Here is a 71,520-nt window from a genome sequence, read left to right on the forward strand (position 1 = left end):
TCAAATTATCTAATATCTAAAGGTTTTAAATAAGGTCAAATAGATCAAACCTTATTTGTAAAAACCTTAGCAAAAGATATTTTTATAGCCCAAATTTACATAGACGATATAATTTTTGGTTCAACCAACACTAAATTTTTAAAAGAATTTACCAAATTAATAGAGAGTGAATTTGAAATGAGCTTAGTAGGAGAACTCAATTTTTTCTTAGGCTTACAAATTAAACAAACCAAAGATGAAATTTATATCTTTCAAACAAAATATGCCAAGAAATTAATTAGAAAATTTAGAATGGAAAATTCAAAAAATATAAATACTCCAATGGCTACAAATGTTAAAATTGACTCTGACTTAGAAGGAAAATTAGTTGACTTAAAATACTATCGAAGTGCGATAGTGAGTCTACTCTACCTAAATGCAAGTCGACCGGACATCCTATTTACAGTAGGTATGTGTGCAAGATACCAATCTTGTGCAAAAGAGTCACACCTAGCAAATGTTAAAAGAATACTTAGGTATATTAAGGGAATCCTAAATGTAGGACTTTGGTACTCTAGAACTTACACTTTTGACCTAATCGGCTACTCTGACTCAGACTATACCAGGTGTAAATTATATAGAAAAATCACAAGTAGTAGCTGTCAATTTCTAGGTCAGTGCCTAGTAAGTTGGTCAAGCAGAAAGCAACATTGTGTTGCTTTATCCACTACTGAAGCTGAGTACATAACACTAGGGGAATGTGCATCTCAACTATTATGGATGATGCATACCTTAAAGAACTATCAACTAGAATATAAAAACACAAAAAATTTAATTGATAATATAAGTTCAATTAACTTAACCAAGAATCCAATTCACCACTAAGGACTAAGCACATAGAAGTTAAATACCACTTTGTAAGGGATCATGTAACTAAGGGTGACATTGTGTTTAACTATGTTGAGTTCAAGTCAAACCTGACTGATATTTTCACAAAACCCTTACCTGAACTTGAGTTCAGTGCACTTAGAAGGCAAATAGAGATGTGCTTAGTAGAATAGAGGTTGCTTTCAAAAATTGATTCTTCGTTTGCAATTTCAAAATATTTTGTTTTAAAATTCTAGGAAAAATAATTTTTAAAAGTCCAATTTTATTAGTTTTTCAAAATTTTGGATTTATCCTAGGAAATTACCACCTAAAAAGCATGTACCCCTAGTTCTTAGCATCTCACAAGCACACTAGGATTACTTACTTGTGTATGAAAAACTTAGAATAATGTGAGATGCATAGGGTACTACGTGGACTTAAGAATGCTTATGTCTATGCATCGACATAAGTCTGGGTAATAAATACCAAACTCATATTAATCAAGTTAAGTTATCCATGCTTAGTCAAAACTAATTGGAATATTCACTTAACTTGACTAACCAAGTGAAAGCTACTATCTCTTGGTAAATAGCTAGTAACTAAAGGTTAGACAGTTGGTTGTTAGTAAATAATTTGGTTACTCATGCATGGATTATGGGACTTTAAATTTTTTTTTTAGCTAGCATGAATCAAGGGGGGAGTGGAAAAAGTTCTTTTAACCAAGTTGTTTCTTATTTTTAAAATAAAAAGTACTTTTGACTTGAAAATTTTTTTTTGATTTGAAAATTATTTTATTGAAAATTTATTTTTGACTTGGTTTTAAAATAAAATTATTTTATAACTTAGAAAATTAGTTTTTAATTTAAAATGATCTTTTATTTGGTTTTAAAACAAAATTATTTTATGACTTGGAAAATTATTTTAATTATTTTTACTTGTTTTTAAAACAAATTTATTTTTTTTAACTTGGATTTAATATTATTTTTTGACTCAGAAATAAAATTAATTTTAAACTTGACCTTAAAATATAAAAGATTTTAGACTTATTATCCTGGATTAAATTATTTTGAACTAAAGTTAAAACTTAGTATTTTTTTTCTTCAAAGTTTTTAATTGCATTCAAGTTTCAAATTTTTATGAAAATTAGCTTGGTTTTAATACTTTGATTAAGATTAAAACCCTATTATTTGGCTAGAAATTATTTGCTAATTTTTTTTTCAAAAATTCAAACAAGTGAATATTTCTTCAAGCTATCTTTAGGGGGAGCAGATTATTCATTTTTTCATCCCTTTCTATACTTTATATATATTTTTTATATATGATAAAGGGGGAGAGGAAAGTGAAAGTAAAAGTAAATTTTTGCGAAAAACTAGAACATTTTACTTTTTAGTGAAAAGAGAACATTTTTACATTTGTTCAATTTGCTACAAGTACTTAACATGTTATAGTTATTCTTGCGTTTATACTTATACTTTTTACTTAACTTTGAATTGTGTTGCCATAATCAAAAAGGAGGAGATTGTTGGTGCAGAAAGCATCCGACGATCGAACCTAAGTTTTGATAATGGCAAAGGGTTCAAAGTTAAGGTTATTTGTTATCTAATGTGTGTGAATGAGTTTGCAACAAAATCCTAAGTGTACTTAGGCATAAGTCCTAACTGCGGTTAGGCAGGTGAAAAATCCTAGGAGGAGGTAACCCTAGGTCCTAGGGGTGGTAACCCTTAGGCGGGAAGTCTTGGCGGGTCAAGGGCTTCGGACAAAAGTCCTAGAGTCGAGGACTTTAGGTGAAAAGTCCTGGTGTCGCGAACCAGGTGAAAGATTGGACCGATCGTGGAGCGGACGTCCAGCGAAAAGTCTTGGAGCCTCGGGCGCTGAGCAAAAGTCCAGTTGGTCTGGAGGATCAACTGGCAACAGGTAAACTCTTCTGAGTGGAGTAGGTGAGGATGCGTTCCCCGGTGAGGCTCCCTCATGGAGGGAGGTAACCCTAGGCGAGAAGTCTTGGTGGGTCGAGGGCTCGGGCAAAAGTCCTAGAGTCGAGGACTCTAGGTGAAAAGTCCTGGTGTCGCGAACCAGGTGAAAGGCTGGGCGGGTCGTGGAGCGGACGTCCAGTGGAAAGTCTTGGAGCCTCGGGCGCTGAGCAAAAGTACAGTTGGTCTGGAGGATCAACTGACAACAGATAAACTCTCCTGAGTGGAGTAGGTGAGGATGTGTTCCCCGGTGAGGGAACAGTAGGCGTCGGTTCGACCTAAAGTTTTTGGTAAGGAATTCGAAGTCGGAATCGGGCAATCGGTGACTGTTAAATAATAATATTTATTGTGTTTGATTGTTCTAACTCTGCTTTGCAGGATATGTTTTTGTATTCTGAACTAACACTCTTTTCAGGGATGAAAAAGACCCTCTCACAGCAAGGTGTGAGGGCGCCCTCATGGAGCTTGAGGGCACCCTGGATGCTGAGCAGAGGGCGCCCTCATGAAGCTTGAGGGTGCCCTGGACACTGGCGCCCCTCCAATATCCTCTACTAATGACTTCAACATATTGAGTCAACATATCGATTATTAGGTTCCCCTCTAATATCCTCATTCTCATCATCAACGACTTCAACATGTTAACGCCTCTACTAATGAATGCTTCTTCGAGCTCTCTCTCTTCATTAGATGTGGAGGTAATTGAGTAGAAGCCCTGTGCATATCACCTATTGCAGTTGTACCACCGAAAACTTCACTAAGAATGTGAAAATGATCACAACCTTCCTTTCATATTGCCTTGTACTCCCTTTTGTTTTTCTGTACCATTGATTAGGAAAGCATTTTATTATACACTAGCATACAATAAAAATATATATTTGAATGGGTAAAAATATTTACCATATAAAATTCTGCCCACACTTCCTCTAGAGCATTCACTTTATTAGTGTATGGATCCATTGTAATGGCAATATAAGCAAGCAATGCAGAAAAAAGTCGTTGCCTGACGCGTAGACGATTCCATTTACCTTTGAGCCTATTGACACCATAATTCATCTTCGTAGCTAGATATAATTCTTTGTTGATCTCCTCCCAAACAATATTACTAAAGGTAGATGTTTGTAACTTATTTTGCTTCGCTTTATCGTAAATGATTTTGACAAACATGGCAACATTAGCCTTTAACCACTCATATTTCTCCACATCGATACTGGGATTATGCCCTCCCATAATGTCTTCTTTAAAAAAAATTGCCTTCATATTTAAGGGCAAAAATAGAATGAAGAACAGTAAGAACAATAGAATTAAGGAAAAATGTAAAAGAATGTCAAATCTCTTTATCTCTTTATAAATAATGTAAAATGCAAATAATATATTCAAATTTCAATACAAGATTAACTCCGCAAGTCATGGCGATATTTTACAGAATTCCTTGCGAGCTATAAAGAATTCAACTAAGAAAGTAAAAAAATTATCATTCAACTCTGATCCACTCATCTTCATGTGGAAACTCAAAACATGATCAGTTTGTATCAGGGAAGTAATTGTTTAAGCTAAAGGAACAAGATACATGATGTTAAAAATTAATAACATACGAGATTAAGTCAAAGGTTGAAAATCTACCATAGAACAAATTGAAAATATGACTTTGATGCTTACACAATCTGGAATAAGTAGAGGTGGGTGTAGAAGAATGCCTGTGACTGGAATTTTGACGCAGCAAGATTGCGATGAAAGGGAAGAGGAAGCCCAATAGATGGAAGGGACTGCATGCCCAATTTGTGGAGGAGGCGACAGACGGAAGGGATCGCGTGCACAATTTTTCAAAGAGGCGACAAATGGAAGGGATTGCGCAAAAATATGGAGGCGAGCCCAACAAACGGGGATGCGGGACCAACAAAGGGCTGGCGGTGCGTGAGCAATAGGTGGTGAAGGAGGAGCGGTGGCGCGACGGAAGGGAAGTTAGGGCATGAGTGGCGGAAGTGGCATTTTAGGGCACGGGGAGAGGCACGGGAGTTGGGAGGAAGGGAGAGGAGGAAAAAAGAAATTGGCGCTAAGAAAACACTAATTTTTTTATCGCGTTTTCCTATTTTTCGACCGCATTTTCATATTTTTGATCGTGTTTTCATTTTTTTTTCTAAAAACGTCAATTTTTTATCGCATTTTCCTATTTTTCGACCGTATTTTCATATTTTTCGATGGCGTTTTCATTTTTTTTTCTGAAAATGACTTTTAGATATTTTCTAGTTTTCTGAAAAATGATATCTCATTTTTTGAAAAATAGAGATAAAAATTATCAACCAAACATGTTTTCTATTTTTACAGAAAATGAAAATATAAACTAAGTAAATCAAACACCCCCTTAGTCTTCTGATCTAGATCTGAAAGGGCTTTCTCTTTTATTGCTCTCTCCACTTGGAGCATGGACTCATTGCTTTGCAACTGAAGCTCTAAAGTCTGCTTGTCCATTGCTTGAGACTTCAATAATCATTGGTAGTCTTGTAAAGGCTTTTCCATAGCAGAAATAAGCTCAGCCTGCTCCCCTATTTTTTTCTATAAAAGGATCTTCTGGTTGTCGGGAATGGTGGGACTAGCTTGTAGTTCTGCCACGCGATCCATCAAAACTTTGTTGGCCCTTTCCAGATCCACAATTAATTGGCTCAAGTGTAATCCAGATGCATATAGCTAAATAGAATGATGATAGAGTTATAGTTCATAAAAATAACTTAAGAAAACTTAGTTATAAACTTACTACGTTAGCATTTTTGTTGTGTTATTTAGCATACTTGGAGATTGTAGTTCCTTATGCTTGTTTGTGTGATTGCATCCATGATTCAGCTAATGATCCTTTCAACCTGAGTACCCCATAAGGTAAGGATGAAGTGGTGTTTATTACCTGTCGAGATGATAACCCAATGGACTATTTCAAGAGACATGGAGGATTAACTGAAGACGTGTCCCCTGAGGGGAGAACGAGGGGGATCTCGGGCAGTCATGAATGAACGAGAGTTGGTTGGATAGGTAAAGATGTTAATGTTGTTCCTGTTGGACTGTTAGATTCGATAGAGGGGGGATGAATATCGATTCGAAAATATCGAGTATAAGCGCAGCGGAAAAGTAAAGTAGACACAGAGTTTTTTACTTCGTTAGGAGCCTGTGACGACTCCTACTCGAAGGCCCGTACTCCTTGAGTACTTTCGTTGGGCAATTTACTAGCAATTCGGATAATTACAATTTAAGTACAAAAAGATGCTAATGAAAAGAAAAACAAAGCTGTACCAACAGACAAGGAATTTAAAAGAGCGGGAACGTGTCGTCGGAGCTTTGTGAGCGTCGTTGGAGCGCAGAGCAGCAGAGAGAGTAATCTCAGAGTTCTCAGATGTGAAAGGTTGATTCTGAAGCTCCTGCCTGGGGCTTCTTTTATATGTTGCTCCGGGCGCTTGGATTCCTTCCGGGCGCCTGGAATGTGACGTAGCTGCTCAAACCGAGATGCTCCACGTGGTGACGACTTGGCCTGGATATAATTTGCTTTCCGGGCGCCCGGATCCCTTTCGGGCGCCCGGATCCCTTCCGGGCGCCCGGACCTCCGGGCGCTCGGATCCCCTCCGGGCGCCCGGACCACCTTGTTCCAGAAAACTTCTTTTTCCTGCAAAACAAAGTTAGTCCGAGACAATATATATCCTGCAAAATAGATTGTTAGCACATTTTATAATAATATGAATTAGCACAAATAGTATGACTTAGAGTCCGTCTTTCCGAGACCGGAATCTAGTCACGATCTCGACTTAGACATTCGAAATGGATCTAAGACGGATGACGCCTAATGTTCCCTTCCCGGGAACGCGTCCTCGCAGTCACTCCCCTCTAATGACTTACCTCACTTACCTGCCAGACGTCCTGTAACGACCACCCTTCTTACTACTACTACTCTCTAAGGATGACCGTTACTTAACTACTAACTCTACTTAACCGGTATGATTAAAAATCACATGGAAACCCTACCGAAAAATTTCGACAGAGTCTCCCCTGTACCGGTGACCAAATCAACAATACAAACAAACTATACTCAGCCACAGGCGGCTGGAACATATATTTTCACAACCAAAAGGAATAACATCACCACGCAGTTTAATGAAATCAAAGCATGCAAGTAATAAATAGCGGAAACAAAATAAAAACATACAGTTAACTAACAGCGGAAGACTAAATGACTCATCTAATACATTCTTAATAAATTCTTAAACTAAGTCCCAAGGCTTCCATAGTCCTAGCATCACACATCCCTCGAACACCTCCTTGTCGCCTTCCTTTCTATATCTTTTCCTTTCCTGTATCTGCAGTAAGAGGAAGTGTAGTCTATAAGCAAAATTTGCTTAGTAAGCGCTATCTAACTCACAAAACTCGATGTGCATGTATATAAATAAAAACATGCTAAAACTGAATGCTAACATGTAAAGCTACTCATGCTCATAAATAGCAAATAACAGTAAGCTAACTCATGCTCTTCTAATAGTAAAGAAACATACTGAAAGGCTAAACATGTAAGGCAAGTCTATACTATCATGCTTGCATAAAGAACTAAGCTTACTGAATTCTAAACACCTTCTGAATCTTATTTCACTTGTTTAAAGACTTATTCTTTAAATACTTTATACTTATGTAAAACTTGCTTTACTTGTTCAAAACTTATACTTATAATACTTCAAAATAATAATCAACTTCTTCTTGGGTCCGGCAATTGTGCTTTTACTTTTGTAACGACTCGACCCATTCGGCGGCCCATTTGGCGGCCCATTTGGCGACCCTATGGTCGTCGACCGTCGACTACTAGGTTATCTAAACCTAGGGACGACTATGGGAGCCCAACCCAAGGACAGAGAGTCCAACACAGTGCCACTGATAAAAGTAAAATACTTGCTATCTTTTAATACTTCTATATAATGCCTCGGCATTTTCTCTAGCACCTTGTGTGCCAAAATCCCTAAAGTCTTGACTTTGGGATCTACTTAAGGCCTTGGCCTTTTTCTTTCTTTTATTTATCTTTCTTATACTTTTCTTATAAAAGAATGCTTCTTACAAAACTATAATGTTTAAACAAATTCTAATACCGAAACGTTTAAACAAAAATCTGCATACAAGCTTAAACAGAAATCTGCATATTAAGCTTAACAAAAATCTGTATTATAATGCTTATCAAAATTCTGCATACTATACTACTTAAAATTCTGCATTCTATAAGCTTACAAAATCTGCACTTTAAACTTACAAAATCTGCACTATAAGCTTACAAAAATCTGCACTATATACTTATGAAATCTACACTATAAACTTACAAAAATCTGCACTATATACTTATGAAATCTGCACTATAAACTTACAAAAATCTGCACTATATACTTATTAAATCTGCATATTTAGAAGATCTAAACTTCATTAAAACTTCCAAATTGATTCAATCATCTTTAGTCTTAATACATGTTACTTTTTTCTTTACTGCTTCCACACATAGATATTCTTCCTTCTATGACATCTACTAGTCTTGCACTTTCATCTATATAATTCTCTATTAATAACTCATCTTTATAAATCTGTATTTCTTGCTCACCTCAAGATTTTATCTTACGATGTGTCATTAAAAGTGAAGATTTAACAAAACTTCTATTTATAGCTTAAATCTTTTCGTCTACTTTTATTATCTTATATATTTTTCGTACTGAATACTACTACATCAAACTACAAAGCGCATGATCTCAACTTACACATCTCTCCTTCTCAATCAATCTCATTTTGCTAACTACTACATTAGTCATTCTCTTTCTCATAATCTATATATCTTTCTTATAACTGTATTCATATCATCAACAACTTATCTATACCTCTCTACTGAAATAAATCCATCTAGTGACAACATCGAATCAACCCCCTATTACCAAGCTGAAATCTGCAGAAATCCTGAATTGCAGTGATCATCTTTAACAACTCAAGCAAGAAAATCACAACTCAACAATCAATATATATATAACCTACCAAAACTATTCAAAACTAAACCATTTACTCTTCTCCAAATCTAAATAACTAACTTTTGGTTTCATGGCAGCAAACATGAATTCCCAATCTTCGCAGAAAATTCGGAAACAAGAAGGAATACGAATCCGGAACTATCCTACTGCAGGTGAGTAGCAACTTACCTTGGGTTTCTTGGACTTACAACCGAGAAGGAGGCATCTAGGGCTTTCGGCGAGCTCGAAATCCCGACTCTTCTTCGTGCTCCCGACTCCTCCTCGTCGAGAAGAGCTTAAGGAGATGGAGAAACCCCTCGGAGAACCTTGGCCGGCCATCGGAAACGCCCTAAAGCTCGGCTGCGTTTTCGCCGGGAAGAATCGCGCCGTCGAACTCGAGAGAAGGGGAGAGAAAGGTTTCGGTCACGGGATAATTAATCCCTAACTTATCCCTCTTTTATAACCTAAAGTTTATGGCTTAAGACTATTTCGCTCCTTATCTAATCACGAAATTCTCGCGGAAGAGTTGGTTGGCTACGGTTTTGACTAAGTCAAGGGTTGCGGTTTCGAATCCTCAGCCGCGCACTTTTCGTTTCGATTTATTTTCAATGTTCCTAACTATACCTTATATAAATTTGTTCTCACATCTAATTGACAAATCGAGCATGGCACGGTTGGTCGTGCCGAGTTTTGCTTGGGCCGAGGAGCTCGGTTCGAAACCCAGCTTCTTCAACTTATTTTCCTTGCTATTATTCTCCATTACCATTTTCTACATCATATACATCTTATCTCATATATTATAAACAAAACTTGTTTAGCTCAGTTGGTTGGCTGACTTATGTTAAGACTCGGGTCAAGCCCGAGGTCTTGGGTTCAAAACCCAACTTCAACATTTTTCTTTCTTCTTCTTTTTTTTTTAAACTTCTTCCTCTTGGTAAAAATACCAAACGAACTCCAAAAATTGCATAAAAATACTCTATAAATTCCTAAAAATCTCTAGAATTTTTCTAAAACATTTCTAGATTTTAATAAGGTCTTTTAGAACTCTAAATCATGAAATTTGGGGTGTTACACGTCCGGTCAGCCCTTCGACCCGTCTGGACTTCTTGCCAGCTATCCGGTCAGCCCGTCGACCTAGCTGGACTTCTCGCCAAGCGTCCGGTCAGCCCGTCGACCCGCTTGGACTTCTTGCCAGCTATCCGGTCAGCCCGTCGACCTAGCTGGGCTTCGTGCCAGACATCCGGTCAGCCCGTCGACCTGTCTGGACTTCCCCTGCACACTCAATCAAAGTGTCAGACAACAACAAAACTAACTTAACCCATTTATCATCCATCAAAACCTAGGTTAGACCGTTAGTGCTACCCGCACCAACAGTTCCAACTGACTGGAGACCTTGATCAGATACTAATCCTTCAAACACATGGCTCGACGATTTCTTGGTAGACGAAGGTTTGAAGCAAGGAGTAGTTGAAGTAACGCTCAAAACTATTGGAGGAATTGACTGAGTAGTGACAGAAGTTGTTGTCTTGGGAGGTTGGATAACTGAGAGAATTGCATGAGACGTAGGTATGAAAAAGTCTTGCCTCATCATAGCAAGTGCAAAACGAGAACGACTATGTTTTTAAGATTCGGTTTCTTTACCTCGATCATAAGAGATCTCGGCCAAAGCAAGGAGAGACCTTTTGGGGAGGGGCTACTCGCACATATCCGGACTTGAAGCCTCTGTTTGAGGTTTTTGGCGCTTGATAACGAGAGGAGTGTCTAACTCCAAGGACTTGGAAGGAGACTTCGGAATGAGTTCAGTCGAGGGATTAGACCCTCAAAAGTAGAGGTTTGTTCGAGTTAACGCTCTTTCAATAAATCCTCCTCCATCTTGTTTAAAGCTGCTTTTGTTAGTCAGGTGTTTTTATACGAGAAAATTGGGAGAATGGTCTCAACTATAAAAGCAAGTGATAAGTAAAAGCTTATACCACAAAAGATCAATAGATAATAAATAATTAAGTGTGAAGAAGACAAAGATTTTTACTTATCGAAAGGGGCACTTAGTTCCAGATTGACTGGAGTTAGTCTAAAAATTAATAATAAAACTTTCTATGGTCAGCATCGATATATTGAATTTAGCGTCTTTCAATTTTTTAAAAGATTTCTGAAGGATAGGATCAGTGGAGACGTTACTAAGTCAGGGATAGGGGGAAGATGTGGCTGTGAGGTTGTGACAAAAGGCACAGGGGTTGGAAGATGAATAAAGAAATATTTATCCATCCATTCCTCTAAAGCAGGCACCCTATTAAATAAAATCGCTTTGAGATGATATTGAAACTTGAATAGCCCATTTGCTACTTGTCGAAGAATAAAATCGTGGTGAAATAAACACAGAGATAAAGGAATGTTTAACAAACGAAAAATGATGACAACACCACTTAAGATGTGGAAGGATTGAGAGATAAGCAGATGGAGCGGAATATCAAATATTGGTTAACATTGATAAAAAAACAGATGAAAAGGAAAACAGAGCCTGGATATAATATGTTCCTTGAAGATGGCCACACTTTCTGGTGGAGGAAGATGGGGGCAATTTTCTTCAGTGGAAATAACTATGAAGGTAGCAAGACCATAATTAATGGTAAAGTAGTATGCGTCGTCAACGATAAAACTAGAAAAACACTGTATATACCATTTGTCACTGGCATCCATTTGCGAAAGAAAATGTTATAGAAACGGACAGAGGCGAAAGAGAGGTAGCAATGAAACACAGTAAGAAATAGAGCTTTAGGATTTTATCTCTTTCTCATAAAGATTTTATAAGGGTTCCTTGGAAACGCCTCTTGACTTGAACCATTAGATTATAATGATGCAAATGTGAGCTGAGCTATGAACCGTCGGATGGTCGAAAAAAGTAAAAAATGAGTAAAAGGTTATACACTTATGATGATATATACACACGTGTCACCAATGAAAAACCAACAATGATAACTAATACGACGGGCATTTAACTGTCACAATCAATATTTTTAACAAGGAAAACACAGTTTTCGATGTAATTCCTTAAGGGGAGAGTATGACTAATCCTTACTAGTCTTAAGCTCGAATGAGTTTTCAAACCTTGTTCGGAAATACTAGGTAAACATGTTAGCTTAGATCACATTGGTTTAGGACATACTAAATGGTGTTATACCGAGCATGTCTAATTTCAATCAATCCAATATTATAGTTAGTTATTTTTTAAGACTTACGATCTAGTGGGTATGAACTTAAACGAATCCCAAGTTCGATTGGCCGTAGGGATGGACATCCTTGGCCAGATGGCTGGCGTAGGTGACAGTTCGTTTGGCCAGAGCGGGCGATCTAAAGAGGTATTGTCTTATTTGGTTCAGGTTTTTGCCTGGACGGAGCTAGATTATCGCTGCTATAGCACCCCTATATTGAAAACGGTGGTGGTAACATAGCAAATTTTGTGCAAAAAAAAAATAATGATAAAAATAAAAGCATGGTTGATAAGTCTAGCCAGAGAATTGAACATGCAAATGAAAGTTTACTAGGTATTAAGAACCAACTTGAACATACAAGAAAAAAAAGGTAAATTAAAAAAAACGAGGAAGTAAGTTGGATGAGACAGCATGTAATATCTTCTTGTAATCCAGGAAGCTAGCTGGAGGATCAGAGGTTAGATATCCTCCCTCTTTTAGCTGTGTCATCGCTCTTTTGACTCCAAGAAAAGGAATCATAGAAAGGGAATCAGTAATGGGCACATTGAACTCACGGGTGTGGAAAAGGGTGGTCTCCATCGCTTTAAAACGTTCATCCTCTTCCGCCCGATAAGTTGTCAACGTCGCTCGGGCCGTCGTTTCCATTTGAGCGGTCAGTAAATTGACGAGTAAAGAATCTTGCTCAGTCTTTTGGATCAGCAACTCAGCTTCCTTGGCAGCTAACTCGGTTGTGTGAGTAGACTTCAATTCGTGAAGTTGAGCGCATAACCGCTCATTCTCGATAATCTGCTCGCTTAGCTTCATTTTTATATCTTCTCAGAAGTTCGTTTATGATTGAGGTTAAGCCTTAAGAGTTTCTGAGGTGGCATTTCATTGCGTCGCTTTATTACGCTCAGCTTTAGATAGCTCTTGAGCTTCTTTTAGTTAAGCAAATAGTTTTTTTATTCGCTCAGAGTTTTGCGTGAAAATTACTATAGAGGTTTCCTATTTTAGCAACTCATTTCCCTTCGCCAAATCATACAACTGTTGAGCGACGCTCGATTGCCCACCGTTGGAAAATAAACACAATTGCAAGTCTCAAAAAGGAGATAAAAATGATAGACTAAGTAATGATATCTTGGTCTGCTCGTATGAAAATTCATCTGCTAGTTCTGTGGGTGTAAGTTTGCTAAAATGGTCTTTGGCCTCTGTCCAAACATCTATTAAGCAACCTCTTAATAATATCAAGAGGGTAGAAAGAAGAAGAGATGTTGGATTAAAGGAAAATTGGGCTAAGGGTAAAGAAAAAATGATTGATGATTGAGAAGGATTATCTAGAGTGCAAAGACAGTACTAGGACCAAGAGATATACAGAAGATGGGATATGGAGAATAGCCTAGTAAAGAAATGTCCTCTCGAGGTTGGTCGATAGCGGGAGTTAACAAGGTAGGATAAAGGACAGCCAAAGCCTGCTCGAGGGATTGTTCGCGTATATCTTCTTGAGCGGGAGCAGACTAAGCAGGGATGACTTGTCTCATAGGAGAAGAAGCAAGGGTTAACTTGCGCTTCTTGTGTTGTCTCATGGGAGAAGCTGCATTCTCTGGAGAAGAGCTCACGGAGGTCGAAGAAGGTTTCAAAGGTAACTCCCTAAATACCCTAGTTGTACTCATATCGACCCTGCGATCTTCAGAGGCCTCATCAGAAGGAGGGGGTACTGGTAAACCCCGCTCGACCAATAATTCTTGTTCTTTAGCGCAAAGCTCTGTCTTTTTTAGATCGATCGACTTATCAATCAAGGATAAGAGAATAAAATCCACGGTATAAAATATAAAATACCTTAGTTAGTGATAGTGTAAGCATCAAATTAATAAAACTTATCAAAGGGACAGGATAATTTCTTTAGAATGGGGCCTAAACCAAAAAGATATAAAAAACCCTCTTGTAACCATTTGTGGATTTTAAAGCGATGATGGCTCAATTTGGGGAGATAGGTAAGAGAAATAGGGTCCTGCTTCAATTTTATAAGATCAGGAAGAAAAGAAAATTGTCAAACAGTGGCTAAGTGACAAAATCAAATATTTCTATAAAGAAGAAATGAAATTTCGATCCCTTATTCAAGGACAACATGTCCTTGAAGAATACCGCTTTCGATCGAGATTGGAAGAAGAAAACCCCGAATTCTAATTTTTTAGGGTAAACGAACAAATAAAGATTACGGGAAATAGGAGAAATTCCAAATAGACAAAATAACATGAACATCCCGCACAAATAACAAAAGACATTCGAAACAAATTGTTACAAGGAAATGTGAAAATATTAACTTACTGTTGATAAGAAAGGGTAATGGGAAAACGAAGACCGGCCACTAATTGGTCAGAAAAGAAAATAATATGATTATCAAAAGAAAGGTGAGGACGATCAGTTAGAGAAGAAAGACAAATGCGGTAAATACAGGAGATTTCATATCAGCAATAGAGATAAGTTTGATTAGAGGCATCGAAGCTTGAGCAGGTAGAAGTATACCAAGGGGTGAAAGACTCCTAAGCCATGGTAGAACAAATCCTAGACAGAAAGTGAACAACTTACTGATGTGTTTGAGATTCGAACAAGAAGAAATGCAGAACAAGAAAGATCGTTGAAAAAAATAGTTGAAAGAAGGTAGGCTGTCAAATAAAACGAACTCGAAAGGAGAAAGGATGAAGGGCGAAGATCTCACAACACCTAAGGTTTTATAAAAAGGGAAGTTTAATTACCACCATTAGATTGAAAGACATGATTAACAAGGATCGTTGATTTACAAAGGGGGATGTGCTTGACATATTTTTATGTCATAAGAAGGAATGTACGTCGTAGAAAATGAGCAGTAGTATCACGTGACACTTATTTTTTAATGAACATTTATGATGGACAGGACGAGCGATGTATTTTTTGAAAATAAAATACCTTTTTATAGGTTTTTAGTACTCTCTCCTTTTTAAATGGTCAATTATCAATGAACAATTCTTGAAAAAATTACCAAGTGTTTTTAGTACGAGTGAGAGTACAAATTACCCAGTAATCTTAGTGAGAGGGCAAAACGTACAAAAATATATATATATAATTCGAGTCCAGTCAGTGGTTTACATCTTCGACTAGATTTGAAGGGGAGACTAGTGATACAAGTTATAACGAGTGGATCTCAAAGATGACGTGGTGGTCAAAGTTAAGATAAGTTAATGGTCAAAGGTAAAGTAGTGGAGCGCCTCCTAGATGACTTTGTTAGGGTCCTACCAAATGGCTACCGAGTAGGATGCTCGAATAAAGCCGATCGGATGCAAAGCCGATCAAATATAAGGACTCTAGTATTTTATTCTGAAATATAAGAAATATTGTACCTGATTAGTCGAGTAATCGACCAAGTGCAAGGGAACCTGACCAGGTAAAAATCTGACCAAGCTCTAAGCACATAGGCCTTATAAAAACTCTTATCATAAGATCGATCGGACGAAGACCGATCGAATATAAAATTATCTGTGTACGTCCAGCCAGGTAAAGATCGGACGTATGTAAAGACACTTGGCCTTATAAAAATTTTAGTATCCGATCGAACATAAAGTTGTCTATGTACACTCAGTCGAGTAAAGACTGGACGAACATAAAGACACTTGGCCTTAAAAGTCTTAGTATAAGAGTGGTTGGATGAAGGTAGATCGAATACAAAGCTGTCTGTGCACGCTCGGCCGGGTAAAGACCGAGCAAACGTAAAAACACTTGACCTTATAAAAATCTTAGTATAAGATCGATCAGATGAAGGCAGATCGAACATAAAGTTATTTGTGTATGCCCGGCCGGGTAAAAACTAGACGAACGTAAAGACACTTTGTCTTATAAAAATCTTAGTATAAGAGCCGTCGGATGAAGGCTGATCGAATATAATGCTGTCTGTGTATGGCCGACGGAAGTAAAGACACATGACCTTATAAAAGTTTTAGTATAAGATCAGTCGGATGAAAACCAATCAAATACAAGACTGTCTATATACGCCTGACCAGCAAAATACTGAGCAAACTTAAGAATACTTGGCCTTATAAAGTTTTTAGTATAAAATTGACTAGATGGAAGTCGATTGAGCTTAAGAATAAATCTGTACGCTCGACTGGACAAAGATTGGACTGATTTAAAGACACTTATCCTTAGGAAACTCTACATATTCACTTAGTCGAGCACAAGTCTACCAAGTTTAAGTTACTAATATCCCATTGTTCCTAAAATAAAACTATAATATACATAATTTATCATATGACTTCTTAAATAAAATTTTGACACACCGTGTGTACTATATTAGTTTTTGAACATATCTTTTTAGTATATAACACATGTCATAGCAAATTGATACAATAGCAAATAATACGACCGATATTATGGACCGACCAAGATACTATAACAAAATGCAATGACAATCAATACGATCAACCACGTAGACCGGATAAAATATATTCAGCAAACAAATAGCCGAAAATATTTTAATAGCCTGGCATTATTATCAAAGAATATTCCTTAAAAGTTCATTCAGAGTCTATTTGATTTCCCATTGGTAATTCATCTATAACAACATTTTCCTCCTACTTCAGAAAAGGTTTAAATTATAAATGACAAAAGAGATACAACTATAGGTAAAAAAAGATCCCTCAAAAACTTTTCGTGAAACTACCTAACAAACTCTGACACATAAAATCACCTCATGAACACGAAGATCGTGAAAGATGATATAAAAAAGTAGAATCCTCTTCGTTGACGAAGTACGCATTTTTCGCATTTGAGACCTTCATTCGTACATCCACTATTGTTCTTCTTCCTCGGCATTGACTTGAACATCAAAAAACCTTACTAAGAATTCCTTCCTTAATTTTTGGTCAATAACGCTTCATTGGATCGTCTGATTGTGCGTAGGATCATTGAGAAACTTTATCCCAAATCGAAAAATCAATTATTCGTCAACAAACCATACACCTGAGTCAGTGCGTCATCTTTTCAACTTTCGGACAGGATCACTCAACATGATATAAAATCAAGTTTGATGTGCTCATCTAATTCTCTTAATTATATTCACTCTCAAACATACACTATATTGAGAATAATGATTTTTTTAATATAAATCAAAATTTTTAATCAATTACTACAATTGTTGCTTGCCTGAAAATAGGAGGAAGAACTGCTATTGTTGCTAAGTGAAGAACCTGGAATTTCCCGGAATTCCCGGACATATGGTCTCTCGATAAAATTGATGGTTTTCACTTGCAAATCACGTTGTTAACAAGAAATTTGGGAATTCGAGTTTGGATTCGGACAAGAAAACTGTGGTCTACTTGCTATATATCTTAGCAGCCGATGCAATGCATGGTCGAATGAAACATGATCACCAGACGGGCATATAATAGAAGGAATTCTCCATCTACTAATGATCAAGGATCTTTAGCACAAATATACTCGACAGTAGACGAAACAAATATTCTTGACAAAGTGGAACAACGACAATGCTGAGTAAAAAAAAAAAGCATAGAACATAAATTATACTCAATAAAACATCATATAGAAATGTATACAGAAGCAAACAGATACAAGTATTAGCATTTAAGCTTATATGACATTTCAACATTCAGAAGAAAAAAAATGAACACAACCATCTACGTAAAACAAACCTTACTTGAACTTAAAAACATAGGATATCATGTATACACCTGCATCTTCCCTACCAATATCAAAGCATGATACCACCCAATATTGATGGAAATCTTGACAGAGTGCTAATATATGATGGAACTTAAGTTGTGATGGTGGTAATAGTCTTAGCAGTAAACGTACTAGAGCCGGTAGAAACACTAATAGTACAACAGTTCGAGGAGCAGTAGTGCTAGTAGTACTGGTAGAAGGAAAGAGTTATGATGGTGGGAGTAGTAGTAACGCTAGTATTCGTACTAGTAGTAGAAGAGTTGTGGTGGTGGTGGTAGTAATAGGAAAGAGTTACGATGGTGGTGGTGGTAGCAGTTGTAGGCCTAAATTTCTCCAAATCACATCTTCCTTTTGAAAAAATAGAGGAAGATAAGTAACCAGAGAAGTCTATGGAAGAAAACTACCTGAAAGTGAATCTTGTCAAGAGCCACCATACTACTATCTTCTCTTTTTTTCCATATAAGGGCTTATGACCTAAATCACCATCTCCACATACTTTCATCATTAAAACGGAGCCTTTCGCCACTAAGATTGCATCTTACCGACCACTGTTTGGAATCCAGGTCGATTAGTATACTCCAACGCTCTCCTTAAGGATCCTTGAAGCAAGTTCGTTGTTGACTGAGATACCATCAGCCTTTTTTAGGAAAAAAGAAGGAAAAGGGAGAGAACTAGGAGCGGGGGATGCAGTAAAGTACGCCGGCCCGGCGTACGGGGACGCCCGAGCGACGAAGGAAACCTTATTTGTTAGGAGCTTAGCTAACCGAACCGTAGAGCAAAGGGTCGAACCATCGACCCCCGGCCTCAGAGCGACGGTAGGAAACGCGCCCAGCTTCAGCTCCTCTCCTCGCTTCAAGATCCTTACTTCCTGCATCACAAGAGGCTTCCGCGGGCGCGGCGCGGCTTCTAGGCCCAGCCCATCAGTGCGCATATGCGTCGATCTTCGTGGATCGAGAGGCGCGTTCGCTGATCTACCTGATTTCGGGGCCTGAGAAGACGGAGAGCGAGCACGGGGGCCAGATCCACACCGACAAGATTTTGGAGGAAGAACTGGGTAGAAGGATGGAAGAGAGGAAGAAGGAGAAGGCCGTGGCGATTTCTTGCGGCGGTGTTTCACGGGAAGCGGAGGGGATGATTTGAAGGCATCGAGATGGTGGCGATTTCTCAGGCAATCCTGAGATCGGAGGACCGCCGTGGTCATTAGGGCACAAACTGTTTGGGAAAACTGGAAAGGAGAAGGATGTTGTCAAAAGACGAAATACCCTTGAAGCCCATCTTATAGAGGCCAACACGTCCGATATTGGAAATGTCCGCACTGTTATTTCTGTGCGTCAACCGCCTTGGCCAGATAAGGTCCCATCATGTGCGTCTATCGGCCACGAATCCACTCGATCGCTGCTCGCACGATGATAAATATGAGGACGTCTTCTTAATTAGCTACGTATACGACGCGTCGGAGCACACAACTCATTAAAGCAATCATCGAAGGGAATGCATACAATAGTCCTTAACTTTGACATATATTTACAAGAAGACCAACATCCGCTAGGTGGTCATCTGGATCAAAACTGATCGTACGTCACCAATCGAAGGGCTGGAAATGACAATGATGTTTCAGGAATAACCAGTTGGCAGATGGGCAAATATGACAAGTGGTGGTCCCAGCAGTCCCGTTTGACGTTGGGAGTGGGGATGGGACGGGTAGGAATCGGGTTCGTAGGCCACGATCTCGTCGGCTTGTAACAACAGCTGTCAAGTCGGTGGCGGACAATTACCGCCTGTGTTTTGGCATTTCTTTCTTATTGATTATCTTTCTTGTGGGCTTCAAACCTTTCTTCGGCCTTATGGGGTTTCCAGCTTAAAGGGTCCTTTACAAGCCCATCGGATCCGCCATCTGACTCTTCCCGCCAACAACCCTTACCTTCCCGCCAAAAATGCCCATTCATTGAAGATATCTAAACCTTCCCCGCAGCATCAATGCTCCCTCGTTCGGCCGTTGCTCTGCGAGAGAGAGAGAGGAGAGATGTCGGGGTGGGATGAAGGGGCGGTGTTCTACAGCGACCAGGCGCAGTTCCCTCGTGGCGGCGGAGACCCCGATCAGGGCTCCATCACACGTCACACTGCCCTCCGCAAGTTTAAGGAATTCCTCCGTGGTTTTCATGGCCAAAAAGGCGACTTCCCCTACCGGTAACCTTTAAAAAACTAATCTTTCACTCGTAATCTTCCATTCTCCTCTCTTTGAAGTCTTACTCTGCTTTGGAACTCGCAGGGAGAGCCTCGTCCACAATCCCGACCATCTTACAGTGGCTATGGAGGACCTTGACGACTTCGACACTGTTCTCTCAGACAAGATACGCAAGCTCCCTGCCGATTATCTTCCCCTGGTAAGCCATTTCTACGCTGATTGTTACTTATTTTTAATTGGTAACTTTGGGGTTCTGGATTCCCATTTCCTGATCTGCGCATGTTGAGAAAGGAACCTTTTTCTCTTTGCCTAGTTTGAAGCTGCCGCCGCCGAGGTACTTGCTAGTCTGAGATTAAAGGTCGCCACAGAGGGGGGCGAAATGGAGGAACCAGCCGTGGGAGAAGTTCAGATCTTTCTCTCTTCCAAGGAGAGTTCGACATCTATGAGATCAATTGGGGTTTGTATTTTTCCTGATATTCCTATAAGATTTTTTGTTGTTGTTCTTTTACTTAAAAATTTTCCCGTCTTGATCATTTGTTGAATGCTGGCTGCAGTCTGAGTCAATGTCAAGGCTTGTTAAGATAGCTGGGATTACGATTGCTGCTTCTAGAGTAAAAGCCAAGGCTACGTACGTGACACTGATGTGTAAGAATTGCAAAACCCTAAAGACGGTGCCTTGTCGTCCGGGGCTTGGTGGGGCGATTGTTCCCCGTTCCTGTGACCATGTACCTCAGGTAGCGAGATTGTCTTTTTCATAATAATTTATGATCCAAATAAATTGGACCTGGTTGCTTTAGGTTCTCTTTACTCTTTTACATAGGCTGGTGAAGAACCTTGTCCTTTGGACCCTTGGATAGTCGCACCAGACAAGAGCAAATATGTTGATCTCCAGACCCTTAAACTGCAGGAGAATCCCGAGGTTGGTAATTCTCTTGTTTTTTTGCGAGTTAAAACAATGTCGGATTTTTTTTAATTGGTTGGCTTTCAGGATGTCCCTACTGGAGAACTTCCAAGAAACATGCTTCTCTCGGTGGATAGGCATCATGTTCAAACTATTGCACCTGGCACAAGGTTGACGGTCATAGGCATTTATAGTGTCTTCCAATCATCTGCAGTGTAAGAGTGAAGTGAACCAATTGAAGCTTTTATCTATTTCGTTATGCTTTGATGGTTAAGTAAATTACTATTTGGCTTCTCCAGCCAGAAGGGGGGTGTTGGAGTTAAACAAGCTTATATTAGAGTGGTTGGACTGGAACAAACCAGTGGAGCAAATTCTAATGGTCCATCAAACTTCACTTTAGATGAGGCAAGAACCTTTGGTAATGTTTTTTTGAATTTACATGTGATAATTAAAAACTATATTTTCCATCGACCAGGAGCTAGAATTTAAAGAATTTGCGCAGAGGCCTGATGCATATGCCAAGTTATGTTCATTGATTGCTCCATCAATATATGGCCATGTTGATGTCAAGAAAGCTCTGGCTTGTTTGCTATTTGGGGGTTCAAGGAAGGTATGGTGATTGGTCTCAGCAGTTTGATTAAAATAATGAATGAAGATTTCCAACCATACACACATATATGCATATAAGTATGCAATATTTGTTTTTCCAAACTACAGAGGCTCCCAGACGGTGTTCGATTAAGAGGAGATGTCCATGTGCTGTTATTGGGTGATCCTTCAACTGCAAAATCACAGGTTGTGTTCTTGTTCTAGAGATTCAATCTATTCTATACTCTTTTGTTTTTTTTATAATCTGTTGATTAGTGCTAGTTCTAGAGCACATTATGCTCTAGATTTTAATAGAAGATGTTTGTAGCTTTCTTAGCCTGAGAGAAGTTGATGATTGCTTCTGGAGGTACCATGATTTAAGGTTGTGAATGTATTATATAAACATTGAGATAAATTCTGATTTAAAAAATTAGAGATAGAGCTTCGTTTGCCTTTATCAGAGAGAAGTTGTGCTTCTGCTTTTTAGAAAATGTCTTGTTATTTTTTGAATGTGCTTTTCTGCATATCTGTTTGTCTATTCCTATTCTTTTTGTTATTTTGTGCATTCTTCAACGTATCAGTTCATTCATCTTCTTTCTGTTTTTTGTTTTCACTACACAATCTCATCAATCTATCATATTCTGTTTTGTGAACCTTATTTGTTATTGCTGGTTCTAATATAGTAGTATACTAAGGGTAAAGAGACTGTTGTTCTTACTAGTCAAATAAGGAAATTGACAATGTTTCTGTTTCTGTTTTGTTGAATTACTATTTATTAGCCCACCAATTGTTAACTAGGGTTGTTTTTTTCTTCCAAGTCTTTGATTCACTTCATATCTTTCTTATTTGATGATTTTGCTCATTTTCCAGTTTCTAAAATTTGTGGAGAAAACTGCTCCAGTAGCTGTTTATACTTCAGGAAAAGGTTCATCTGCTGCTGGTCTAACCGCATCAGTGATTCGTGATAGTAGCTCTGTAAGTTCTGGTCTCTCTAAACTTTGTTCTATTTTCTGTTCTGTGCCCTTTCCTTTTTTCTTGTTCTGTTCTCCACTTAACCATATGTATTGAAGTGAATTTGAGTATTATTAACAAAAAAAAATTATACCATTACAATTTTAGATCAGGATCAGGCTTTACATATCAACAATTATGTGGGATAAAAACATGCTAGTAAAATCTTCTCTACTAACTACAACTTGAAATTCTGTTCTCAGCGTGAATTTTATTTGGAAGGTGGTGCCATGGTTTTAGCAGATGGCGGTGTAGTCTGTATTGATGAATTTGACAAAATGAGGCCTGAAGATAGGTAAAAGTCTATGGGATTCAGTTTGAGTCTCATTTTTTTCCAGGGTTCTTGTATAATTTTTTGGAACCTTGTTCCATGTACAAAATTCTTTTCTTCAGAGTTGCAATTCACGAAGCCATGGAACAGCAAACTATTTCTATTGCTAAAGCAGGAATAACCACAGTACTCAATTCCAGAACATCAGTGCTTGCTGCTGCTAATCCTCCATCTGGACGGTATGATGATCTCAAAGTAAGTTAGTTTAACTTTTTAAATTTGCTAAGGGCTTAGTTATTTTAGTTAATTACTCGGTATAAAAGAAGTTCAATTGCTTAGATGAGTTCTTGTTTTTTCAGAGCACACAGGATAATATTGATTTGCAGACAACCATTCTCTCTAGATTTGATCTTATCTTCATTGTGAAAGATGTCAGAATGTATGAGCAAGATAAGGTGCATATTAATTTAAGATTTGTGCTGGAATTATGTGCTGTTTTTCAGATCAACTTAAATTTATGTATCATGCAGAAAATTGCAAGTCATATTATCAAAGTGCACGCAAGTGGTGCTACAACCACTAAAAGTACTGATGTTGCAGAAGGGGAAAATTGGCTCAAGCGGTATTTATTTTTCTCATAATCAATCTTTTTTTTTCCATATACACAAAGCATGTATAAGCTCTAAACTCAATCTGTAAAAGGTACATTGAGTATTGCCGGGTCACATGTGAACCACGACTATCAGAAAAGGCTGCTGAATTTTTACAACATAAGTATGTGGAAATCAGACAGGTATGCTTTAGTCAACTCAAGATCATTTATTACTGTGTAACATGGGGGTCAAGATCAGTCAGTATGGATAAAATCTTCTTAGTTGGATTAAGATCTATATCAATCCGATATTTCTTGAGAAGTTGGTCATTTTACATAAATTGTGTGATAAAGAAATGAGGTACAGTAGTAAATATATTAAATCAATTGAAATTTAGTCAATGAATCAACTTAAAGTTTATCAGATTAGGTTGATTTAAGAAATGTTGATTCATCAATCTAATTTCTTGCAGCTGCATTGATTTGTTTTAAGTATTTGTAACTCCTTACTGTACTCTTCATGTGTAGAGAATGAGACAACAGGCTCATGATACAGGAAAACCTTCTGCAATTCCAATTACTGTCAGGCAGTTTGAAGCAATCATACGTTTGAGTGAATCTCTTGCAAAGATGAGGCTGTAAGTTGTATTTATTTGATGAAAAGCGCATGTCCTTGATAATTCATCATTATGATCAACCTGCATTAATCCCAATTATTTCCATCAGATGCCCTTTTATAACCAATTGAATATTTGTGCTAAATGCCCCTATGAACTCAGGGCTTCTGTCGCTACTGAAGAACATGTGAAAGAGGCATTCAGGTTGTTTGAAGTTTCCACGATGGATGCTGCTCGTTCTGGAATAAATGAGCATTTAAATTTATCCCCTGAGATGGCCAATGAAATCAAGGTAGAATGCCTGTGGCTAGCGTTCTTATGAACAATGGCTTCACTATTTATTGCAATCATTATCTTATTGAATAACTCTTCAAATTTCATGGACAGCAAGCTGAGACACAAATAAAGAGAAGAATGGGAATTGGAACCCGCATATCTGAAAGGCGTCTCATAGACGATCTTACTAGAATGGGCCTGAATGAATCCATTGTAAGGAAATTAAGCTTAGTTTATGATCCCATTTTTCATCTGCCTGATGTTACTTTTAACTCTTGATCTCTGCTTGATATTTCAGGTGAGGAGGGCTCTTTTGATAATGCATCAAAGAGAGGAGGTAGAGTATAAGAGGGAGCATCGAGTCATAGTGCGGAAAGCATGATGAACAATTCACTGACATCCCAGTGTTTTAGGGTGCTGACCAACTTTATTTTTATAGAACACATTGCAATGTGGTCAGTCTCCTTAATCCGATTGTTTATGTGTGACTTAGAGTCAACTTCGAGTGTTGGTGCTGAAGTGCTAAAGTGCTGAATGTCCCACAGGAGGGTGAGGATAGTGAACTTTATTGTAGTTTGTATTTGGCTTTCCTATCTGTAATGTGATTGTTCAGGGTCGACAGATTTACGTATTGCAGTGATTGATCGGTAAGAATGCATGAGCATAAGCCATTCCTGTGCTCGTAATCTAGGGGCTGATGCTCAATGCGTTGCCATCCATCACCCTTTCAATTTTCAATCTGTCACAAGCATTTGCTATCCAAGAGACCTCTGACTCTGGAGCACAAACCATTATTTTCCTTAGCCATGCATCTTTCTGAGAGCGCATAGGCTCTGTGCATGTTTAGCCTAGGCTGGTAGATGACCTGATCTGACCAATAACCAAACACTTGTAATAAGAATCCGAGGACCTGAGACCTGACCAGTTTATCACTTGGATCGGCCTCCTTGGTATGTCTTGATTTGCATGATTAGGTTAATCATCCATATCTGTCATCTTAGAAAAATAACGGAGTACAAGCAGAAACATGATGGGAACAACAATGTTGATTTCCTTGAATGTCAATAAGAATGATGTGATGGAATCCCTTGGCGTAAACAACATGTTCATTTATTAATATATTCTACGCTAATGCATAAAAAATACTGAAGATTCGGCTTCTTCTTTATTCATACTTGCTTTTTATGCTAAAATCCACAAAAAGATGATGAAAAAAAGGAATCAAGGCGAATCTTTCTAGATAACTTTAAGGTAAACAAAATAATAATATGGCAACTGTTCCCCCAAAACAGACACCGTCGAATCGGTTTAAAGGTTAAAGCTTGTACACGAGCAAGAAGGGATGGGATGATTTAACTTATGACAGTATCTAGAAGCCTGACGTAGGAGGATAGCTCAGCTCAGGTGCGCATTTATGAATTATAATAACTGTACAATGACATTAATAAATATAAATTGGCGATAAAAGCCATAGGTGTCATCGATGCTTTAATAATCGTTCGTATTTGCTTCTCCAACCTTCTTGGAGTTCTCATCTCAGCCCATTCCCTGATTTGTAGGCTTGATTAATAATGAGCTCGTGGCTTCATTTCCTTATTTATTTGCCATCGCGCGAGCACAGAAAGGTGGAGGGGAAAGGCGGAGGAGCCCGGGGGCTAGCAGAGCAGGAGGCGGTACCGGTGCGTACGTCGCACGCCGTCAATTCCCGCCGAAGGTCCATGGCGATTTAGTAGCCTTCAACCGACCCGCGGCCTTCTGAGAAGCTCCCTCGTTGCTTTTCTTTTCATGGCCCAGCTTTCTCTCCGCGTTGTGTGGCCCTCGTCGCCCCTCCATAATCCTGCCCGCCGCCACCATCTCTCCTCCCCTGCTCCTCCTTTTCTCAGTCTGATGCCGCGCCTCCTCGTCGCTCGCTCGGAGCTGCTGCGGACGTCGCCGGTGTCGGTGGAGGAAGAGAAGAGGGCGCTCGAGGCAGTGGTTGTGAAAGAATCTGCCATGGCCGGGTCGGGCGTGTTCACCCACATCGTCGACGAGAACCAGGTGTTCAAATACTACGCCGAAGGGGAGTGGAAGAAATCCGCCTCCGGGAAAACAGTCTCCATTGTCAATCCCACCACCCGCAAGACTCAGTACAATGTCCAAGGTCGGGTCTTTCAATCCCTGCTTGCTTTCCTAAAAAAAAAAAAAAAAAAAATCAATTTTTTTTAAAAAGGAATCAGAAATCCTGTTGATTAAATAACTCCCTACTGTACTTCTAAATCTCATGAGTGACTTCAGAGGTGTTTGTTCTGATCTGCTAAGGTGCTTTGTGTGTGTCTATGACAGCATGCACACAGGAAGAGGTGAACAAGGTGATGGAGGCCGCCAAGGCAGCACAGAGGCAGTGGGCACGGACGCCGCTGTGGAAGCGGGCAGAGCTCCTCCACAAAGCCGCGGAGATCCTTAAAGAGAACAAGGACCCAATAGCCGAGTGCCTTGTCAAGGAGATTGCTAAACCAGCAAAGGATGCTGTCACTGAAGTAGGCTTTACGTTTCTTCCTTATTGTTACCATTTAGACTGTTTACTCTGGTTTTATATATCTATATTAGATTATTTACGTTGGGGCTGTTGACTTCAAGGTGGTGAGGTCTGGTGACTTGCTATCATACACCGCTGAGGAAGGAGTGAGAATACTTGGAGAGGGCAAGCTCTTGCTCTCAGATAGCTTCCCTGGTAATGAGCGCAACAAGTACTGCCTCAGTTCCAAGGTGCTCTGCAAATCCAGTGAAGTCCATAAGAAAACTTTGCACATTCTGATTTTAAATTTTGCTTCTTGCAGATCCCTCTTGGGATTGTATTGGCGATCCCTCCTTTCAACTATCCTGTAAACTTGGCAGTCTCCAAGATTGGTCCTGCACTAATTGCTGGCAATTCCTTGGTGCTCAAGCCCCCTACTCAGGTATGTGCTTAATCCGCAGTGTTTTCTATGGTCCTGGTTCGTGATGCAACTTCAACTGTTAATCCTTTGATCAGGGTTCTGTGGCTGCTCTTCACATGGTGCACTGCTTTCACCTCGCCGGTTTCCCAAAGGGCCTCATCAGCTGTATCACAGGCAAAGGTTCAGAGATCGGTGACTTCATGACAATGCACCCTGGAGTAAATTGCATCAGGTAATTGCAACATGCTTGGGTATTTCTAACTTAGATGAACTTGTTTTTCTTTTTCTTTTTCATTCAAGTGTTTTCTCCTATAGTGATTGATTTCGATAGATATTGCGCTGCTGGTCATTACAGTTTCACGGGAGGCGATACCGGGATTGCCATTTCAAAGAAAGCTGGAATGATCCCTCTGCAGATGGAGCTAGGTGGGAAGGACGCATGCATTGTTCTTGAGGATGCTGATCTTGACTTGGTTGCTACAAACATTGTACAAGGAGGCTACTCTTACAGGTCATTTATCACAGTTGAATGTTTATCAATATTGTTGTTGTTTACTCTTATATCAGTATCTATTTTCTAATCCACTTGCATAGAAGTGACTCTAATATTACTTACTTTAATTAATCATCACAGTGGACAAAGATGCACAGCTGTTAAGGTGGTTCTGATCATGGAATCGGTAGCTGATGAATTTGTCGAGAAGGTGAATGCTAAAATGGCGAAGTTGAGTGTTGGGACACCGGAGGAAAACTGTGACATTACACCGGTCATATCGGAATCATCTGCAAACTTCATAGAAGGTCTGGTTATGGATGCCAAGGAGAAAGGAGCCACCTTCTGCCAGGAGTACAAGAGGGAGGGCAATCTCATCTGGCCATTGCTCTTGGATCATGTCCGAGCCAACATGAGAATTGCTTGGGAGGAGCCCTTCGGACCAGTCTTGCCAGTGATCAGAATCCGCTCCGTCAAGGAAGCTATCCACCATTGCAATGCCAGCAACTTTGGCCTCCAGGTATGCCACTGATTCAGTACCTTTGAGATTAATGTTCTGCATCAACCACTGACTGATAGCTGAACATGTACTAGGGATCTGTCTTCACAAAAGATATCAATAAGGCAATAACGATCGGCGATGCAATCGAATCAGGAACAATTCAGATAAATTCAGCACCAGCTCGAGGGCCTGACCATTTCCCCTTCCAGGTAAATGCAAGTTTGTGCTACTGCAATGATCACTTATTCTTCAATTTTTTTCTCATGGCCTTCTTTGTTTCAGGGTTTGAAAGACAGTGGCATTGGCTCACAGGGAATAGTTAACAGTATCAATATGATGACAAAGATCAAAAGCCTTGTGATCAACCTACCATCTCCATCTTACACCATGGGGTAGATGGTTCCACTGGTCAAATAACATAATAAATTTTTATGATATGAGTTTATAGATTTAAGTTTTGTATTAAGCTGTATCAATAAAATAAAATCATAAAAGATATAGGTTGCCTTGTACTCGATATTCATGGCACATTATCATTTGGTGAAGAATACTTGAGAAATCATTAGTACTCGACCTTCAACCATCTATTTTAACCGTATAACTTTCCCACTTATCTATCGTGAGATTAGTGTAAGAATCCAATTTTTTCTTCAACAAAAGATGGTTTTTTAAATATCGGAAACACATAAGTAGTTACAGATACAACATCGATCTCAGGAGATGAATCATCAAAGATGGTCCTGCACTGTGCAACCCAACAGGAACAAAGGCAGCCATGGATAGATGCGTCCATATGTATCATAGCAAAGCACACAATTGATTAACCAAGCTGAGTAATGTCGAGTCTGGAATGATCAGCCCGGTCCTATCGAAGTTTTTCACTGACCGTTAGGATAAATCAGGAAACACTAACGGCAGACAGTCCAGAATCTCAGCATCCCTTAGTTGCACAAGCTATTGAAGTGAGTGGAACTAAACTAAACTAGCGAATCAAGCTTGTTTAATAAGAACTTGTTGCAGTTTTGTTTTTCATAGATTCATTTACTTGAGAATTTTCTTGTTATACCCTCTTGAGAATATGTCTTAGAATAAACAATGCCCTTTGATGAAATCGCTAGGGTCGGCTAGATTTTAGTCATCATAAAGGTGCCAAGGTTGGTCAACATATCTATCACTTGCTCAGTTGACATCTATGTGACAGAACAGAATTCATTTGTGAGTCAAACTGCCAAAATTCAAGTGAATCTTCTCCAGAAGATCAGAACTAGCAAAAGTATCATGTAGATCGAATAGAGACAAACCAACTAGCTTATTCGCAAAATATTTTTAGATGAACTGCACCGTGGCAGTAGATATAATATTCATAGATTTATCCGTTTGTAACAAGAATACAGTTGCGTTCTCCATCTCACCTTGTATGAGCTAGTGACAACTAAAAGCAAAGTTTCCCATCAAACTCAAACCTCCAACACCAGTGGGTCTCGCCAAGAGAGTTTTCTCTTACCAATCTTCTTGGAGTTGTTTCCAGGATCTCTACAAATAGCCAACTTATCTTTTGAGCCCCCTCCAATCATAGGCACTCTATTGAACTTCTGCATTTGCTTGTGATTCTGCTCCAACTTAAACTGGTTCATTTCTTGCCCAATCTGCAATTAGTAATTGAATTAGCTCTGTGAGTCTAGAAATGATGAAATATATGAGTTGTTGGGCACCATCACTGTACCTTAAAAGCTACTTCATTCACACCTAGCGTTGCTGAAGTGCTAGCATTTGCAGCTTCCATTACCCTGAAGTGCGTTGATGAAGATTGTGCAAAGCACAGGGATTCGGTTGGCCTTTTCCGAGATGTCTTTGTAAACTGACACTGAGATGTATGTGTATTCAAAGAATTCAGATTGTAGTTACTTGTACGTGCAGCTTCAGATGGTTTGGGCTTCTTTCCTGTAGGAGGCTTTCCACAGAGAACAAGCTTGTTCCCAGGTTGAGCAATGATCACGGGCTCTGTGTCAGATGGCTCCTTCAATCTAAATTGCTGACATTGGTTTGCAGATAGAATCTCATATTTTCTTCTCAAAAATCTAGGATGTGAAATTCAAATTAGGCGTTATCATTATAAAACCAGATGAAAATCTCAACTATGAATGATTCATGTTGCAACAAAAATTGGCTACCTGACTTCAGACAAGAGTCTCCGTTTCTTTTGTCTCGTCTCCACCAGTCTCCTCTTCTTTTCTTCAGTTTCCTGCAAAATTAAAACTGTCAAGAATCCTAATAAATTGTTGACTGGGGCAACAGAAATTGAAATACAAATTGGTTCAAGATTGCAACCCTTTTCATCTAGTTTTTATTTGTGCAAACATAAATATATCGATCGGAGACTCTGATCAAGAGGTCTCGTTAAATCCGTGATTGATATGGCAAATTCCATCTAAATCCATCGACCAAATTGTCAGAACGAAATGCATAAGAACACACATTTGATCGAATAGAAACCAATTCAATTCGGATAACTAGAAGCAAATTATATGAATCGATCGAAACTGCAAACAATACGAAGGCAATAATCCTTCGGCGACGCAAATCCGAAAAATCCCTCTTTTGAATTTATCTGACGCAGGATTCGAGAAACCTAAAATCTAGAGCACACCCCCCAATCAAAGCGAAATGAAATTCCAGAGAACGCATCTCACCTTAATCAATTCCATGTAATCTTGAAAGAGCGATTGGAATCTGAATCTTTTCCTGGCATCGTCGCCATTAGGAGCAGCGCAAGAAGTGGATGGCGATGGCTCCTCGGCGACCCTCCTCATCTTCTTCTTCTTCGAAACAAGCGGACAAAGAAGGGACGATGAAGACAAGAGAGGTAGATATAGAGAAGGGGCGTAGGGTAAGCGAAGGCGGTTGCGGAGAAAAAAGGAAGGTTGTTTCTGCACCTTCTCGTCTTGGCTTTCATTGACCAGGGCAAAATCCAAAAGTGAGCACCCGCCATGCGATCTTTCTCCTTTGATGATTTGATTTGCTCGATTCCTTCCATGCTTGACTCTTTCTCCTCCTCTAATCTCTCGCTTGCCACCTCCGATCTTGTTTCCCTGCGTCGATCAACTTTTTATTTTTATTTTTTTGCTCGATTTATTCGGAACTCTTCGCAATCGCCATTGACATGTTCATGGATGGGTGACGCCGCGCCGCATGAGGTCGAAGGGAAGCCGTGCAATTGAATCCATAGTTCCAACATTTTAAATATAGGTTTTTTTTTTTATATATATAATTTTGTTTTCTTTTACACTGAATGAATTGAAAATTTAATTTGATTTTTTAGATTAAAAATGGAATTATTGTATTGTTGTAGTGGTTTTAAAAGTTGTAAACAATTTTCGTTTTTTTGAAAGTATAAAGGTGAGGAAAATAATCTTACATATTCAGAAAGAATTTTTATTAGAAAAATAAAAAAAAAAAGGAAACAAAAGTGTAATTATTTTGTAAAAAATAAAGAATTAAGTACATAATTGAGAATCCATTTAATTATTTTTTATAGGGTAAAAACACTTTTTTATTTGTGTTATTATTAAAAGGGTGCTTTTAAAAAATATATTAAAAACATTTCATTTTATTTTTCATGATGTTTATTCAATATTATTATAATAATTTTAATGTTTATAACAATACTATCTTAGAGAAATCTTCTGCTGCGGTGGCTTATCTGCGGTACTTGCCACGTCAGCGAGAAAATACAAAAAAAAATCAATGCTGCTCTCCTCCTGATCGGCCTGGATCGATCAGGCTCCAACCTGATCGGTCTGGGAGTCTCCTGATCGGTCTGTGGACCGATCAGGCCCTAGGCTGATCGGTCCACAGATCGATCAACCAACGCTCAGGAGGCAGACCGATCGGTCACCAGACCGATCGGTCACCAGACCGATCAGGAAACGATCAGGAGGCAGAAAAAGGTAGGGGGATCGGTCTATGGACCGATCAGCCTAGGGCATGATCGGTCCACAGACCGATCAGGAGACTCCCAAATCGATCAGGTTGGAGCCTGATCGGTCCAGGCCGATCAGGAGGAGAGCAGCGTTGATTTTTTTTTGTGTTTTCTCGCTGACGTGGCAAGTACCACAGCAAAACCGCAGATAAAACACCGCAACAGAAGATTTCTATACTATCTTAACTTATCTACAACCTAAAATTGCTACCGTAGATTAAAATTTAAATCCTAAAATTTCTCTGACTTCAATTAAAATCTAACTAATACTAGTTAAAATTATTCTAAAATTTTTCAAGCAATTTGTGAAATTTGGGGATCAGGAGTGCAAAGGAATTGAATCCAATTAGAACATGTTCAATATTTTTTTTTTAATTCAAATTTGAATTCATAATATTTTATTTAATTATTCATTAGTCACTCACAAGTCCTTGAATGATCAAACTCTATTTATTTTTTAATTTTTATTTCAAACTTTGAGTCAAAATTATTTATATTTTCAAATTTTAAATCGAATTCAAATATTACATAAACTTGAATATTAATATTTCTATATTATTAGGATTACATAATTTGGTTCGTCTGCGTCCTTAATTAGGTTTATGACTATAATAATTTTTATAATATTATGCTGAAAAAGTTTTTTTAATTATAAAAATACCGTTTTAATATATTTTTTTTCAACATACAAGAACTCCTTTCTATAACGAAAATAAAACACCCTTTGGCCTTTTGTTTATTTAGTCATAAGATATAAATAGTATTTTAAGATTAATTAGGCATTGTTTCTTAGAATTGAAATGATGTTTAATCTTTACATTTTTTTTTTGAATTGCATTCTAAATATATAAGGAAAGAAACTTGATTATAAATAGAATATTTTAAATTCACACATTCTCAAATAATCGAATAGAAAAAGAGAATAATCATTGTGATTAACAAATTAAGTTTTTTAAGATGCTTAGACAAATAAAAATAAAAATAAAAATCTGTAAAATCATGAATGATGATCTTATCGAATTCTTTTGAAAAAATTTCATTATACCCGAAACAATAATGACAAAAATTACATAAAACAAAAAAATAAAATAATATTCTTTGAAAAACACATAGCATGCTTATGATAAGGACCGTCCCTAAAACATATCACCCGGTATGATGGCCAAGGGCTCCCGATTTTTAGGAGGCCCAAATTTGACATACATATATAATATATAGATTGTTTTAATAAAACTTAAAAATATATTTGATTAGATTATTTTAATAAAAGTCCAAAAATATATATATTGTTGAATTGTTTTAATAAAGGTAAAAAAAATATATTTTCTATTAAAATTTAAGAAAAAAAAGAAGGTAAACGATTCTTTTTTTCTCTTTCCAAGATTTTATTTTTTGTGCAATTCTTTCTTTATTAATTTATTTACAGGAGTCATAAGATTCTAAAGAATAAAGAATGAATTTTTAACGTCAATTTCCTCCTATCTTCTCCTTTAAATCTCTTCTAATTAAATTAGAAAAATTTATTAATTTTAATTTTATCAACATAATCATTCATCAATATATAAACTTATAATGTAAGTTACCTACTTATCTATATTTTTTTCTTATTGTTAATATTCAATATTGATTTTTAATATTGTATTGGAGTCAATATTTTATGATTTTTACAGATTTGAAAGAGTTTAAATAAATCATCCTAATTTTAATCATCATAGAATAAGTTATATTAATTGCTTCAACCACAAACCATGTTTTATTGTTCTTTAACTATTATTTTCACTGCTTGTGTTTATTTCATTGTTAGTTTTGTTGTTGGTTTTGTGTGTTTTATTTTTACACTTAAATTTGTAATACAAACATAATTCAAAAAAAAATATCAATCTTGGAGTTAGAAAAGAAATAAAAGAAAAAGAGTGGAACAGATTATTAAAACTCACAAAGGTGTTCTTCGTAAATTTTTTAAAGCTAGCAATGAAAATTTAATTTATGAATTGCAAAAAGAAAGTCAAGAAGAACTAAATGATCATGTAACAAATGAGCAGCAATCGAGTAATCAAGAAGAATTAAGTAATCATGCAATCAATGAGAGGGAAGAATTAAGAGAAAATGATGATCATAATCATGCAACGAATGAGCAGGAAGAATTGAGAGGAAATGATAATAATGATTTGAATGTAAATGATTTAATAATTTTATGTATCCAAAATAAGGTGTTAGAAAATTTTGATTTTGAAAACTTTATTAATGATTTTACTTCTCAAAATGCTAGAAGATATAGATTTTTTTCAATAATTATTTCATATTTTTTTATTTGTAAGTATTACATTTTTTTTTTGGAGACATTTAGGATACAAAATGTTATATTTTTTTGAAGAATCTTGAGAAATAAATTTTATATGAAATTTATCATATTTTAAATAAAACATATTAATTTTTAAATTTTTTTATTAAACTATATTCAAATGTTAGTAAATTTTTTTACTAACAAATTATTTTTCTCTTTTCGCCCGACTGCCAAAAGTCAGAGCGGCCTGCTTATGATTAGAACTGTCTTTAATTTCTACAAGGTGACACACTGTGCAATAGCAGCTATGTTGTTTATAAATAGCATATGATAATGTAGAATAATATGCGATGTATTTAATAACTCCTCACTGATGAAACTTAAACTTTCTGTCAAAATAACTTAGTTTTCAGTTTCGTTAATGAACATTATTTGCTTGCCATTCTCACCTAACGGCATTTTCCATCACATGCGCAACAAACATATGTGAAGGAGGAGAATGAATATAAGTATAGCTCCTTCCTCCTGAATAATACTATGGATTCGGTAAATAGTGACCCAATCGTGCAAGTAACCTTCTTTTGCCTCCACACTGTCTCTTTAGGAACTGCAAAACTCGATCACAACTTATGACTCGAGTCGATCGAGCTACATTGGGACGTTGAGCTCAGTTAAAGTAGGCATCGGCCTTCCTGACAGGAATGACTTGAAAAGAACTAGAGCTAGTTTTGGTTGATGTAGGGGAACCTCATGGCCTGCTCCCCTAACAGTTACAAACGTGAGGCCTTTGTATGCTTGAGTCCATCCACCTACCTGCTCCATCGCCATGGATTATTGATGCAGAAGAAAAAGTTAACACGAGCATGTTACATATAATTAGTTCACTATCAACCTATTATTGATAGCCAGGTATGATGAGTTAAGAGCCATAGGAAGAATGCTCAATACAGTTACATACCTGACCATCGTCATACCATGCATGCCACGGTGTCACTGTGGGAAGCTTAAGAGCATTGACATTGTACCTCGTTGATGCTACTGGAATTACTGCATCTGTATCCCCACTGAAAAAAAGAAAAGAAATCCACAAGTAATGAGTAATGCATTGCCGCATGATTAATATATGCTAATATATGAGAGTTCTTTTAGATAGTAAAAACACTCGTACCCAACTGTACGATCATAACTCGATAAAAGAGTCACCTGAAGATCCAGATGCGAAGTCCTTGGCTAATAAGCTCATGATAAATATGCAACACAGAGCTTTCAGAGTCCTTCCAATTTTCATTCACAGCATCACTGCGTTATTAGAGAAGAATGAAGCAGAATTCAGTCTACATATATAATTGTACAAAATTGTCCACAAGGCTGAAACCCCAGACTTTTTATTAGCACTAATCCTTAACCGACTGATCCTTCAGAACGTTAAATGCATAATAATTTTGGTACATTGATATAATGCATATAAATGGACACCTCAAAACATTTCATAAAACTCAGTTCCTTTTAACAAATTTCCCATCAGCAAGATCATTATAAGCAACCAACAGAGGGTAAGGAATTTATTTATTTTGGATTGACTATAATATCCATGTTTTGCGACCACCCCTTTAAAGGGAAGGGAAGAAACTAAACTCATTTTCCTTCAATTGAGTAGAATGATGGAGGGGAGTTAAGGAAGAGCGAAAAGATCCCTGATCATTGATCACTCTTGTCCAATTATGTGCACTTTCCACCTGTTACTCTCCTAGTACTCAATCCAAATAAACCAGCCTAAATGGTTCCTTCCCCATCTTAATCAATTGGGAGGGATATAAATTGCATATGATAGGGCAATCCAAACAAGCTACCTCTCCCTCCCCTTCTCTTTTAGGTTCCACAATCTAACATGTCTAGAATAAGCATCAGTTTCAGAACAATAATTGAACTAACAAGAGATGTCCTAATCTGAAATGCAGATTATTCACAAAATCCATTTGAAGTTTACAAAAAGATATTCACCTGCAAGTTTCCCACTTCTTTGGAGCATATGCTGGATTGACATGGAGAGCCTTTTGAACCTCTGGCAGATTAAAGTAAACTGTAGAATGCTTCTCAGTGCATGGGTCATATTTTTCACCTATTATCCCCAATGACTGTCAAAACAAGGCAACTGGTATGAGATTCATAAATCATAAATTCATTTCTACTATGACAAACTTAGAGGACATGCATGATCCATCCAATAAAAGGTTTCCTTTCATATCAAACTGCAAAGCTGTTATGCAAATAGCCTATCAATCTGGGTTTAAAACACTTACATGCCTTCTTTTCAGTAACTTATTCCTTGATAAGGTGACATTAGCAGTACAGGAAGGAGTAAAAATACTGTATGGATCAATATTCCCAAGTTCCTTGTCGGCAATGTCAAGGATCCTTTCACATGCAGATGATGTGTGTACAAATGATTGGAAGTCACAGAAAATGTTTAACAACTTGTATGTTTGATCTGAAATCAAGCCAGCTGTCCACATGAAATGAAATACTCCATAATGGTCATGATAATCATCAGTCAGAGCATTTCCCACCTGAACATTTTTAACCCAAATCTAGGGTTATAATTCACTCTATGAAAAATTCTAATGTCACAAATATCTACACAAAACAACAGCAGCACTATCTATATCAAAATTTGTACCATGTATCCCTTTAGGTTTATTGACTTTTCTCCTGTCAACTTTTGTGACCTTACGATAGCTTGAGCCAACTGAGGTACATAATGTCCTTTTAAAGAATATGAAACTATTTCAATAAATAGATACAAGAAATTGACTCAATATATTGAACAAAGCATTAACAAGAGAAGAAAAGGGAGACACTTCTTTTTTTGTTTCCAAACCTGCATAACTCTCCCCAGTTAGGTAAAATTCCCTTCCACGGTATTGAGGAAAGAGCTTGAACCAATTCTTCAAGAATGCTAACGAATCTTGCGCTGCAAGAAAGAGAAATTAAAGAGTCAAATTTCAATAAGTTTATAACTAAGTAAAGTTTTGAAGATAAAATACCTGTCCTTTTATCTCCATTCGTCACCACATCCTGAGAATTGTTTGCATAGGAAAAGCCAACACCAACAGGAGAATCCAAAAACAAGATATTTGCCACTGCAAAATATCCAGAGACAATCATATCATATAAAGTTGTTGATTTTATCATGCTGGATTTTACATTTTTTACTTATCAAATTCAACCATGCTAACAAATATGAAAACACAATTCAGTTTGGTAATACAATACATGAACAAGAAAATATGCAAAATAAAATTTAAAAAAAAAGTCCACCTTGATTCCAAGAATAAGGGTTGGGATAAAGACTTTTCCCATCTGCTTTGACATGAAAAGGTCCCAACTCCTCAGCTAATCCATATGCAATAGAAGAACAACCAGGTCCTACAAAGTGCCAACAATTTCCGAGGGTTAAAGCAAAGCACAAAAGGTGATTTTTTGCATATGTGTAATCACCAAATCATTAATAACAGACACAGGTTTAACAACTATATTTACTTAATATATATTTTATGAAAAACACACAAAATAACTCAACTTTGGTGCGAGGTAATATAAAAGTAAAGATCCAAACAAATCCAGACCACTATGGGCAGGACTTCCTGAAAAATATGACTTGGGTAAAACAAAGAAAATATTCTGCCTTCTAACCAAGAGTGATCAATGTTGCTGGAATTTGCCACCAACCTGGATATGATTAACTTGAGCTATCAAAAAGTTTATCAAACCAACTCCTTCACCTAGAACAGGCTTCCTCATCAGTAACATTGTTATTAGGTAATTGTGGCCATCTGTTCCACTTAATCACTACCAGGAAACCTTTGAGGTCCAATAGCTTGGATGGAAGATATGAGGGAGAGGAGAGCAAGTGACAAAAAGATGTACATAAATGATGGAGCTCCATATATATTGTTGTGCCTTTTCTTCCTCTCCCTTATATCTTCCATTCAAATAATCAAATCCTTAAATTTTGACACAACATTGTCCATGATAGGTTTGTAGTTGTTCTAGAGATATTTTGGATTGTTATACTTTGCTCTGTTGTGTTAATCATTGACACTATGTACCTTTTATATAGGATTCTCATGAACATTTTCGTTGTATTCCATCTTATAATTTATACAAGTTAAGGACTTGTGAATAGGGGCGCAAATGAGGTGCAAATGAATCGAATTTGCTCGCAAGTTTTTTGAGCTGACTAGAAAAATATTTGATTTGTATTCGAAATTATCAAATTCAAGTTGGGCTTGAACATGTTCAATAATTTTTCAAGCCAAATTAGAATCCATAATATTTTGTTCAATTGTTCACGAGTCGGTCATGAGCCGAAATCGAACCAAACTTTATTTTTTTTTACACAATTTTAGATTAAATATGCTAAAATTAAGGTTTGAATAACTTGAAATGAACTCAAATTTTAAGCCATTTCGAGCTATAGTTTGATTCTACTTGAATTAAGGTTCAAACAACTCGAATCAAACCCACAACCAACACAAACGTTCACAGAGGTCCAACTTGTGTTTAAATAGAACTGGAAAACCATCAAAAAAAAAATCCTAGATTATATCAATTTCTTACTTGATACAACCAACCAAAAGCATTACTGGCCGAAAACAGGACATGGCCAACCACTGCAAATATTGTTTAGCAGCGAAATGAAACAAACCGTTAGCAACAATCCCATCTTTGATGATACATCAATAATCGCACACACCCTTCAAATATATCAGAAAAGGAACTGCTCGATGCAAGAAGGAAACTTTAAACCAAATTGTGAATAAGGGAGGAAACAAAAACTCAAACGAGATCGAAATCCAATCTCTTTTGATACGTCACTAGCATAACAAACCCGTGTCCAGATATAAGAAACAGGGGGGAAAAACTATTTTTTCCAATAATTGCTCGCAACCAAATCTATTTAATTAAAAAAAAAAAGTCAGATAACGAGGAAGGGTTCCGAGAGGCAGACCTCCGTTGAGCCAAAGAACGAGAGGCTTGGAGGCGGGATCCTCGGTGGCCTCAAAGAACCAGTAAAAGAGAGCCCGACCGGCCTCCTTATTGACAGTGACATAGCCGGAGTAGTGGGCGAAGCTGACGTTGAACGATTGACCAGGAAGCGCGGTCACCCGGCTCTGGAGCTGCCGCTCGAACGCTGACGCTGCGGTGACATCGCTGGGGAAGGCGGCGAAAAAGAGAAGGTAGAGGACAGCTAGGCGGCGACTTTCTGTGACCATCCTCCCACGATCAAGCCCCTCTTTCTTCCCCTGGTTGGGGACTCGGAGTAATGGCCAGGGTCCTTTTAAAAATGGAATTTTCCTTATTTTCCAATTTTTAATGGCCTTCATCTATCCAAATGGGTAGGAAATCGTCTCGTTTCCAACGCGTAGATTCGTTATGTAATTAAAAACATTTTTATAGAATAAAGAATTCCACTTACAATGGACTTGTAATTTTATATGTCCTAATCAATTGGAAAAATGCGAGTGGCTGCTGCAGAATGCGTCTCGTCCCGCAGTGGCAGTGACTTGGTGTAGAATTTAAGATAGCTAAAGGAGGTGGATAGAACATTATATTAGTGATCAATCAGTCACGAGCGATGAGTGTGTGCTATCACATGGCGTGTCAATAATAATGTAGGGAGGCATGAAGTGATCGAGTGTGGTCAAAATTATTTTATTCAAATTTTCTTCTTAAAGAAAAAAGGGAATGATTTTACTTATATCAAATTAGTTAAAACTTAATCCACCGTAAAACCAAATGAGTGTTAGGTAATAAAAAGAGCGGTGACAGAGACGAGATCATCATCCATTGAAAAATTCTCAATTCAACCTGATGAATTATGAGTTAAACAGGTAAATATATATATATATATATATATATATATATATATATATATATATATATATATATATATATATATAATAATTTTTTTACGAATTTGATATACATGAAATTATAAATATATATATATTTGAAATTTCATGTATATCAAGTTCGTAAAATATTATTTGAAATTATTTTGTAAAGATGCAGTGTCTTTGCTTCGCTTCTAAACGTTGCAATAACTACTTCGCAGCAAATTGTCCTTGTAGTTGCTACAACTTGTAGCAGCTAACTTGGAATGATGGTCGTAGAAGGTAGGAAGGATTTATGCTACGATGTGCAAGGTCGATGCCTGCTACAACCACCTGCAACCACTTGGACATTCCTTTGCTGCTACAAGTTGTAGCAGCTACATGGTCACATGGAGAGTTAGCTGGTACAACTTGTAGCAGGTACCTGCCAACTGTTAACTGCTACACCTTGTAGCAGCTAACTCTCCATGTAACTACTACAACTTGTAGTAGCTAAAGTGGTAAGTCGTTTTTTTAGTAGTCATATTTTCTAGTAGAGAATAAACCGAAAAATATTTTTGTGGTTGTATATCAACATGGTTTAAAAATGATTTAAAATTATTTCCGCTGCTGCAGCGCGTTCGCTTTGCTTTGCTGCTACACGTTGAAACAGCTACTTTGACTAATAACTACTATACTTAGTAGCAGCTAACTTTGCAGATAACTGCCACAACTTGTGGCAACTAACTCGATAAGTAGTTTTTTTAGTAGTCGTATTTTTGTAACTGTATATCAACTTGCTAAAAAAATGATTTAAAAAAATTTCCAGTATTGCAGCGCCTTCGCTTTGCTTTGTTGCTACATGTTGAAGCAGCTGCTTCAACTAATACCTGCTACAATTTGTGGCAGCTAAGTCGGTAAGTCATTTTTTTAGTTAGTCATATTATTATAGCTGTATATCAACTTGCTAAAAAAATGATTTAAAATTATTTCCGCTGCTACAGCGCCTTCGCTTTGCTTTGCTGCTACACGTTGAAACAACTACTTCGACTAATAACTGCTACACCTTGTAGCAGCTGACTCTCCAGGTAGCTGCCACACCTTGTGGCAACTAACTCGGTAAAAAATTTTTTAGTAGCCATATTTTCGTAGCTGTATATCAACATGCTTAAAAAATGATTTAAAATTATTTTCCGCTGCTGCAGTGCATTCGCTTTGCTTTGCTGCTACACGTTGAAGTAGCTACTTTGACTAATAACTGCTACACCTTGTAGCAGCTAACTCTGCAGGTAGCTACCACAACTTGTGGCAGCTAACTCGGTAAGTCATTTTTTTCAGTAGCCATATTTTTGTAGCTGTATATCAACTTGCTAAAAAAATAATCAAAAATTATTTCCACTACTGCAGCAGTTTTGCCTTGCTTTGCTGCTACATGTTGAAGCAGCTACTTCGACTAATAACTGCTACACCTTATAGCAGCTAACTGTTGGAACCCCAAGGTTATTTTGGTGTGATCAACAAGTTAAGTTAGGTCCTGTGTGTTTCTAACCTTGTGTCTAAGTGTGTAGGAGCTTAGGAGCATAGGTAGTAGAGCGGAAGACGCAGCTAGCGAGAAGGACGACAGTCCGAGGGACGAGGTGCTACGGAAGTGTACACCGGCGGACGAGAAGGAAGCGTGCGGTGGTTCCGAAGGACGAAAGCCGGAGCGGAAGATTGCTCGGGGAGCAAGAGACACGGCTAGCGAGAAGGACGGCACGCAGTGCGTCCGAGGGACGAAGACTGCGGATGAGTACGCCGGCAGACGAGAAAGAAGCACGCGGCGATTCTGAGGGACGAGAAGCCGGAGGGAAGCCCGCTCGAGAAGACCGGAAGTTGGGTTCGGGTGAGCCCTTTTTCGGATGATAGAGATCACTCAAGCGAACGGATCCGGAGTAGAAGACCCGGACCGAGCTGAACCGAACCAGAGCAGAGGTCTCGGATGAAAAAGTCAACCGCTATTGACTTTCGGCTCCGAGGCGCCCGGAGCAGTCCAGGGTGCTCGGAGCAGCCCGGGGCGCTCGGAGCAGCCCGGGGCGCTCGGAGCAGCCCGGGGCGCTCGGAGCAGCCCGGGGCGCTCGGAACCCTTCCGGGCGCCCGGACTTGTTTTGTTGACCAGATCGCGTCAAACGCGATCTAAACGCTGGGGATAAAGTTTTATTCCCCCAGGGCGCCCGGAACCCCTTCCAGGCGCCCCGACCAAAGCTATAAATATAGTCTTGGTCCAAAAACTTTTCATCAGTTCAGAAATTGTTACAACACTTGTGTGCTTCCACTGCTTAGATTAACTTCTCTCTTTCTGTGCCTACAATACTGTAAACGAGGCTTTTCCGCCTGAAGGAGTTCTTAGTGTGACCATCTTCCTTGGATTAACAACCTTCCCGGTTGTAACCAAGTCAAATCCGGTGCCTCGTCTTTATGCTTTATTTTCTGCTTAATCTATTTTTCAAGTGTTAGCTTAATCGTTCGAGAAAGGGTTGTGTTTTATTCAAGGCTATTCAACCCCCCCTTTTAGCTGGCCCAACGGTCCTACAAGTGGTATCAGAGCCGAGACGCCTCAGAAGGACTAACCGCTGTCTAAAGCAACAAAGAGATGGCCGGACCAAGCATCCACCCGCCGAAATTCGAAGGCGATTTCGCCACTTGGAAAAAGCATATGCAGGTATTCTTTACCATCGATATTGAATTAACTCTAACAATGAAACTTGGCTTTGAAGCTCCAGAGAACAAGGAAATATATCAATGGACAAAAAAGGAGTAGGCCGACTTCGTGGCGAACGGTAAGGCATAATACCATCTGCTAAGTGTTCTTCCACCTCAAGAAGTCAACCGGATCGGGAACTATAACTCCGCAAAGGAACTTTGGGAGAAGTTCCTCGAGCTGCACGAAGGAACGTCCGAAGCCAAGCTCGCTAGACGAGATCTGCTTCGCAATCAGCTCACCAGTTTGCGACTTGGGGAAGACGAGACAGTCGCACATCTGCACTCCAGAATAAAAGAAATCATCACTGGACTCACGAATCTCGGAGAAAAGGTAAGTAACCGGGATTCGCTCAGGTACGCGTTAAATTCATTTCTGAGAAATTCAAAATGGGCATCACTAGTAGATGCTTTTTACATTTCGAAGGACTTAGAAAAAATTTCATTAGAAGAATTTTTTTCAACATTTGAAGTGGATGTGCAGGAATGAAGGAGCCCAAGAACAACGTCACCCTCAAAGCTTCGAGAGACGAACCTGAGTCGGAATCTTCTCTCGACGACGAGGAAATGGTAATGATGGTAAGAAGATTCAAGAAACTTTGTAAATCTAGATCTACTAACCATCTGCAGGGGAAAAAGAAAAGGACAATCCGCTATTACCACTGCGACGAAGAAGGGCATGTCAAGGACAACTGCCCCAAGCTGAAGAACAAAGACAAGGAGAAGGGTAAGAAGCCTATCCAAAAATGAAAGGCCCTGAAGACGACGTGGGACGATACGTCGTCCGAATCGGAAGTCGAAGCATTCTTCGGATTCGCACTGATGGCGAGTCATCAAGACGACGACTGCGATTCAAGCTCTTTCGAAATGAGCATTGAGAGCATCGATGAAGGGGGAGACACGTTGGAAGAAAGCAGCAGCTCAAGGGGAGAAACGGACAACTAGATCGACAAGGTAAGTCAGGTACGATCTCTTCCTCCCGATAAAATGTTTAAGTTCGTTAAACTTTTAACAAAAGATTGCTACAAATTAGAAAGTGAAAATAAAAATTTAAAAGTAATTCTAGCTAAGTCTTATCCCTTAGAAGAATTAGATAAATTAAAACTAGCAAATGAAAAATTGAAACTTGAAAATGATGATTTGAAAATTCAAGTAGATAACTTGAAAAACTATGCATGTTCATCTAAAACCAATTTTAGAAGATTTAATAATTTAAATTGGTACTTTAAATATCACCCGGGACAAATTAAGAACATTTCAAGAAAATATGTCCCTAAAAATTTTTTTGTTAATCCAGTAGGCTGGAACCTATATTGGGTTCCGAAGTCATGCTTAAATTAATTTTAAAATTGAAATTAGCGCTTTAAGTGAGAAAATTAAACAAAGAATTTCTTTATGAAGCTTTGTCAAGGAAGTGGTTGTTGCTCCAATAACCAAGAAGGCCTAATGTCTCGCCACGACTTAGAAGCCAAAATATTGAAATAAATGTTTAATTAACTTACTTATAAAGCATTAATGTAAGAATTAATTAATGCTTTAAAAAGATTATTCAAAACATTTTTTTTTCAATTTAGAAATTTACTTAATTTTTTTTTTAAATTGACTAAGTCATTTTTACTTAGAAAAATTTTTCTTAAAAATTTTCAAATGATTAAATTAGAAATATTTCTTTCAAAAATAATCTTTACTTAGATTTTTTTTTTGTTTTTCTTAAGTTAAAAGATTTTCTGAAATTAGAAATTTATGCTCAAATTACTTAGAAATTTTTTAAAAAATTGCCTAAGTCAGATTTTTAAAACTTTACTTAGATTTTTTTAAATTTCTTTTAAATATTTTTTTTCAAATTTATTAAATTTTTAACCCTTAGATTTTTTTTCTTGGAACCCCATTTTTTGTGATCAAAGGGGGAGAAGGGAAAGTATAAGTCTAGGGGGAGGTAGATAGATTTAATTTTTTCTTGTCTATCTTTTTACCCTTAAATTACAAATTAAGTTAATTTACTTAATTTTATTTAATGTCAATTTTAACCCTAGCTTAACTTGGGTTGATCACACCAAAAAGGGGGAGATATAAGGGAAAGTATAAGTCTAGGGGGAGGTAGATAGATTTAATTTTTTCTTGTTCACAACAAAACACTAAGTATTTTGGTGTGATCAACAAGTTAAGTTAGGTCCTGTGTATTTCTAACCTTGTGTCTAAGTGTGCAGGAGCTTAGGAGCATAGGTAGTCGAGTGGAAGACACAGCTAGCGAGAAGGACGACAGTCCGAGGGACGAGGTGCTGCGGAAGAGTACACCGGCGGACGAGAAGGAAGCGTGCGGTGATTCCGAGGGACGAAAGCCGGAGCGGAAGATTGCTTTGGGAGCAAGAGACGCAGCTAGCGAGAAGGACGACATGCAGTGCATCCGAGGGACGAAGACTGCAGATGAGTACGCCAGCGGACGAGAAGGAAATACGCGGCGATTCTGAGGGACGAGAAGCCGGAGGGAAGCTCGCTCGAGAATACCGGAAGTTAGGTTCGGGTGAGCCCTTTTCCGGATGACAGAGATCACCCAAGCGAACGGATCCGGAGTAGAAGACCCGGACCGAGCCGAACTGAGTCGGAGCAGAGGTCCCGGATGAAAAAGTCAATCGCTGTTGACTTTTGGCTCCAGGGCGCCCGAAGCAGTCCGGGGCGCCCGGAGCAGCCTGGAGCAGCCCGGGGCGCCCGGAACCCTTCCGGACGCCCAGACCTATTTTGTTGACCAGATCGCGTCAAACGCGATCTGAACGTTGGGGATAAAGTTTTATCCCCCCAGGGCACCTGGAACCCCTTCCAGGCGTCCCGACCAAGGCTATAAATATAGCCTTGGTCCAGAAGCTTTTCATCAGTTCAAAATTTCTTACAACACTTGTGTGCTTCCACTGCTTAGATTAGCTTCTCTCTTTCTGTGTCTACACTACTGTAAACTAGGCTTCTCCACCTGAATAAGTTCTTAGTGCGACCATCTTCCTTGGATTAACAACCTCCCCGGTTGTAACCAAGTCAAATCTGGTGCCTCGCCTTTATGCTTTATTTTCTGCTTAATTTATTTTTCAAGTGTTAGCTTAATCGTTCGAGAAAGAGTTGTGTTTTATTCAGGGCTATTCAACCCCTTTTAGCCGGCCCAACGATCCTACACTAACTTTCTAGGAAGCTGCTACAACATGTGGCAGCTAAATCGGTAAGTCATTTTTTTTCAGTAGCCATATTTTTGTAGCTGTATATCAACTTGCTAAAAAAAAATGTAAAATTATTGCTGCAGTTGCTTCGCCTTGCTTTGCTGCTACACGTTGAAGCAGCTACTTCGACTAATAACTGCTATACCTTGTAGCAGGTAACTTTCCAGGTAGCTTCCACAACATGTGGCAGCTATCTCGGTAAGTCATTTTTTTCAGTAGCCATATTTTTGTAGCTGTATATCAACTTGCTAAAAAAATAATTTAAAATTATTTCCGCTGCTGCAGCGATTTTGCCTTGTTTTACTGCTACACGTTGAAGCAGCTACTTCGACTAATAATTGCTACACCTTGTAGCAGCTAACTCTCCAGGTAGCTGCCACACCTTGTGGTAGCTAACTCGGTAAGTCATTTTTTTCAGTAGCCATATTTTTGTAGCTGTATATCAACTTGCTAAAAAAATAATTTAAAATTATTTCCACTGTTGCAGCGATTTCGCCTTGTTTTACTGCTACACGTTAAAGCAGCTACTTCGACTAATAATTGCTACATCTTGTAGCAGCTAACTCTCCACGTAGCTGCCACTCCTTGTGGCAGCTAACTTGGTAATTAAATGAGGTTTCTTACATTTCGTTGTAGAAACAATTGTAGCACATTGAAGTATCTAGTCATCAGAAGCTGCTACACGTTGTAGCAGCTAGCATTCCAAATAACCTTTTCTACCCAAATACCTTTTTTCAATTATTATGCTACTATATATACTGTGCAATTATATTTTTACCCTCATAGGCCAAAGTTTTAACCCCTAAACTCGCTGTGTGACAAATAATTCGAAGGAATTTCTTTGATAGTACATCGGTGCCCCACGGAGTGTTCATTAGTCAACCTCACCGCGACGACTTGTTTCTCATCTAAAGCTTCGCCTCCATCGTGAGTATTGTCTTAGGTTTTATCATTCAAAGTTTCGCCTACTTTAATAGTTTGAATTTTTAGGGGTTTGATCCGTCTCCTAGCTGCTACAATGGGATTTAATGTTTTTAGGTCACTAATCAATGAGGGTTTACTTTGAGGGAACCTAGAGGTTAAAAAAAATTGTTTATCTTTGCTGTCGCAGCTCCTGTGGTTGAACTGCTATAAAATGATAGAACGTCGTTAAACCCTACAGTGTCGATTGGCTTCTCACTATTATAGCAGCTATTTGACACTAACTGCTACAACGTGTAGAGTATTCATGTTTAGCAGCAACAAGTCACAATGAACTACATAGAAGAAATTATAGACATTGTAATATATTAGATTATGGTTTAAAAATAAGAGTGTTAGGTATCATAATATGGGTGAAAGTCAATTGCATTTCAGGGAATGCATCTGAGTATCATTAAGATCTTATATACTCTTTGGTATACAGAACTAAATGGCAAGCCAAAGAACTGCTGCTTCCCGTGCATATCGCAAGAAAGTGCACTGGAAAAGTAACTACCCTCACTTGAAGGCGTTTATATCATTACTCCACATAACCAACCGGCAGATGGAGATGATCAATGGAAGCTCATTTGCTTGGGCAGTAGCCATGCCTGAAATTGCAAATATTCGAAGCCTAATCCAAAATATGTTTGACAATTGGGACGTTCAAGCCAGATGCTTCATCTTTCAAAATAAGGAGATTAGCTTCACTAAGAAAGATGTTTCATTGATTCTGGGACTCCCAGACCAAGGCACTGAAGTAAATTTGCAACAGCATGCAACCACTACCCCACTATTTCTTTAGCACTTCCATAATGTGGAGTGTACACAAAAGGAACTAGAGAACAAGATGGTCACCCTCAGCAAACAACCTCCAATTGCTGAATCTGATACTCTTTTTTGCCAATTGTTAATATTGTATTTCTTTGTTACTGTTTTATTTACTACTACTAGCAGTATATCCAGATTACTAGTACAATCACTAATATATAGCGTATATGATTTTACCAATTTAGGTAGGTATAATTGGTGTAAGGCTGTATATGACTATATCAGCTTACAGTTGGGGGCCATTGGTCCGATGCTTTCACGGAGGCCAAAACCAGAGGGCCTTGCGGGAAATCCAGCTCCTATGCTCAGAGGGTTCACACATCTCCATGTTATAAGTCCCTAAATATAATTATAGTATCATAAGATTTATGCAGAGAGTATCATATTTAAACAATTTGTATTGTATTGCAGGTCTGGATGTGTGAACATATGAGAATAATGGATCCTTACAGACAGCATGCCCTTCTAAGAACATGTAGATGGAAGTGGTCAGGTTCCCGAGTGGAGACAATAAAGTCTAGGATCGCAGAAATACCTCCTGCCAATATAATTGTTGATTTAAGTCCATCGGACCTAGAGACACTATAACGACCCGGCCCTTACAGTGGCCCAACTAGCGGCCCTTATGTCGTCGGCCCATTTGGCGACCTCTCATGTCGTCGACCGACGACCCTTGGCCATGCCGTTACTCACTAGGACTTTCCACCCCTGGCAGTGGATTTTTTCCTTCCCCAGGATTCGAACTCTAGACCTTCAGGCTTAAGTACTAGAGTTTATAAATCCTGGTAGCCAAGTGAGAGGCGCTCACTTGGTTACCAGGATTCATAAACTCTAGTACTTAAGCCTGGAGGTCTAGAGTTTGAATCCCGGGGAAGGTAAAAATCCACTGCCAGGGGTGGAAAGTCCTAGTGAGTAACGACACGGCCAAAGGGTCATCGGTCGATGACATTAGAGGTCATTAAATGGGCCGACGACATAAGAGCCGCCAGTGGGCGGCCCAAGAGGCCAAAGGGCCGGGTCGTTACAATAAAAAGGCGCCTTTTTATTGTAACGACCCGACCCTTTGGCCTCTTGGGCGGCCCTTGCGACAGCCTAACTTGCGGCCCTTATGTCATCGGACCATTTGGTGACCTCTAATATCGTCTACCGACGACCCTTTGGCCGTGCCGTTACTCACTAGGACTTTCCACCCCTGGCAGTGGATTTTTGCCTTCGCTCACTTGGCTACCAGGATTCATAAACTCTAGTACTTAATCCTGGAGGTCTAGAGTTCAAATCCTGGGGAAGGCAAAAAAAAATCCACTAGCCAGGGGTGGAAAGTCCTAGTGAGTAACGACACGGCCAAAGGGTTGTCGGTCGACGACATTAGAGGTCGCCAAATGATCCAACGACATAAGGGGCCACCAGTGGGTCGCCGCAAGGGCTCCCCAAGAGGCGAAAAGGCCGGGTCGTTACAATAAAAAGACGCCTTTTTATTGTAACGACCCGGCCCTTTGGCCTCTTGGGCGGCCCTTGCGGCGACCTAACTGGCGGCCCTTATGTCGTCGACCCATTTGGTGACCTCTAATGTCGTCGACCGATGACCCTTTGGCCGTGCCATTACTCACTAGGACTTTCCACCACTGGCAGTGGATTTTTGCTTTCCCCAAGATTCGAACTCTAGACCTCCAGGCTTAAGTACTAGAGTTTATGAATCCTAGTAACCAAGTGAGCGTCGCTCACTTGGCTACCAGGATTTATAAACTCTAGTACTTAATCCGAGAGGTCTAGAGTTCGAATCCTGGGGAAGGCAAAAAAAAAATCCATTGGCCAGGGGTGGAAAGTCCTAGTGAGTAACGGCACGGCCAAAGGGTCGTCGATCGACGATATTAGAGGTCGTCAAATGGGCCGACGACATAAGGGGCCACCAGTGGGTCACCGCAAGGGCCGCCCAAGAGGCCAAAGGGCCGGGTCGTTACAATAAAAAGGTGCGCCTTTTTATTGTAACGACCCGGCCCTTTGGCCTCTTGGGCAGCCCTTGCGGTGACCCACTTGTGGCCCCTTATGTCGTCGGCCCATTTGGCGACCTCTAATATCGTCGACCGACGACCCTTTGGCCGTGTTGTTACTCACTAAGACTTTCCACCCCTGGCCAGTGGATTTTTTTTGCCTTCCCCAGGATTCAAAATCTAAGTAGTAGAGTTTATGAATCCTGGTAGCCAAGTGAGTGGTCGCTCACTTGGCTACTAGGATTCATAAACTCTAGTACTTAAGCCTGGAGGTCTAGAGTTTGAATCCTGGGGGAGGCAAAAATCCACTGGCCAGGGGTGGAAAGTCCTAGTGAGTAACGGCACGACCCAGGGTTGTTGGTCGACGACATGAGAAGTCGCCAAATGGGTTGGCGACATAAGGGTCGCCAGTTGGGCCGCCGTAAGGGCCGCCCAAGAGGCCAAAGGGTCGGGTCGTTACATACACACCTACTCTCAAACGATTCTCTAGAAGATCTTGTAGAGCATATTGATCAACAAATTGCAGAGGAATTTTTACAAATAGCTGGTGAGGGAAATTCTGATCAAATTCCAGAGCAATTTACTGAACAGGCAGCTGATGATCAGGAAATTCCCCACCAAGTTCCTGCACAGGCAGTAGAAGCTTTGGAAATGCCTGGACAAGTCCCTGAGTTTAATGTAGAATTTATTAAGGAGAAAGAGGCTTGTAGAAAATGTCAAGCGAGGGAGGCCGAAAATTCTTGTTTGGAGTTTGTGTCTGAGGGCAAGGACCAGATCATTGCCCAAATGGAGCGCAAAATTAGTGAGTTAATTGAGGAGAATAAAAAATGTGCCAATGATGCAGAAACTTCATTAGCTTCCAAGGATAAAATAATAGATGAGAAGGACAGAATTATAGAGGTAAAAGGGAAAATTATTACAGAGCAAGATAGAAAAATTAAAGATCTTCAAAGTCAGATGATTGCGAAGGTTATTGACCCATTACCTGCCAATCGGCCATTAACCAGGACAAAGATTTGTGCTACAAAGAGAAGGACACCCCCAACCCGCAAAGAGATTAAGGGAGTGTCCTTAGCCAAAAGGAGTAAAAGAGTAACTTTTCAAGATGAGCATGAGTCAGAGATGGCCAAGGGCAAAGGAGAGGCATTTGTTGTGCCTCCTGTTAAATTACAAGAAGGTCATAAAACATCTACTATTATAGCTGCCACATCTTCATCAGATAAACTATTGAATACGCTTACCAAACAAAAATCCAAAATACTTAAGGTGCGGTTTTGGTTAGTTAAATGTGTTATCTTTTAGTCCTAATTCACATATTACTCACATCAAAAAGTTGTCTCTATGTATTTTTTCAGCAAGCGAAGTCATATTTTAAGAAAAATAAAGATGATGTGGTGGCAGAGACATTGTTAAAACTGAGTCAGCTAAAGTGAGTTGGAAGTTTCTTGAGTTATACACTTACTGAAATGCAAATATATGATGGATTAGGAATGTATAATTTTATTGGGAATACAAGGGTAAATTACTTTGGCATTATCTGCTAATTTAATAGTGAAACAAACATTCCATTTTGTTGAATCAAATCAACCATGTCTGATATAAAAGTTGCTATAACACATATAATGTATGTAACTGCTTTAATTGTAGCAGCAATAGGAAGTGTTGATGTAAACCTAATTATTAGACATGTTTTATTTTTGGTTTTTGTAGGGCTACGACAAAGCCAATATGGTCCAACGGAACGATATCATTGGATTTATCATCTTTCCTATGTATTTTTGATTAGATTGTCTTCAGAGATGGTGATTGCATAAATGCATATTTTGCAATAATTGCAGAGGAAGCCAAATCTTTGGGCAGACCTTATTGGCCATCTATATTTTGTCCTGCTGGTTTTGATGTAAGTATAACACCAACTCCTCCTATCTAGTTTTTTATTATCAATATATGGATCCACCAATGTTTGTCTGCATTCACAGGATTTGTTTGCAATGACAACATATGAGGCATTTGGCCTATCAGCAATCACTAACACTGACAAGCCACTCAGGTATATATTCTGTCCATTAAATAATGCAGATGATCGCTGGCACCTATTGATCATAGATCTCCAAGAAGCTCAATATTTGCATTATAACTCACTTGGATCCTCAGAGCTATACACATCTAAGTTTCAAAAGTTTGTAAGTAACATCCATGTTGAGTAAAACATAATTTATTAGATGTATATGTGTATTGGTTACAAACTTCAAACTCGTGCAGGTTAATTTTTTTAAAAAATATGGACCCATCTTACTACGAAATGTGGTATCGAGGGCTACATTCCTTAATATCAAGAGACTTTAAGGTATCTACGATCCTGGGTCCAACACAAGTAAAATTGTAAGTACATCTCTTTATTCATAATTTTTATACATCTCTATAACTCTGCTAGCAATTATAATATTAACAGTCTGAAATAAACTCTATCTTTTAGGTTAGATTGTGCAATTTTTGTGATGCGATACGTTGAGAGTTTAATGTACGAAGGCCAACAGAATTTGGACAAGTTGGAATGAGAGAATTTAGTTTTCATGTTGGTCATAAAATTTTTAATAGCAAACACTGGATTAATGAGAAGGTGGGGGTGTAAACATATTGATACACTGACTGTAAAGGTAGTGTAAATCCCATAAAAATAGGCTAGGTGGTGTAAATTTATTTGTAATACTGGTGTCAATGCCTTGCGAAGCTAATACAGGGTATAACAACTAAAGATTATGTATATTAAATGTGAAAAAATACAATTGTATATTTTTATGATCGGAAGTAGCTGCTACAACGTGTTGCAGCTAATCGTGAGAAGCTTCTACAAATTGTAGATGCTAATCCGCACTAACTGCTATAGAGTGTAGCAGCTACTATTGAGATGGTGTTGTAATTTGTGGGAGATCACTTTCATACTTTATCTTGATAAATTATAATTATATTTCACCACCCAATCTGGTTGCCTTTAATGCGGTATATGGAAATGATGGTAAAAAAAAACTATTGAGACGTTGGTATGTATATTAACTTGGTAAAAAAATGTGAAACTATTTTAATCAGCAATAGCTACTACAACGTGTAGCATGCACTGCACTATTTGCCTCACGTTGTAGCAGGCAGCAGCTACATCATAAAGTATACCAATAGAATAACTGCTACATGTTGTAGCAGCTAATCCTAAGTATTTGCTACAATGTGTAGCAACTTACCGCCAGTATAACTGCCACACATTGTAGCAGCTAGTCTTTTGTTGCTTCTATGTGTCCTTCTAGCATCTTTTGCTGGATGATGGCTTAGCTAGTCAGTGTGTACAAAATGTAGCCAGAAGATGATACATGGTGTATGACGTTCTACAACACATTGTTGCATTCACATATACTTATTCGAAGATGCTACAACGTGTGGCAAATTATAAAGAGTAGCTGCTACACTGTGTAGCAGTTACTAGGGAATATCTACTACACATTTGCTACGAAACTCTAGACACGTAGCTCCTACATCGTGTAGCAGTTACTGCGAACTAGTGGCTACAAGGTGTATCAGCTACTGTATCATAGTGTAGCATTAACATCTAGTTCACCGATGATGCTACCACATGTAGCAGCTCCTAATGAGTATAAGTAGATTTGGTATTACCAGGTGTTAACATCTTCGCCTTAGCAGATCACGTAATCGAATTAGCTGCTACAATGTTTATCAGCTAATCCTCAGTAATTCCTATATAGTGTAGCAGCTAATATTCAGTGGCTGCTACACCTTGTAGTATTTACTATTGATAAGTTGGTACAATTTGTAGCAGCTAATCCACACTAACTGTTACCGTGTGTAGCGTCTACTATTTAGAATATGCTACAATTTGTAGCAGCTAAGCCGCACTAACTACTACACAGTGTAGCAACTACTCTTGAGAATCTGCTACAATTTGTATCATATTAGTTTATTATTGTATTTGAAAAAGTATAATTATTTATGATCATCCCCTTTGGTTGCATTTAATGTGTTATCTGAAAATGATGGTTTAGTTGCTACATGGATATAGCAGCTACCACACTCTAGCTGCTAAAACGTGTATCGCATGTTCGTTATTCGTGACTACGTGTGTATGTTCAGGACTCATGAGTCCACTTTAATTTACCACATTATGATATCCAACAAATCTAAGAAACAAAATAGGAATAATCTATTTATTGTAAATATGGCAGAGATTACATTGTCTGCTTTAATATTGTCAACACAATAAAATGATATGTGTTTATCCATTAGGCCATAATTGTAATATTGAACACAGTGAATATAGTAATATGAACCCCCTTTACCCCTCACACTGATCTCTTTTGTTTTTCACCAACCTTACGTCATTTCGTCGGCGATGGGAGAAGTGGGAGAAGTTCGTCGAGGCAAGAATCATATGGTTATTCTATTAGGATTCCTCGGTGAACTCCCAAGGGTCTTCATTGCCAACACAGGATGTTGGGTAGATGATAGACCAGTACATGAGCGGCCTAACCTTATCCACGGCATTTGGTCGAGGTTGGGAGAAGTTCATCGTGACTAGAATCATATGGAGCCTACATGAGGATTCCTCAGTGCATGAAAGAAACACTTGAATATGTAGGCTAGATGCAATGAAAGAAAAAACGAAGGTAGTGGTGTCGGCAAAATGGCGTCAATCCAAGTAGAACTACTCATTTTTCATTGGATCTCATGAAAGGAGGCTCCTTGCCTCTGTTATATTGGAAAACAGAGGTGCTTAGTATTCATTATGGGAATAGTTAGATTGACGCGTCCATAGCTGTGCTTTTGACAAAGCCAGTTTTTTAAGTCTTCAATGGTCATGATTTATGACAGTTATGAGTAGTCATAACTATCATAAAAACAACTATGAATGGTTATTCTATGGACGTCACAGATGAATGGACCTGATGTGGTAGGTTACCATGAATCAATTGATGTGTCTCTATAAATTTATTACTTTTTAAATTATATAACTGGCCATCGAATTATTATATAGAGTTGAGCTTGTTAGTTGCATAACTAGTAACTGCTACACCTTGTAGTAGTTCACATCTCTGCAGTAGCTGCTACTTTGTGAGACTCCAACTCCGCACTAACTCCTACAACTTGTAGCAGCTTGCCAGAATAGCTGCTACACGTTGAAGTAGTTAACGGTTGAAAAAACTTTTTCGTACCACTTACCTTTTAGCAATTATTTTGCAAATATATATACTGTGCCACTACATTATTACAATCATTGACCCTTCCAATAATATGCAGATGGAAGTGTTCTGTGTTGTTGTAGTTACCGACCAGTAACTGTTACAACTTCACCTTGAATAAAATTAATTTTGACCCACTCCTCCCGGCTCCTGGTGCCTTAAATGTGTTTTCTGGGAATGATATTTCACTTCCTACAATGGTGTTTATGTCTACCACAAATTAGCTGCTCCAGCGTGGAGTTTATATGGTCGTGTGCTTGTTCAAGTATACATTAGTCCACTTGAATTTACCACTTAATGATACGACGATATACTTACGAAATAAAATGGGAATATTATATGTAAAAATAAATTAATCTGGTGTTTAAAAATATCTGGCAGTAGCTGCTACTTAATGTAGTAGCTACTTAGTACTACTACAACAACGTATAGCATCCATACATTAACTTAATACATTTACCTGAGAAAATAATATCATTACCTTTACATTTCAATTGCATCGTCAATTACATATTGAACACTGTTCAAAACCCCCATGATCGCTGACATTGCTATCATACAGACAATGTCATTTTCATATAGGTCAAGTTTCGTCCACATTCTTCTCCATTCGGGAACACCCTTTGCCACCGTACAGAGTGTTGTGAACACCAAACAGATTAGATTATTTTTCACGTGCCTCGCATCCTTTGGAAGTGGCTGGGAAAAGTACTTTGAGGTGATCATCCTCCCCCTAATGCACTCTAGCAGCCTAACCGCATCAACATAGACGCATCAGGGCTAGATGATGGTGTTTGGAATAAGGAACTACATTTATGAGTATGGAAGCATAATATAAACCGCGGAAGGCAACATGACCGATTTGTCTTTCCCAATTTGGGAGCTTGATACACTTCATGGTGGCAAAAGGCGATTACGTTCACCCCCAGCGGCCCCGACAACCCGTCCCAGGGCCAACACGGAAGAGGGGCTTGAAACACTTGAGGATCTAGAGAGGATGGCATGAAAGAAATGACCAAGGTGGTGGTAGTAAAATGTGTGCATTCCATGATTCAGCTACACATTTTCGTTGTTGACAATCAGGAACGGTCTGACCCTCTGTTATATAGGAAAACAGTGGTGCTATATTATTATTAAATATGATAATGGGTGTGGTTACTATAGCCCATAGTTGCCCTTCTGACAAAGTAGCTTCATATTTTCAAACACAGGTTATGATTTATGACAGTTATGACTACTATTGCTATGAGTGGTCATTTTATGGACGATGAGAGAGTTATGTACCAGATTGCCACTATATTTTTCTATTAATGATCTGAGATGTGGAGCCAAATGCCTCTCTCTATATTGTAGCAACTACGGATCGATAGCTGCTACAACATGAGGTAATATATTGTAGCAATCTCCAGCCCCGAACTACTATAACATCAACCTAATCACCTGCTGTGTCAAAACACCACCAATGGATTCGTGATTACAACTAATCCCTTAGTAATCCAATCCCACAACCAAACGCTACCTTAGTGTATATAGAGTTGCCTAACGATGTAGCAGCTTCCCAAGAGTAGCTATTACACTGTGTAGCAGTTACTTCGTATTAGCTGCTACATTGTGTATTACTAACTCAATGGTTAATTATATAATTTAAATAGAGTGGTAATCTGAGTAGAATGTCCAACTGATTATTAGCGGCTATATGATTTATCAGTTAGTGCGGATTAGATGCTACACATTGTAAGCTGCTACTTCGGGCACGTGATCGGCTACAAAGTGTACCATCTACTGTGGATACAGCAAACAAACCTTAATCTATATATATAAATCCATGATCAATTATATTATTTGAAATTATTTTATTTATGGAGTTAACCAATCATTAATTGAGTGACTGCAGAAGAGGGATGGTGATGATAGGTAGTTTTTTGGAGAAATGTTTTTCTAATAACCAAATTTAGTTATATGTGATACATCTCATATTATTATCAGAATAATAGTGTAAGGTTCATAGCAGATGGAAATCGATCTGTAATTAGTTTGGCAAACCTATCCTCATAACGTAAAGGTCAAGGTGTTAGACCCTACAAAAATAGTGCAATAATTATAAGCCGCAATTTGTCCATATGTAGTTATATAGGGACAAAAACACATGAACGTACAAGCTATAGATGCCAAATCTTCTTCATAGGATTAATCATTGTTGGTATTCTGCTTCTCTGTAGCAGTTGACCTGGCAATCGTATAGTCATTAACTTTATTGCTACTGGATGATAATCATTGATATGCTAAGCTAATAACTTATGCTCTAAGGAGATAATTAATGGACGCTAGACGCATACCCCTGCTACAATAATGGACAGTTGCGCTTGTCGTGTGAGACACCTCGGTGACCGTATCCACGACATAGCCTGGATTTTGAGGTTGACATCTCTTTTGAAGATTTCAATCATTTTCCACAACCCTTTGCCCTTACTAAAGAAGGATCAACAATAGAGGCACCCCCATCAATGCCTTTCTTCCTTTCACTCGGGTTGTCAATTTTTCGGCTAATGTTCAGCTCTTGAATTTTACTATATATACAATTGAATTGGTCATCCAAAAAGTTTGTCCCCTCCTCAGTCAAAGAAGCAACATTGATCACTACTGAAGCTTTATAGGACAACCTCAAGTGTCTTGCCATTAATTTAGCATCTGGACTGCCGATGGAAATTTGCTCACCAAAATCATAGATTGCCCCTTGGCATTTCTTGTCCATCTGTTGAGTATGTACTTATCAGGTAGTAGAAACACTTGGTTAATACGAAAAAAAAGCTAACATATGCATACATGGAATGCCCTCGAACTCAAATTTACTACAACTGCACGATATGTAGTCAGTATGTTTGTCATGCGTGAGGACCCTTGGTTTAGCAGATGAACCACTCTGAAAATTCATGACATTGTAACCCACTAAATCACCAACTATAGATGCTTGTTGCACAATATAATCATGACTCATAGTCATTTCACTTTGAAAATCCAACCATTTCTCTTTGGTGTACACCCTAACCATTTGAGATTCCATAGGCCAGTGTGTTTTAACCTTTGGTTGCTCGACCATATCAATATGGTCAGCAACTAACTCATTGTGTCTTTGGTGTTGCAATGCCCTATTAAAACACGTGATAAAATCCATCAATGAGTTCTTATGTGATACATACTTCTTGAAAAATGAATGTGAGCTTTCAGATCGTTGACTGTTTGACATTCCAATAGAAAAAACATGGCTAAAGAATAATGGGACCCACCTTTGTTGTAACTCATATATTAATATTAACCAATCATTTTTCTCCAAGCCAGAAGACCTGATAACGTCTTCCCATGACCTATCAAATTTGTCAAGGGTGTTGGATTGTATACTTAAAAGTTTAGCTTTTGTACACATTTATTTTGAAATAAAGAATCACATTGGTCAAATGTTTACATTTATTTGTTAAATGTAATTGTTCAATTAATTTATATAGTAGATAACATGGAGTGTGGAATCACACTTAGAAGATCATGTTGTCAGTTCTCTATAAATTATAAACAGTTGCTCACGACTAAGATAGAAAGGAACAAACCATCAGAATAGACGTAGTATATTTAAGTATTAGTTTATCTTGACTAATAAATTACACTGATACACTTTAAGTTTATTTAGTAGGATCATTTAGGTAAGTTCTTTTTGTACTGACTTAGTAAAAGAACTAGACCTTAGTTATTATGGAAATGTGTGCTCTTAATCCTAATATAATAACAAGCATGTATATTTAATATTTATTTCTTTGACTTATCAAAGGGTGAGGTTTAGCTCGATAAATCAATATGCCCGATAAGTTGGTAAATAATATTACTTATAGTATGTGTTGTTGATTATAGAAGGAATTTGTGTCCTAGTTATCTAGGTTGAGAATGTCCCTAAGAGGAGCTCATAAGGATTGCCATGTTAAACCCTGCAGGTGGATCTAGTCCAACATGACAATAAAGTTGAGTGGTACTACTCTTGGAGCTAGATATAAATTAAATGAGTTGTCAGTAACTCACTTAATTAGTGGACATTCATAATCTTAAACACAGGGAGACTAACACACTCATGATAAGAAGGAGCCCATAATATAATTTGGGATTGGTGCGGTAGTGCGGTAATAACTCTCTAGTGGAATGAGTTATTATCGATGAACTTGAGTTGTGTGTTTGGGGCGAGCACGGGATACTCAAACTCATCGGAAGGCCAAAATCAATTTCTCATCTAGGTCCCTATTGTAGCCTCAATAAAGCCTCAAGTCCATCCAAAGAAAAGCCTATCTTGGTGTCCAAGAAGGGGCCGGTTCATTGCTTGGTGACCAAGCAATGGACGGCCACATATTCTCTAGAAGTGGTCGACCCTTACCTTGGGCAAGGGGGCCGGCCGCAATATTTAAATTAGGAAGGTTGTTTTTGAATTTTTAAATTTCCTCAGATATTTACAATTTGTAAAAAGAGAGATTTTAAAAATTTATAAAAGTTTCCTAATTTAAATTAGGCCACAAGGTTTTAAAAGAGAGTTGTAAAATTTATAAAACTTTCTTTTAAAAAGAAATATTATTAGAGATGTTTTAAATTTTAAAACTTGGTTTTAAATTTTAAAACTTTCCTTTTAATATACACATTAGAAAAAAAGAGAGTTTGTAAAATTTTATTAGAAGTTTTCTTCTTTTAAAATTTTATAAAAAATTTTTCTTTCTTTCCCTTTTAATAAGTGGCCGGCCACCTTGCTTGGTGCCCAAGCAAGGGGCCGGTCAAATAATTAAACATCAACAAATAGTTGTTTAATTAATAAATCAATCTAGGATTGATTAATTAAAAGGAAAGAAAAAGAAAAAATTAAAAGGAAATAGGAATGAGTCTAATTTTTATAAAATTCTTTCCATAATTTTCCATTGGGAAACTAATATAAAAAGGGGGGAAGGGGAGGCCTTGAAAACATAACAATTTATATTATGTTATTGGAGATCATCAAGTGGTCGACCCCTCTCCCTCTCTTCCCTTTGCTCTCTTTTGCGGTGGTGGTGGCCGAATTCTAGAGAAGGAGGAGAAGCTTTCCGGGTGGTGTTCGTCTTGGAGGATCGTCGCCCACACGATGTCTAAGAGGAGGTGAGGGATATGGTAGAAGATCTCGAGGTTTTTAGCATACAAGGAAGAGGTATAACTAGTATTTAATTTCTGCATCATACTAGTTAATTTTTCTTTGTATAAATACCAAATACAAGAGGCATTCGATTCTTGTTTTTTGAATTTAATTTCGATGTTGTGTTCTTCTTCTTTTTTCCTTGTGATTTGATTGTTCCTTTTGGTTAACCTAGAGTTATATAAGGAAATTAAATATTAACTTGCCTTAAAAGGCTTTGTCTAGTCGGTGGTGGTTGCTCCCATATCCAAGAAGGCCAAGTGTCTCACCATGCAGCATTGGAAGCCAATTTTGGAAACTAATATTTAATTGAATTTATAACCTAGGTGATTTGGATCAAACGTGCCAATTTTAACTTTGTGGATGCAGGATCCAACTATTATGGCTTATAGTTATTATGTGTGTGATTGGACCCTTGGACATGTCAAGGACATTTATTATGTGTGCATGATTGTATTATAAAATACAGCAGGAGCTGTATTTAGTTTTATTAGGATTTTATTTTTTGATCTAGATACATGTACATTCCTTTTATGGAATATAGGATCGATGGATGTAAATTTTATTTTATGTTCGATCTAGTTTACATGTACATTCCTTCGAGGAATATAGGATCGAAAAATGTAAAATTCTATTTATATCGCGGATCGAATCTTGCAAGGCGTGGAACCTTTTGAGGATTAGAGTGGCGCAGCGGAACAAGGAGCAAGATGGATGCGACAACTAGACCCGGTGGCGGTGGCCAAAGATGGCAGCAGCTAGGGATGACGACACATGGAGGACAACAATAGATAAAAGCCATAATAGTTGAAAATTAGTTTTTCTATTTATTGCTTTTGTATTGTGCTGTGTGTGAATGTTAGTGTACATATTTAGTAGGCTAGCATCATCAAAATTCTTCACTTTAAATAACTAAGTGGGAGAGGAATTTATTTTAGTGAATTCCACGGTCTCCATTACTGGTTTGAAAGTCATGCAAACAAACTTGCGCGTTGGCTCTGAGTGCATTCCTCCATATCGGATGAGTTTGTTTGTGGATCACTAGACCAAACTTCCATTTCGGATGACTATAGGAAATTAATTAAGAGCGTGTGATCTTCCCCATCGGAAGGGGCACAATCTTATTAATGGACTTAGTGTCAAGTAATGGTATACACTTAGGCACGTCTAATAGTATCCTCCCCATCGGAGTCACTGCTATTATTTGTGTGACCGAAGGAAACCAACTATTAATTTTATTTGTCAAAAAGTTACGTTGACAAGATAATAAAATTAATGGGATATACCCTCCTTTTACAAATGTTGAATTTGTATACGTCCACACTATTGTGGCATACAAAATTCACGGTGTTTTAAGGTGTTGGTTAATTTAAATTAGTATTGTTTGAGGAATCAATATTATTCTAAATTTAGAGTTTTGACCAAAATTTATTTTGTGATTCTTAGGATGACTTTCAACCCACTGGCCATTATTCTAAAAGAAAACAGACTTACTGGTCTCAACTATATAGATTGAAAAAGAAACCTGGACATTGTTTTAACTACTGAGGGCTATAAGTTTGTACTGTCAGAGGAATGCCCAGAAACACCTAGCAATGATTCTACCCCAGAGGAGATTCAGCATCATAGTAAATGGGTAAAAGCTGATGAGATGGCGCGGTGTTACATCTTGGCTTCGATGTCAAATGTATTGCAACATCAGCATCAGGACTTACCAACAGCCTATGATATAATGAACAATCTCAAGGAACTCTTCGGACATCAGAATCGGGCTGCTAGGCAAGAGGGAATGAGAAGACTGATGACAGCCACCATGACTGAGGGGACTCCCGTGAGGGATCATATTCTCAAGATGATGGCTTACTTAAACGAAATACAAGTTCTTGGAGGGGAAATTAATGGGGAAACCCAGGTCGATATCATCCCAAAAGTTTTGAGCATTTTCGCCTGAACTATAATATGAATAAAAGGATGTATTCATTGGCAGAACTTCTGACAGAACTTCAGGCAGCCGAAGGGTTGTTTCGTCAACATTCTCAAATTCACTATGCTGAAAATGGTTCTACTTCTAAGCCGAAAGGCAAGAAGAAGAAGAAACAAAACGGCTCAGCAAAGAAGGTGAAAAAACCTCATGGTGCAGGACAAAAAGTTGGAATAAAGAAGCCGAAGGGCAAGTGCTTTATTTGCAAGCAGACTGGACATTGGAAGACGGATTGTCCTCGTAGGAAGCAGAACAATAAAGGTATATCTCACACTCTAGTAGTTGAAACATATTTAGCGGTGTTATCTACCAGCACCTGGTGTGTAGATACGGGAGTCACTGATCATGTCTGCAATTCTTTGCAGGGGTTCCAGGAAACCCGGCGACTATTTGATAGAGAGATAACTATCGACATGGACAATGATACTAAGGTGGCGGATGTTGTAGTGGGAGACGTCTACTTATCATTTGATTGGAATAGGAAATTGGTTTTAAGGAATTGTCTTTATGTACACAGTTTTAGAAAGAATTTAATTTCAGTTTCTAAACTGTATTTGGATGGATATTTAGTTTCCTTTAGTAACAATGTGGTTATAAAGAGAAATAAAGTGATTATCTGTTCTGGTGCATTGGTTGGTAATTTATATACTTTAAATCCAATTTCTCCCACAAAGCAAAATATGGAAATTAATAACACATCTTCTAACTCTAATAAGAGAAAAGAAACTTCGAAAATGAACCAAACACATCTTTGGCATCAAAGGCTTGGTCATATTAACTTAAGTAGGATTCAAAGGCTTGTAGCCGATGGACTCTTAGGTCCATTAGAGTTGGAAAACTTTCCAATGTGTGAATCCTGCTTGGAAAGTAAGATGACCAAGAGACCTTTTAAGGCCAAGGGGTATAGAGCCAAAGAAGTGTTAGAATTGGTTCGTTCTGATTTGTGTGGTCCTATGTCTATCTAGGCTAGAGGTGGCTTTGAATATTTTGTCTCTTTTATAGACGATTATTCAAGATATGGATACATTTATCTAATGCGCCGCAAGTCTGAGTGCTTTGATAAGTTCAAAGAGTACAAGGCTGATGTGGAGAAACGCCTAGATAAAAGTATCAAGACACTATGGTCTGATCGTGGTGGCGAATACCTCTTAGGAGAGTTTAGGAATTACTTATCAAAGGCCGGGATTCAATCCCAATTATCTTCACCTGGTACACCCCAACAGAATGGTGTGGCAGAACGAAGGAATATGACTCTTATGGAGATGATTAGATCGATGATGAGTTATTCAGAATTACCAAATTCATTTTGGGGATACGCTCTGGAAACAACAGCGCACATTCTGAACTTAGTACCTTCTAAATCAGTATCTTCTACTCCCATAGAATTATGGAATGGGCGGAAGCCCAGTCTAAGACATATTCGGATTTGGGGTAGTCCAGCACATGTGCTGAAACAAGATGCTGATAAGTTAGAATCTCGTACAGAAGTTCGTATGTCTGTGGGGTATCCCAGAGGAACGAAAGGCGGTTTATTTTATAGTCCTAAAGACCAGAAGGTTATTGTTAGCACCAATGCCCAGTTTTTAGAAGAAGACTATATAATGGATCACAAGCCCAGTAGTAAAATTGTTCTAGAAGAACTTAGAGAGGACACGTCTACTTCAGTACTAACAGTACAAGATGAAGTACCACAAGAGACTACAACACGTGTCACACATGATACACAACCACTGACGGTGCCTCATCGTAGTGGGAGGGTCATAAGGTAGCTTGAGAGATTCATGTTTTTGGGTGAGTCTTCGGACTTGATCCCAGGCAAACATGAACCAGATCCCCGGACATATGATGAAGCACTCCAAGATATAGATGCAATATCTTGGCAAAAGGCAATGAATTCCGAAATAGAATCTATGTATTCTAATAAGGTCTGGGAGCTTGTAGAACCACCTGATGGTGTAAAAGCCATTGGATGCAAGTGGATCTATAAAAGGAAAGGAGGGACAGATGGGAAGGTAGAAACCTTCAAAGAAAGGCTTGTTGCGAAGGGGTACACTCAGAAAGAGGGAATCGATTATGAGGAGACCTTTTCGCCGGTAGCTATGCTTAAGTCTATCCGGATACTCTTATCCATTACCGCTCATATGGATTATGAGATTTGGCAAATGGATGTCAAGACAGCTTTCCTTAATGGAAGTCTTGAAGAAAACATCCATATGAAGCAACCAGAAGCGTTCATTGAAAAGGGCAAAGAGCATCTAGTGTGCAAGCTTAATCGGTCCATTTATGGACTGAAGCAAGCTTCAAGATCTTGGAACATCCAGTTTAATGAAGTAATCCAGTCATATGGATTTATTCAGTGTCTGGATGAGTCTTGTGTATACAAGAAGTGTAACGAAAACATGGTGGTATTTCTTGTACTATACGTAGATGATATTTTGTTAATTGGCAACAATGTCAAGATATTATCAGACGTAAGGATATGGTTGTCCAAACAATTTGATATGAAGGACTTAGGAGAATTTGCACACATCCTTGGGATCAAAGTTATAAGGGATCGCAAGAAAAGAATGTTGTGCCTATCCCAAGCTTTATATATAGATACAATCCTTGCTCGTTTTAGCATGCAAAACTCCAAGAAAGGTTTCTTACCTTTTCGGCATGGAGTAGCCTTATCTAAAGAGATGTCTCCAAAAACATCAAATGAGATTGAGGACATGAAGGCAGTCCTTATGCTTCGGCTGTAGGAAGCCTCATGTATGCAATGTTGTGTACGAGAACTGATATCTGTTTTGCCGTGGGCATGGTTAGCAGATATCAAAGTAATCCTAGACAAGGACATTGGACTGCAGTAAAGCATATATTAAAGTACCTGAGAAGGACTAGAGATTATATGCTAGTTTACCAAGTAGACGTTTTACTCCCTGTGGGTTACACGGATTCAGACTTCCAATCAGATAGGGACAACAGTAAGTCTACATCAGGCTATGTGTTTACTTTAGGAGGTGGAGCCATTGCATGGAGGAGTGTTAAGCAGAAATGCGTCTCAGACTCAACCATGAAAGCTGAGTATGTGGCAGCCTCTGATGCAGCCAAAGAAGCTGTATGTAACACCCATGGAATACTTAGCAGGATTTTAGATATATTTTTATCATAATAAAAATAAATAGGCCTTATGTGGAAATTTCAAAAATAATAAAAATAAAATAGAACAAAAAAAAGAGAGATGACCAAGGCTTGAACCTTGGATCTCTTACTAGATATATGCATGTGTTAACCAATAGACCAAGAGAAGTTATTATTAAAGAGAGAAGTAACAATATAGTTAAGAGTAAGAGAAGAACTTTTTCATTGAGAAAGAGAAGTTAGAGTTGCCTTCTCCCTCTCAAAAGAAAAGAGGATTCTTGCTTCCTCTTTTCATTAAGGAGAAATAAAAGAAAGGAGAAGGAAAAAAATACATTTTCCTTTCCTTCCTTCATGATGAATAAAAGGGAAATTTAAGAGGAAAACTCATTTTCTCCTCTTCCTCATCCCTCCTTCTCCTCACCGTGACCAAGAACCCTCCCCCACCTCTCCTTGCCGAAATCCAAAAACAAAGAAGACTCCTCTCTAGGAAGGCTCCACAAGCAAGATCCCTTTTCCTTAAGCAAATAAGGATGTAAGTATTCCCTCACCTGTGGTACAAGTTGCTTACGGTGTTTTCAAAAGATTAGAACTCTTGGAAATAAAAATAAAAAGAAGAGAAGAAACCATGCTCATGAATCTTAGTAGGAATTTAGTTAGAAAAGAAATTATGTGTGTGATGTTAAGCTTGATCTTCTTATTAAGATGTTTATTGACCTTCTTTTCCTTTTATAAGTTTCGGCCATGATGAAGATTTAGAGTTCATGAGGCTTAAAACTTAATCTAACATGCTCATGGATTTATTTATGATGTGTTATGAAATTGGCTAGAGATTCATGTTCATATGTTGTTTAGAAGTTATGTTCTTGCTTGAGAAAGTTTCGGCCATGATGGAAATATTAGGGTTCATGAAACTCAAAACCTAAATTAGTATGCTCATAGACCTCCATGTGATATGTTATGAAATTAACTAAGAGATTTATGTTTACATGTTGCTCATAAGTTTACTTATTAGTTTATGAAGTTTCGGCCATGATAGAGATTTAGGGTTTCATAAAGCTCCAAACTTAATTTAGTATGTTCATAGGCTTCCTTGTGATATGTTAACAAATTGGCTAGGTATTCATGTTAAAAGGTTGCTTAGAAGTCTACTTCTTACTGCATGATGTTTCGGCCATGAAAACTTTTTAGGGTTCATGAAGCTCAAAACCTAAGTTAGTATGCTCATAGGTTTCTTTATGATATGTTATAAAATGGGATAGAAACTTATACTTATATGTTGCTTAGAAGTTCATTTCCTACTTGATGAAGTTTCGGCCATGATGAGTCCTTAGGGTTTATGAAGCTCCAAACCTAATTTAGTATGCTCATAGACTTCTTTACGATATATGATGGAATTAGCTAGGTGTTCATGTTACATGTTGTTTAGAAGTTTATATTCTTGGCTTATGAAGTTTCGGCCATGATAAGATTTTAGGGTTTCATAAAGCTCAAAACCCAATCTAGCATGCTCATGGACTTCCTTATGATATGTTATCAATTTGGCTAAGTATTTGTGTTCATATGTTGCTTAGAAGTTTACTCCTTGTTATATGATATTTCGGCTATGATAAGGTGTTAGGGTTCATGAAACTCAAAACCTAATTTAGTATGTTCATAGACTTCTTATGATATGTTATGAAATTTGCTAAGTATTCATGTTGTATGTTGCTTAGGAGTATTCTTTTGTTATGAACTCTCGGCCATGAATATAACCTAGGATTCAAGAAAGTTTAAACTTAAACTTAGCAAGCCATGAATTTTCCGTGTGATATGATATGAAGGTAGTTGCTATTTTATGCTTATGTAGAACTTAATACTCTTAGGGGTTCGGCCACAACTAAGTTAAAAGGGGTTAAGAAGCTTAGAACCTACTACCTATGCTCATGACATTCTTATTAGCTTATGACATGAATTTGATTTAAAGTTCACATGCTTATATATAGTTGTAACTTAAACTTAGCATGGTGACTCTCGGCCACCATATATAACTAGGGTTAGAGACCCAATCATGACCTTACTAGGTGTCTCACATACTAGAATATGAACTAAGAGATGCTAGTATATGTTTTCCATGTATGATTATGGTTGCCTACGATAATTCATGGACTTAATTAAGGATACTCATGAATTATGCATTATGTTGACCCTTATGATATGTTTTATGTTTAAGTATGCATGTTTTATGATAAGATCAGTAACATGTTGATTATGTATGTTATGAATTATGCATGGTATGATTCTTATGATGACTATGTACTCAAGCATGTATGTTGTCAATATGTTGCATGCTCATCTATGTAAGCTTATGAACCAAGCATGATAATGGTTTTATATGATGGTCATGTGCCAAGAATGTATGCCTTATGATATGATAAGAAAATGACAAAGAGTTGCTTCCCTTAAGTTGGGATTAAGAGCACTCTTCATGTTAAGACAAGAGCATGACATTTATGATGATATGATATTCCAATTATATGATATGCATGACATGTACTTTACTTTATATGGCTTGTACCAAGGGTGGGCTCCATAAGCGCCCCTAGACCGACGGACTATGAACGGGTCTAGTAAAAAGGGATGGGCTCCTTAGTACGCCCCTAGACCGACGGACTATGAACGGGTCTAGTAAAAAGGGATGGGCTCCTTAGTACGCCCTAGACCGACGGACTATGAACGGGTCTAGATCCCTAGTAGGTTCGGGGCTAGCTACCCTGTCCTAGGGATTGCGCGCATTTATGTATGTATGTGGTACAAGCCGGGCCCTCATGATGATGATATTATGTTCAAGTATTAAAAGATATGTATAAAGACATCTTGCACTCGACATAACATATGTTTTAAAAGGACATTTTGCATCATGCACCCATTTATATATGATATGTTTCTTCCTATGTTCCATGTAATCTGATGATATGTTATGCTTCTCATGATTCACCTCATATGATTCCTTTGTTTATGATATGTTAGAAACATAATTCATAAGGATATGTTATAATAAGAAACTATGCTCACATATTGATGATTATGTTTTCATTGATGATATGCTTGTATGATTATGCTTGAGATACGGATTTTGTGAGTAGGAAAGAATCTTACTGAGCTCGTGTGCTCATAGCTTACTTCCTTGTACCACAGATAAAGGCAAGGGATGGAAGACCTAAGGGAGCTACAGGAGAGGCAAGGAAGTGTGTGTGGCAGTGGCTCGGCTGAGACAAATAAGACCTGCTATAATGTTTTGTTATGTTTGACATGAACCATTGTATTTATGTTACATTCCAGTATAACTCTATGACATTTCCGCTGCTTTATGTTATAAGAAAGAAATTTTAAATATGCATGTATCCTGGAATAGTTAAGTAAGTAAGTAGCCCCGTCCCTTTGAGTAGTAGGGAGGGCGGGCGTTACACTGTATGGCTCAGGAACTTTCTAATGGACTTAGATGTGATTCCTGGTTTGCCCAAGATCGTCACAATTTATTGTGATAATAGTGGAGCAGTTGCAAACTCGAAGGAACCACGAGCCCATAAGGCAAGTAAACATATAGAGCGCAAGTACCACCTGATACGAGACATCGTCAAGCGAGGAGAAGTTGTCGTCGCCAAGATAGCATCAGCAGATAACCTGGCAGATCCTTTCACTAAGGCGAAAGCTTTTGATCGGCATGTGGAGGGGATGGGAATCAGATGTATGGCAACAGATATGGCAGCTTAGACTTTTAGTATAAGTGGGAGATTGTTGGAGTGTATACTTAAAAGTTTAGCTTTTGTACACATTTATTTTGAAATAAAGAATCACATTGGTCAAATGTTTACATTTATTTGTTAAATGTAATTGTTCAATTAATTTATATAGTAGATAACATGGAGTGTGGAGTCACACTTAGAAGATCATGTTGTCGGTTCTCTATAAATTATAAACAGTTGCTCACGACTAAGATAGAAAGGAACAAACCATCAGAATAAATGTAGTGTAATTAAGTATTAGTTTATCTTGACTAATAAATTACACTGATACACTTTAAGTGTATTGAGTAGGATCATTTAGGTAAGTTCTTTTTGTATTGACTTAGTAAAAGAACTAGACCTTAGTTATTATGGAAGTGTGTGCTCTTAATCCTAATATAATAACAAGCATGTATATTTAATATTTATTTCTTTAACTTATCAAAGGGTGAGGTTTAGCTCGATAAATCAATATGCCCGATAAGTTAGAAAATGATATTACTTATAGTATGTGTTGTTGATTATAGAAGGAATCTGTGTCCTAGTTATCTAGGTTGAGAATGTCCCCAAGAGGAGCTCATAAGGATTGCCATGTTAAACCCTGCAAGTGGACCTAGTCCAACATGACAATAAAGTTGAGTGGTACTACTCTTGGAGCTAGATATTAACTAAATGGGTTGTCAGTAACTCACTTAATTAGTGGACATTCGTAATCTTAAACACAGGGAGACTAACACACTCATGATAAGAAGGAGCCCATAATGTAATTTGGGATTGGTGAGGTAGTGTGGTAATAACTCTCTAGTGGAATGAGTTATTATCGATGAACTTGAGTTGTGTGTTCGAGGCGAGCACGGGATACTCAAGCTCATCGGAAGGCCAAAACCAATTTCTCCTCTAGGTCCCTGTTGTAGCCTCAATAAAGCCTCAAGTCCATCCAAAGAAAAGCCTATCTTGGTGTCCAAGAAGGGGCCGGTTCATTGCTTGGTGACCAAGCAATAGCCGGCCCTTGCCTTGGGCAAGGGGGCCGACCGCAATATTTAAATTAGGAAGGTTGTTTTTGAATTTTTAAATTTTCTCAGATATTTACAATTTGTAAAAGGAGAGATTTTAAAAATTTATAAAATTTTCCTAATTTAAATTAGGCCACAAGGTTTTAAAAGGGAGTTGTAAAATTTATAAAACTTTCTTTTAAAAAGAAATATTATTAGAGATGTTTTAAATTTTAAAACTTGGTTTTAAATTTTAAAACTTTCCTTTTAATATCCACATTAGAAAAAAAAAGAGTTTGTAAAATTTTATTAGAAGTTTTCTTCTTTTAAAATTTTATAAATTTTTTTCTTTTTTTCCCTTTTAATAAGTGGCCGACCACCTTGCTTGGTGCCCAAGCAAGGGGCCGGTCAAATAATTAAACATTAACAAATAGTTGTTTAATTAATAAATCAATTTAGGATTGATTAATTAAAAGGAAAGAAAAAGAAAAAATTAAAAGGAAATAGGAATGTGTCTAATTTTTATAAAACTCTTTCCATAATTTTCCGTTGGGAAACTGATATAAAAAGGGGGGAAGGGGAGGCCTTGAAAACATAACAATTGATATTGTGTTGTTGGAGATCATCAAGTGGCCGACCACTCTCCCTCTCTTCCCTTTGCTCTCTTTTGCTCCTTTGTGGTGGTGGTGGCCGAATTCTAGAGAAGGAGGAGAAGCTTTTCGAGTGGTGTTCGTCTTGGAGGATCGTCGCCCACACGACATCTAAGAGGAGGCGAGGGATACGGCAGAAGATCTCGAGGTTTTTAGCATACAAGGAAGAGGTATAACTAGTATTTAATTTCCGCATCATACTAGTTAATTTTTCTTTGTATAAATACCAAATACAAGAGGCATTCAATTATTGTTTTTCGAATTTAATTTCGATGTTGTGTTCTTCTTCTTTTTTCCTTGTTATTTGATTGTTCCTTTTGGTTAACCTAGAGTTATATAAGGAAATTGAATATTAACTTGCCTTAAAAGGCTTTGTCTAGTCGGTGGTGGTTGCTCCCATATCCAAGAAGGTCAAGTGCCTCGCCATGCCGCACTGGAAGCCAATTTTGGAAACTAATATTTAATTGAATTTATAACCTAGGTGATTTGGATCAAACGTGTTAAGTTCCGCAGGAGATCCAAATCTAAACCTAAAAGAATATATAAGTTAAATTTGGAATCAAACGTGTTAAGTTCCGCAGGAGATACAAGTTTAACTTAAAAGAACACATGGTAGCTAGGAAAGGTTCAGATCACGTACAAAATTTTTGTACAGTGCAGCCATTGGGTTTTCCGAG

The 71,520-nt window shown here is 38.1% G+C and overlaps 5 protein-coding genes across 7 annotated transcripts; 2 read left to right on the top strand and 3 right to left on the bottom strand.

Moving 5' to 3' along the window:
* Positions 1-17,532: 17,532 nt before the first annotated feature.
* On the bottom strand, positions 17,533-18,961 carry LOC121996197. The gene has a single exon (XM_042550062.1). It carries the CDS (start codon positions 18,902-18,904, stop codon positions 18,272-18,274), a length of 633 nt encoding a protein of 210 aa, XP_042405996.1. The 5' UTR covers positions 18,905-18,961; the 3' UTR covers positions 17,533-18,271.
* Positions 18,962-19,664: 703 nt separating this feature from the next.
* Positions 19,665-24,765, top strand: LOC121996198 (DNA replication licensing factor MCM5-like). Its single transcript, XM_042550063.1, has 19 exons — positions 19,665-19,890; positions 19,973-20,087; positions 20,202-20,345; positions 20,443-20,622; positions 20,709-20,807; positions 20,877-21,004; positions 21,089-21,194; positions 21,265-21,399; positions 21,507-21,584; positions 22,248-22,352; positions 22,592-22,683; positions 22,782-22,914; positions 23,019-23,114; positions 23,190-23,281; positions 23,362-23,452; positions 23,780-23,889; positions 24,031-24,160; positions 24,256-24,357; positions 24,443-24,765. Exons 1-19 carry the CDS (start codon positions 19,727-19,729, stop codon positions 24,524-24,526), a joined length of 2,184 nt encoding a protein of 727 aa, XP_042405997.1. The 5' UTR covers positions 19,665-19,726; the 3' UTR covers positions 24,527-24,765.
* A 1,015-nt stretch (positions 24,766-25,780) lies between these two features.
* LOC121993834 (NADP-dependent glyceraldehyde-3-phosphate dehydrogenase-like) lies at positions 25,781-28,604 on the top strand. The gene is made up of 9 exons (XM_042548127.1): positions 25,781-26,284; positions 26,467-26,660; positions 26,761-26,889; positions 26,961-27,080; positions 27,155-27,291; positions 27,415-27,570; positions 27,694-28,072; positions 28,147-28,263; positions 28,337-28,604. The coding sequence occupies exons 1-9, from the start codon at positions 25,930-25,932 to the stop codon at positions 28,448-28,450; spliced, it is 1,701 nt and encodes a 566-aa protein (XP_042404061.1). The 5' UTR covers positions 25,781-25,929; the 3' UTR covers positions 28,451-28,604.
* Positions 28,605-29,363: 759 nt separating this feature from the next.
* On the bottom strand, positions 29,364-31,260 carry LOC121993835. Of its 3 annotated transcripts, none has more exons than XM_042548130.1 (5): positions 30,988-31,260; positions 30,745-30,870; positions 30,226-30,296; positions 29,778-30,132; positions 29,364-29,700 (listed from the first exon to the last, which is right to left on the bottom strand). In XM_042548130.1, exons 2-5 carry the CDS (start codon positions 30,862-30,864, stop codon positions 29,512-29,514), a joined length of 735 nt encoding a protein of 244 aa, XP_042404064.1. In that variant the 5' UTR covers positions 30,865-30,870; positions 30,988-31,260; the 3' UTR covers positions 29,364-29,511. The 3 variants fall into 3 exon arrangements, with proteins under 3 accessions (XP_042404064.1, XP_042404063.1, XP_042404062.1); XM_042548129.1 differs by having other exon boundaries at positions 30,745-30,873; XM_042548128.1 differs by having other exon boundaries at positions 30,745-31,260.
* A 3,410-nt stretch (positions 31,261-34,670) lies between these two features.
* LOC121996199 (serine carboxypeptidase II-2-like) lies at positions 34,671-39,719 on the bottom strand. The gene is made up of 10 exons (XM_042550064.1): positions 39,329-39,719; positions 37,636-37,743; positions 37,362-37,457; positions 37,196-37,288; positions 36,995-37,080; positions 36,618-36,884; positions 36,319-36,452; positions 35,521-35,616; positions 35,276-35,381; positions 34,671-35,130 (listed from the first exon to the last, which is right to left on the bottom strand). Exons 1-10 carry the CDS (start codon positions 39,702-39,704, stop codon positions 34,966-34,968), a joined length of 1,527 nt encoding a protein of 508 aa, XP_042405998.1. The 5' UTR covers positions 39,705-39,719; the 3' UTR covers positions 34,671-34,965.
* Between the last annotated feature and the right edge of the window lie 31,801 nt (positions 39,720-71,520).

This window comes from Zingiber officinale, chromosome 6A (genome assembly GCF_018446385.1).
Source record: "Zingiber officinale cultivar Zhangliang chromosome 6A, Zo_v1.1, whole genome shotgun sequence".
Classification (NCBI taxonomy): domain Eukaryota; kingdom Viridiplantae; phylum Streptophyta; class Magnoliopsida; order Zingiberales; family Zingiberaceae; genus Zingiber; species Zingiber officinale.

Bases quoted from the DNA above. Each gene is read 5' to 3' on its own strand.
- LOC121996197 (XM_042550062.1), bottom strand. From the start codon at position 18,904: ATGACCACGGCGGTCCTCCGATCTCAGGATTGCCTGAGAAATCGCCAC.
- LOC121996198 (XM_042550063.1), top strand. From the start codon at position 19,727: ATGTCGGGGTGGGATGAAGGGGCGGTGTTCTACAGCGACCAGGCGCAG. The intron at 23,282-23,361 runs GTATTTATTTTT...AATCTGTAAAAG, and splicing joins GGGGAAAATTGGCTCAAGCG to GTACATTGAGTATTGCCGGG. The intron at 23,453-23,779 runs GTATGCTTTAGT...CTTCATGTGTAG, and splicing joins AGTATGTGGAAATCAGACAG to AGAATGAGACAACAGGCTCA.
- LOC121993834 (XM_042548127.1), top strand. From the start codon at position 25,930: ATGGCCCAGCTTTCTCTCCGCGTTGTGTGGCCCTCGTCGCCCCTCCAT. The intron at 27,292-27,414 runs GTAATTGCAACA...TGGTCATTACAG, and splicing joins CCTGGAGTAAATTGCATCAG to TTTCACGGGAGGCGATACCG. The intron at 27,571-27,693 runs GTCATTTATCAC...TAATCATCACAG, and splicing joins CAAGGAGGCTACTCTTACAG to TGGACAAAGATGCACAGCTG.
- LOC121993835 (XM_042548130.1), bottom strand. From the start codon at position 30,864: ATGAGGAGGGTCGCCGAGGAGCCATCGCCATCCACTTCTTGCGCTGCT. The intron at 30,297-30,744 runs GTGAGATGCGTT...TTAATTTTGCAG, and splicing joins ATTACATGGAATTGATTAAG to GAAACTGAAGAAAAGAAGAG. The intron at 30,133-30,225 runs GTAGCCAATTTT...TTCACATCCTAG, and splicing joins AGACTCTTGTCTGAAGTCAG to ATTTTTGAGAAGAAAATATG.
- LOC121996199 (XM_042550064.1), bottom strand. From the start codon at position 39,704: ATGAAGGCCATTAAAAATTGGAAAATAAGGAAAATTCCATTTTTAAAA. The intron at 36,885-36,994 runs GTACAAATTTTG...AAAAATGTTCAG, and splicing joins TAAACCTAAAGGGATACATG to GTGGGAAATGCTCTGACTGA. The intron at 36,453-36,617 runs GTAAGTGTTTTA...TTGTTTTGACAG, and splicing joins AGTTACTGAAAAGAAGGCAT to TCATTGGGGATAATAGGTGA.